General features: G+C 46.5%; 15 protein-coding genes across 15 annotated transcripts; 10 read left to right on the forward strand and 5 right to left on the reverse strand.

Annotated features, from left to right (window-relative positions):
• Positions 1-901: 901 nt before the first annotated feature.
• On the forward strand, positions 902-9528 carry LACBIDRAFT_329213 (uncharacterized protein; the record flags this gene model as incomplete). The annotated part of the gene is made up of 18 exons (XM_001883254.1): positions 902-927; positions 1256-1322; positions 1384-1393; positions 1454-1473; positions 1526-1655; positions 1707-1766; positions 1874-2047; positions 2109-2216; positions 2356-2409; positions 2461-2487; positions 2539-2573; positions 2624-2649; positions 2972-2985; positions 3053-3338; positions 3388-3740; positions 3851-4160; positions 4210-9257; positions 9476-9528. The coding sequence occupies 18 exons, from the start codon at positions 902-904 to the stop codon at positions 9526-9528; spliced, it is 6801 nt and encodes a 2266-aa protein (XP_001883289.1).
• Positions 9529-9627: 99 nt separating this feature from the next.
• On the forward strand, positions 9628-10498 carry LACBIDRAFT_185377 (uncharacterized protein). The gene is made up of 5 exons (XM_001883255.1): positions 9628-9832; positions 9934-10046; positions 10165-10232; positions 10288-10311; positions 10361-10498. Exons 1-5 carry the CDS (start codon positions 9749-9751, stop codon positions 10390-10392), a joined length of 321 nt encoding a protein of 106 aa, XP_001883290.1. The 5' UTR covers positions 9628-9748; the 3' UTR covers positions 10393-10498.
• Positions 10499-28145: 17647 nt separating this feature from the next.
• On the forward strand, positions 28146-32212 carry LACBIDRAFT_251514 (uncharacterized protein; the record flags this gene model as incomplete). The annotated part of the gene is made up of 15 exons (XM_001883256.1): positions 28146-28391; positions 28443-28794; positions 28952-29254; positions 29306-29570; positions 29682-29744; positions 29814-30045; positions 30085-30222; positions 30349-30453; positions 30616-30732; positions 30838-30982; positions 31013-31122; positions 31234-31268; positions 31328-31565; positions 31998-32048; positions 32108-32212. 15 exons carry the CDS (start codon positions 28146-28148, stop codon positions 32210-32212), a joined length of 2505 nt encoding a protein of 834 aa, XP_001883291.1.
• Positions 32213-32963: 751 nt separating this feature from the next.
• On the forward strand, positions 32964-33427 carry LACBIDRAFT_302257 (uncharacterized protein; the record flags this gene model as incomplete). The annotated part of the gene is made up of 1 exon (XM_001883257.1): positions 32964-33427. The coding sequence occupies one exon, from the start codon at positions 32964-32966 to the stop codon at positions 33315-33317; it is 354 nt and encodes a 117-aa protein (XP_001883292.1). The 3' UTR covers positions 33318-33427.
• Positions 33428-33461: 34 nt separating this feature from the next.
• Positions 33462-34774, forward strand: LACBIDRAFT_251532 (ornithine carbamoyltransferase; the record flags this gene model as incomplete). Its single annotated transcript, XM_001883258.1, has 5 exons — positions 33462-33863; positions 33923-34314; positions 34376-34529; positions 34586-34659; positions 34717-34774. The coding sequence occupies 5 exons, from the start codon at positions 33462-33464 to the stop codon at positions 34772-34774; spliced, it is 1080 nt and encodes a 359-aa protein (XP_001883293.1).
• A 2226-nt stretch (positions 34775-37000) lies between these two features.
• LACBIDRAFT_302259 (uncharacterized protein) lies at positions 37001-37468 on the reverse strand (the record flags this gene model as incomplete). The annotated part of the gene is made up of 4 exons (XM_001883347.1): positions 37001-37087; positions 37149-37235; positions 37304-37363; positions 37430-37468. 4 exons carry the CDS (start codon positions 37466-37468, stop codon positions 37001-37003), a joined length of 273 nt encoding a protein of 90 aa, XP_001883382.1.
• A 378-nt stretch (positions 37469-37846) lies between these two features.
• Positions 37847-38917, reverse strand: LACBIDRAFT_302260 (uncharacterized protein; the record flags this gene model as incomplete). Its single annotated transcript, XM_001883348.1, has 10 exons — positions 37847-37912; positions 37963-38016; positions 38072-38105; positions 38154-38230; positions 38291-38350; positions 38400-38422; positions 38487-38503; positions 38555-38683; positions 38735-38842; positions 38901-38917. 10 exons carry the CDS (start codon positions 38915-38917, stop codon positions 37847-37849), a joined length of 585 nt encoding a protein of 194 aa, XP_001883383.1.
• A 245-nt stretch (positions 38918-39162) lies between these two features.
• On the forward strand, positions 39163-40431 carry LACBIDRAFT_179760 (uncharacterized protein; the record flags this gene model as incomplete). Its single annotated transcript, XM_001883259.1, has 6 exons — positions 39163-39368; positions 39438-39542; positions 39599-39772; positions 39854-40073; positions 40137-40219; positions 40276-40431. Coding segments are annotated over exons 1-6 (909 nt in total), but the record flags the coding sequence as incomplete, so codon positions are not given.
• A 389-nt stretch (positions 40432-40820) lies between these two features.
• LACBIDRAFT_302262 (uncharacterized protein) lies at positions 40821-41116 on the reverse strand (the record flags this gene model as incomplete). The annotated part of the gene is made up of 1 exon (XM_001883349.1): positions 40821-41116. The coding sequence occupies one exon, from the start codon at positions 41114-41116 to the stop codon at positions 40937-40939; it is 180 nt and encodes a 59-aa protein (XP_001883384.1). The 3' UTR covers positions 40821-40936.
• Positions 41117-41598: 482 nt separating this feature from the next.
• Positions 41599-43167, forward strand: LACBIDRAFT_236681 (uncharacterized protein; the record flags this gene model as incomplete). Its single annotated transcript, XM_001883260.1, has 7 exons — positions 41599-41843; positions 41896-42022; positions 42335-42505; positions 42561-42758; positions 42824-42943; positions 43021-43057; positions 43121-43167. 7 exons carry the CDS (start codon positions 41599-41601, stop codon positions 43165-43167), a joined length of 945 nt encoding a protein of 314 aa, XP_001883295.1.
• Positions 43168-43890: 723 nt separating this feature from the next.
• On the forward strand, positions 43891-44967 carry LACBIDRAFT_294743 (uncharacterized protein). Its single transcript, XM_001883261.1, has 2 exons — positions 43891-44065; positions 44123-44967. The coding sequence occupies exons 1-2, from the start codon at positions 43962-43964 to the stop codon at positions 44784-44786; spliced, it is 768 nt and encodes a 255-aa protein (XP_001883296.1). The 5' UTR covers positions 43891-43961; the 3' UTR covers positions 44787-44967.
• Positions 44968-46111: 1144 nt separating this feature from the next.
• LACBIDRAFT_329224 (uncharacterized protein) lies at positions 46112-46817 on the forward strand (the record flags this gene model as incomplete). Its single annotated transcript, XM_001883262.1, has 3 exons — positions 46112-46221; positions 46284-46362; positions 46479-46817. The coding sequence occupies 3 exons, from the start codon at positions 46112-46114 to the stop codon at positions 46815-46817; spliced, it is 528 nt and encodes a 175-aa protein (XP_001883297.1).
• Positions 46818-58038: 11221 nt separating this feature from the next.
• On the reverse strand, positions 58039-60796 carry LACBIDRAFT_329227 (uncharacterized protein; the record flags this gene model as incomplete). The annotated part of the gene is made up of 11 exons (XM_001883350.1): positions 58039-58170; positions 58215-58616; positions 58661-58708; positions 58765-59051; positions 59149-59278; positions 59336-59361; positions 59391-59649; positions 59908-60133; positions 60180-60291; positions 60344-60528; positions 60684-60796. 11 exons carry the CDS (start codon positions 60794-60796, stop codon positions 58039-58041), a joined length of 1920 nt encoding a protein of 639 aa, XP_001883385.1.
• A 524-nt stretch (positions 60797-61320) lies between these two features.
• LACBIDRAFT_302274 (uncharacterized protein) lies at positions 61321-62576 on the reverse strand (the record flags this gene model as incomplete). Its single annotated transcript, XM_001883351.1, has 4 exons — positions 61321-61575; positions 61625-62128; positions 62213-62299; positions 62355-62576. 4 exons carry the CDS (start codon positions 62574-62576, stop codon positions 61321-61323), a joined length of 1068 nt encoding a protein of 355 aa, XP_001883386.1.
• Positions 62577-63449: 873 nt separating this feature from the next.
• LACBIDRAFT_329228 (uncharacterized protein) lies at positions 63450-66213 on the forward strand (the record flags this gene model as incomplete). The annotated part of the gene is made up of 9 exons (XM_001883263.1): positions 63450-63683; positions 63737-63796; positions 63859-64052; positions 64099-64283; positions 64528-64530; positions 64583-64749; positions 64909-65036; positions 65142-65694; positions 65812-66213. The coding sequence occupies 9 exons, from the start codon at positions 63450-63452 to the stop codon at positions 66211-66213; spliced, it is 1926 nt and encodes a 641-aa protein (XP_001883298.1).
• Positions 66214-68046: the final 1833 nt, after the last annotated feature.

Genomic DNA, 68046 nt, shown 5'->3' on the forward strand with positions numbered 1-68046 from the left:
CAAAATCCTATTCTGTCGCCGATCTTCCCTCATCCCTGGGACGGCCGCCTGCGACCCACATGATGATGATCAAGTCAAATTGAAGAAGACTCGGATGGACGTATCCATGTGGAAACAACCCGCAGGCCGCCGGTTTTGAAACACGTACCAGGACAAGGCCGCCTCAGAAGTCAATTTCAATTGTTTGGAATCTGAACGTTGGACTCTTATCAACGTCGACGTGTTTTGTGGATCGCTTACCACCTCCGTGTTGCGTTGCTACATCTTCATGTCGGCTTTTTTTTTCATCACGCGGCGTTTTTTCAACGGCGTCGAGCCAATCGTCGATCTATGACGGCACCGTATGTTGAAATCTCATCATGAGCTTCGAATGCTAGCGTTCATAACAACACAGTGATTATATCATGATTCTCAATAGCCGAGGCCCTTATGGGCGTCATGGTGAGTATCTTGTGTATCGCGTTTTTTAATTAACACAAGATTTTATCTCTGCCGGGTGCTATAACAGGCCAGGTTGGCACTGGATCGGATGAAATGATCCCTGGAGGAAGGATCCACGTTCCAGCTCCATGGCGTTCACTCTGGAACAAGTGATTACCTTGCTGGAGCATTCGAGTATTAGTCATGTACATCAGTACAGTCATCCACCCCTTAATGATACACCACCCCCATTTGATACACTTTTGACTAGCATATATCTCGCTCAATACTAGACCAATTTTTACGAAACAAGTTGTAACAAGTAGTACAAACTCATATCTACCACTGTACATAATTTGGATGCAATTGAGGCAGAATTGGCAAAGCTGTGGAGCATACAAAATGGACTGTTTTTCGGAAATAGCCAAATACAGTCACACCACTCAATGATACACCCATAATCTTAGTTTTTCTCTGTGAAATGTGGGTCAAACATTCTGAAAGTTGGTATGGTCATAGAAGGGCATTTATCTGAGATTATCATGTAGTTTTTGTAGAGAAAGGTTGTGCTCAAATCTGTTGAAGCTAATTTCTCATTTTGGGTGTATCATTAGCAGGTGGATGACTGTAATTGAGCAAATCAGTTTCCACGGGTTTCTCAACCCTGGCAACCTCCGAAAACCACTAAAAACCTCGAAACATTGAAAAATATTGAAACTTGGCAACCTATGTGTCCTTTGTTGGAAACCCGCCGCCCAAATAGCGTAAGATGCACACGTTCACTAGTCCCTGACCGGCGAGACCCTTAGACTATTCCTTTATTAATCCTTTTCAGGTTTCCGGACACCCCGGCAACTTCCAAAACCAGTAAAACCCGGAATCTATTTTGCCATCTTACTGATGTATGTTCTTTTTTTCTTTGATTCTTATTCAACTTACGGGATACTTATTGCTTTCCTGCAGCGGACGACTGGTTTGTGTTTTTCCTCTTGATTTCAATGGTCGGTTGTGGTTGACAATAAAAAATAAACAGCGGCGGCCGTTTGTCTTTTGGTACGTTCTCTTCGTTCGTTTTCTCTTACTTCCATTTACTTGTTTGGACAAGGTATACGAAACCCTCTTGTCATTCGACAGAGACGTCGAGTTGATCTGGTCAGCTCCATGGAACACTATCAAGATCCTATTTCTCTTATCGAGGTACATGCCGTTTATAGATGCAGGAGTGGTTTTATACTGTAAGACGCCCACTTCGTCCCTCTACCTTGCTTTTCTTTAATTGTGGACAGATATATTGTTGGACGGATCGTCTCATGAAAAATGGCTGACGGTGTTCAAGCTTAGTGGGAGTGAGTATTCCATTTTGTTTGTTGTCCCTGTATGCGTGCATTGATGGATGCTGGAACGCTTAGCTTTGTTCGCGTTGGGGATTGGGGTTACTGAGCGTGAGTGACAGCCTTGCGTCCTTTACTCCGTCAGACTGACAATCCGACTCAAGTCCTATTGACGATAAGAACATGGGCGGTATGGGGCAAGGATAAGAGACTCACTATCGCCCTTCCGATCCTTTACGTTGTGTGTATGGCGGGTGTGCTCACGTCGTTGAGGCTCTTCCTTCCTACAGTCGGTTGTAAGTCTTTATCCTCCCCGATCGGCTTTGGTCGCTGATGTGTACTTTTTTGTGTGTTAAGTCATCCCGCCTCCACGCGATGCTGGTGCCCAGTCGGCGGGGTGCTTTAATACCGGGGCAAGCCCTGTTTTGTTTGCTGCGTGGGTTTTTTTAATGAGTTATGATGCCGGTGAGTGGGATTTCGGTCCTTGTGAACTGGCGATGCTGAGGAGGCGATGGAGTTATGTTGATTTTGATGGCGATACGAGGGTTGCCTACGCGTGCGTGAATTGCTTTTTGGCGGGGTAGTTTTTTGATGTTTGATGCAGTTAAAACTACTCGTCTTGGACATCGCAGACTGGCGAATGCTGTGTTTCTTAACGGTACGAATTGATCTCTATCTCTCCATCTAGGTATTGACATATAACCTTTAGGAACCTTTTACTACCTCTACCTCTTTGGTACGCGTTCAAATTAGCGTGCTGAGGCCAACTATTGACATGCGCCTTCAGCTATGTCCGCCATCAACGTTGTGCTGATATATCCAGTATGTAGCTACATTCTTCTGTCCAAATATATTTATTGAATTCATTCTAGTACGGCTACCACAATCTGCTTTCGACGTAAGTTTCTCTCTAAGAATCCAAGCCGACTGCTAAGACTTTCCAAAGATTTGAGCGCGTCATGTACTCGATCTTGACATGCCGAGTGATTTTGGACATACGGGGCGAAACGACGTCCATCAATGACTGGATGGCAGACTCAACAAGATCTCGCCCTAGAGTCCGCATTCCTGTCCATAGGTAGCGACCTTTTGATTTAGTAGATAGAATAATGGATTTTATGGACTAGCTTTAACGTTTGCCTTGGCTGAGACTCGGTGATCAACAAATGACGGCGAGTGACGTTTGCTTACGTTATGTGTGGTTGTCTTAAATGTTTGAGGCGCGTTCTTGACGGTGAGCCACGATTTTGTACCGTCGAAACGCCTTTTATTGCCGGCTTGAATGGTCCACCGTCCTGCAGACTCGCGTCTTTTGACAAACGTCCTCTCCCACGAAAAAGAGTATGCAAAACAGTTACAGGCACTGTTAGCATCGTCCCAGGCATCTCTGGCTTCATTCACTGCCTATGCTGCTGCGTCTCCGCCACCGACGTCTCAGACCATCCTCAAGGTCGCAGGCATCCTCTCTGCCACTGACAGTGCCCTCGCTGCTTATGCAGCTGCAGTCGATCAGTGGAGGGAGGCTATGCGCGCCCTGCAGGCTTTAGAAGACGAGGTTGGTAATATTGTGCGCGATAGAGAAATTCTGTGCGTTCGCTATTCTCTTTTACCGTCTTCATAACTTACTCTATCACAGCGTCACCCGTCTTATAAAGGTTTCGAAATCACAAAAATCTATAGGTCTAACCGGCCAGCGGTTCGCCTCATCTTCCTCCCTAGGCTCGGTAGACACCCCATCCCCATCGCCACAGCGCACTCGCACCATCGCGACATCTACCAAAATAGCTGCTGCCCAATCAGAATTGCAGGCATGCGAAACGCATTTGGCAACCAAGGAGAACGAGCTCGCAGTGCGCAGGACCGTCGCCGTGCGTGACGGTCTGAATGTTCGGTGTCAGGCCTTGGTCCAGTGTGGCTGGGCATGGACTGAGCTGGGGAAAGAGGCCATTGGCGTTCTAGAGTCTCCCGAATTGACGGAAGACGTTCATGGTGTGTTCTATTCCGTCATACCCGCTCATACATCAGCCCGATGACGAGATGTCCCTTCCATTGCCTGTTTCCTCCATTCATCCCCCGTACTGATAATACTTACTGTACAGGCGCCCATCGACCACGACTCTTACACGAGTCCTTCCCGCATCACGACCACAACAAGCCGCTTCCTCCGCACCAAGATGATCACTCTTCCCTGGGGCCCTCCCGGTCCGCGTCGCAGATCCATCTTCCGAACGGTATGCACGCTGAGGAGGGCTCTACTACGAGTCTCTCGCACTACTCCCAGTCTACGGACACACATAGGATCCAAATTCCTGCAGCCCATGCCATAGACAGCGAATTGGTTATGCCTATGCCTGTTATGGATTATTCCAGGGGACATAAGCGAGATTCATCAGCGTCGTCCACCCCTCGGTGGGTATCCTTCCTTCCATGCTTCTAATCAAGTCTAATGAATATATAGAATGCTATCCCCATTATCTCAACGCGACTCATGGATGTCGGGATCTAGCGAATGGAGATTCGTGACTCCCCTTCAGTCATTTAGCGAGCTCCCGCTGCCTCAGACACCGACACCCATGGAGGAACAACCGCCCCAGAGGCCATTCCAAGTCTCTACATCCCAGAGACAGTCCTTTGTCGAGAGTAACCACCGAATGTCTAGGAGCGAGACACAGCTCTTCCTGCAGGGCCAACCTACCCAACAAGAAGTTCAGATACATCGGCGGTCAACGTCAGTTGATAGGCAGACTTCTCCTGCTCCTCGTGTAAGGCCCCTGTCCCAGTCGTGGGTTGATGTCAGTGTTCCCGGGCCGAGTTCCGCTCCGGTGATTACTCAGGAAAAGTCGACTTCGTCGATTTTTACGGGTGGTCCGACGTTGTTCGCGAGTGCGGAGGGGGCACATAATACTGTTTGGGAGAACGTGGCTGCGAATGCTGCCGCTTCCCAACCTTTGAGGAACGAACGTCCAACTTCTGGATCTCGAAGGAGCCCATCACCACCAGCTGGAAGAGTATCTCCAACTAAACGAGGTGCCTCTTTGTTCACTGGTGGACCGGCATTGTACACTGCTACTGCGCCTGCGCCTATTTCTGCCGAAGCTGCTGCTGCATTCGAACCTTCCTCTTCTACTCAACCCCATAAATCTACATTATTCACGGGTGGTCCGACGTTGTACGCTGCTGCTCCTCCATCATTGGACACCTCAAATTATGCATCCACGTCTACTTCTACTGATTACCCCTCATCTTCAAATTACGCCATCGCCTCAACATCCACAGTCCCTCCCAGTTCATACACAACACCCACCACACACGTCCTCTCCCGACGAATCACAGAAGAAGAGCTTCGAAGCGAGAGCGAATCTGGGACGGAGGGAGGGAGTTCTGTGGATGGAGGAGAGAAGGAGGAAGATGTGGATGAGATGATTAGGGAGGGACGGTTGGGTGTTGTTGAAAATCCTAGGTTTGGCTCTTCGCTTCCTCCTCCTGTTAATGTGCCTCTTGCTGTGACGAGTCTGGGTCAAGCGAGTGAAGGCCAAGCTGGAGGAGCACCCCAAATTCAAACTCAAGAGCCTCCTCCTCGAGCCAGTGTAGACGAGGCACGCACTTCTCCGAATAAAGTAGCTGCTGGAGGCGTGTTTGGGAGACGTTTCTCTGGTTTTAGGAATGGCCAGAAACGGGGGAGAGCGGCTTCGGATGCTGGGAGCCAAACACATCCGAGAAGCGAGAGTGTTGCTGTTGGGCCTCAGACGACTGAGCCCTCCCACGAAACCAATGGGGTTCCAGTTCCAGTTTCAGTAAATGAACCTGCAGCTCAGGAACAACAAGCAAACGAAAGTACACCGGCGTCTGTGAAGTCTTCGGCTCCTTCATCGCCTTCAAAGAGCAAGTTTATGGGGAGTTTGAGGTTGTTGTTTAGTGTTAAACCTCCTGTCGGGAATGGGCATCCTCCTGCACAACGGTCTCAGGCGCAGGAACAACCACAACAGGAACAGACGCCTGCTCAGCCCCAGGAATTTGCGTCTAGTCAGCCCCAGTCTGCTCTAGGTCAATCTCAGCCGCAGTCGTCTGCGCCTCAGTTATCTGCACGTACTCAAGCTCAATCACAAACAGCTGTATCGAGCCAGCCTCAGCCACAGACAGTTGCATCTAGCCAACCTCAGCCACAGACAGCTGCACCTACTCAACCTCGACCCCAGGCGCAGGTGCTCCAACCTCGTCAGCGTGCACCAGAGGGCGAAGACGTGGAAAGTGTTGCGTCCAGTGACGATGGTCATTTCCCTGCACCGTCCCGTCTGGTGGCTCACGACAATCCGAATTTAGCTGGACGATCGAAGCCAAGGAGGGTGGATACAGAGAGGACGACCAATACGCTCCATAAATCAAACACCAAAACTAGCCCAAGCAAACCCTCCGTTCTAAGTGGCTTTTTTGGTTCGCGTAGAGCTGAATCAGTCAAAGATTCATCACCGGCTAAAGTGGAAACACGAACACGAACGGATAAGAATGTCAAGCCGGGATTGGGTCGTGATGAGACGTGGTTGGTCGATTCTAGTGATGATGAGGTTGGAGGACAGAGGGCTACGATTTATCAAGGGCAGATGCCGAGGTCTCATCTTGAGCCTGTTGATCTGAGAGAGGTGGGGCAATCGTTGGAGGCGAGGTATAGAGGGGACCCAGGTGTTGGTGAATCTGGGTTTGGAGCAGCTGGTGGCCCTACTCCTCTTGTCCCCACGCAATTCCAGGAGCAAGAGTTGCTGCCACAGCAGCAGCAGCCAAAGAGGGTGGTGAAGAGGAGGGGGTCGACGGCTACTGAGACTACGATTGGGACGCAGAGGGAGAGTGATGCGGTTTCTTCCGGTACGGGGAGGCAGGGAGGGAGGAAGTTGAAAAAGTCGAGGACTGTTACTGAAGGTGGTGATGGTCATGCAAAGGGAAGATCTGAGGCTGCTTTGGTCGGGAGCAAGAAGGTGAAGAATGGACGGAGGAGTTCGAGCACACCCCCTGGCAATGGTAATGGTGTGGCTCCAGTGGGTGGTGGTGCTTTGCAGCCTCTTCCTGCTGTGCCTGTAGCTACGCCGGCGCTGCCAAAACCGAAGGAGAAGGGCGTGGTGAAAGGGGATGAGCATGAGGGTGGAGATGCTGGACTTGTGAGGAGGAGGTCTACCATTAAGAAAACGACGAAACCAAGTGTGGCGACTACGGCTGCAGGTGGTGGTGGTGGGTCTTCGACTCATCCTGCAGCACATGCCGAGTCTTCCAATCCAACGGGTGGGAATTCTTCGTCCCATCATATTAGGAGTTCGTCTCATATTTCTGCAGGGTCTGGGCTTTCAAATCCTCCAGCTGGTACAGCACATCCTGCAGCTGGTAATACACATCCTGCAGCGGGTAATGCCCATCCTGCAGCTGCTGGAAGTTCTGGGCCTTCCTCTCATGCTTCTTCTGGTCCAAGGATCTCCCATTCTGGTCCTCACTCCCGTGTGAGTGCTGGGCCTCCTCATCCCCCACTAAATGTTGCTGCTGCCGGACTATCTCACCCTGCACATTCTTATCCTCTGGCTTCTATGTCTAGTCATCCTGGGACAAGCGCTGCGTCCCATCACCCTGGTACGAGCGCTGCTGCGCCTTCCCATCATCCTGCGAGACCTGCACCTCATCATGCAGTAACTGTTAGCGCACAACATCGTCCTCCACCGATTGTCACTCCGTCTCATCCTGCGACCAGTGCTCCTGCTCTTCATGCCGCTACTACCTCTCATCCCTCCACAAGTGCTCTTCCTCGTCCTGCGGTGAGCGCGGCTCCTTCTCATCAGCCTCTAAGTAGTACACCATCTCCACACCATGCTGCCACCAGCACTGCACCTCCCACAACTAGTGCTCCACCTTCACGGCCTACATCCGTCCGGGCCCACAGCTCGTCGACAACTGTGCACGTCCTTCCTGCAGGAGGTGAGCATCCCAGTGGTACGCTCAGCTCTGGTGGCTGGGGAGGCCCTAGAGGTGGGCTTTCGAGGCAATCATCTGTGCTCAGTGCGTCTAGCGCGCCTATTGGCGTGGAAAAGGGAAAAGCACAGGCCACACTTGGCCAAGGCATGGGTGTAGGGAGAAGGGCCTCAGTTGGTGGCGTGCCAAAAGAAGGCTCGACGCCTCCAGAGGGCCAGAAACCAAAACACAAGCGATCGTTGAGCATGGATCTTGGACCTGCAACTGCTCCTACTTTTGTGCCCATTGAAAAAGAGAAGACGAGTCCTGTTGTCAAGAAAACTCCTAAAGCAGAGAAGAAGCCCAGTGCTCCGCCTCGTGGTCTATCCCATATGCAATCACACACGCACTTCCCACCAGCTGGGACCACTTCGACTTCACAGAGTTTGATGAGCATTGTGGAGGGTGTGGCAAGAGGCAACCGACAGTCTTGGGACACTGGGGAGGAGAGTGTGAGGGCGCTGAAGTATACAGGGGGTATGGAGCGACCTATAGGGACAATGCAGGTTGAGGTGGTCAGAGCACCTCCCAGGATGGGAAGGGAGGCGTTGTTGGCAGAGCTTACCCCTAACGCAAAAGCTGGTGTCGGTGCAGGATCTGGTGCTCGCGCGAGAGGTGAAGGAATGCCAGAGGTCCCTCGTGCACCCCCTCCTGTGACGGTCACCAAACCAGGCTCGTTATCGATGTCAAATCCGGAACAACTGTCAAGGGAACGTCCAAAAGCCGCTTCTGCTGCACCTACCAGACGCACAGACACTAACGTTGCAAACCGGCCCACAAAATCCCCTCTCAGAAGTGCTTTGAAGAGTCCAAGCAGGGATCCTTCACCTCACGCTCCTCGAGATCCTCCAATCGCTATTTCCGTACAAAAACCTCAGACCATGCCTCCTCCGGCTGCCTCCTCTGTTCCAATCCCCCCTTCCGCATCAGCATCGTCTCCTGCTGCTCAAGGAACAGAGACGTTGGCCCCTTCATTGAGCTATACGCAGGCGAGTGGCTATGGGAGAGGTCAAGGGCACCAGAAGAGGAAGGAAGAGGAGAGCGATGGCGTATCGATCTCGTCGTATGAGACTGGACATGAGGTCTTTGTTCCCGATGCGCGCGAGGTAACTCAACCCCAGTCGACGCCAAATGGTAGCACGAACCCTCAGGTTGGTTCTTCAGAAGTGTCCTCGTCCGCTTCGGGCGCCGCCCAGCAGCAACCTCCACAGCCAACGACTGAATCGGAATCGACGCCTGGACAGGCTGGTGCTCCTCCACGTAGGAGGAAGAGTGTGCGCGTATCGCTTCAACCGACGTTCTCGCCCACCCCACCCGCGATCGACTATGACGATGACGAGGATGAGGATCAGAAGCATGCACCGTGGAAGCCGGAAGGGAACCAGGCCAGCACCAGCCAGCTGCCCGTACAACCTTCACAGTCCCAAAGCGAGCCTAAGCCACCGATTGACATTCATAAAGACATGTGGGCAGATTCGGACGACGAAAACGACGAGTACAAAAATGCGAAGTTACTGCTTGCTCGTGCGGCCAGAAAGACGTCGAAAAGGACTTGAAGCTGCAGATGTATGCCCTCTTTTTCTTTCCTTTTCGTGTTTCACTCATCTTCAGTTATAGAATCCTTTGCGAAACCTGTTCAAAACCTAAACATTGCTCACTTCTATCTTACGATCAAAACCAGCCCTTTTAGTATCCTTATCTTACAGGCCTTCACTACTTATTACATTATTTCGCTTTGGTAGTTTACGCCCCAGTATCTACCAACAATATTTTCGTTCTTCTGAGCATTGTTTGAGCTGACATTTTTTTGAGGGGGAGAAATGCTTACATAATGAAATTAACTGTGGTGAATCCACCGTCATTTTGTCTTCCTCTTTACTGTTAAACCACATCGTCTCCCCGGGCAACGACAGCCAGCGACGCGGAGGCCTACCTGCGACAATTTGGAGACACAGATTCTTTGATTCTCGCACACCACACGCCAGATTCGAGCTACAACCAACACTAAAACCATAATGTCTGAAGAAGATCAACAAGCGCCATCTCAAGAGGAGGAGCAGCTCAAAACTGAGCAGAACAATGACACCATAAACATCAAAGTATGTGATTCACAGCTTCATTTCCAAGTGCCCGCCGGCAACTGTTCGTCTTTTGAGATGAGACTTGACTGACAAGTGGCATTTTCGCGGTTTCACTCTAGGTTGTTAGCTCTACTGGGGACGAGGTGTTCTTCAAGATCAAACGAAGCACGAAACTCAGCAAGCTCCAAGGAGCGTACGCGAATAAAGTGGGCAAGGACGTTGGCAGCATTCGGTGAGTTTCTGCACTCGTTTTCGTGAAGAACCATATTTGTCGTTGGTCGAATTTGCGAAATTTTAGCACCCCTTCTGTTGAAGCGTTTGCTGACTTGCTCGCCGTTTGTCTTCTCTAGATTTTTGTATGATGGAACGAGGATAAATGAGGACGACACGCCGAACACTCTTGAGATGGAAGACAACGGTACGTACCATAGGGTTTAGTCGCTTATTTTGCTAATTTTCTGGCTACGACCTAGATACGATTGATGTCATGGTTGAACGTACGTTCTGTTCGTCTTCTTGAAACCCTTGTTGACCAGCTTTCCCCAGAGGTTGGAGGCTCTCCTCGTCTTTGGCCCTAGGTTTTACTTCTGGCTGCTGGTGTACCCCTTGCTTTCGTTACTGCTCGTACATACAACAGAGCATTGTATCAATCACGTTCTGCTATCTTAATTTTCTTGCCATTGCACAAGTGGTGGGCTCTTGAAAGTTGACGACGTGATTCTAGAGTCATCGACACACAAGCGGATTTGGGCTAAGTTGAGAGTTTCATCGTCAAAATGAACTTTATATCATGAGCAACAATATGCGAAATGAGAACTATCTTAGGGTGTAAGAAAAGCGTGGAAAGATGAAGTGGGGAGGGAGTCGAAAACTGAAGTGAACTCGATCAAGGTTCAGGAAAGACGAAGGCGAAAGCTTGTATGTGAAGGAATAAGACAATGGTTCCAATGAATGTAGATGTTTTGTCGCGGGAATAAATGTAGAATTGATAGACAACAGGCCATGACCGGGACTCTTTCAGTCTTCACCACGCTTCAGGATGAAGACGGTGGGCTCATGGCTTGCGTGGGTCCCACCAAGCTCGGCGGTGAATAGTATGCGTCCACCTCCGTCACGAATTTCTTCGGATCGTCCGTGATTTGGAATATCTGTAATGTGAGAGACGAGGAGAGTACACCACAAGAGGGAACGGTGCGGATTGCCAACATGTTATTCTAGATGAACGGAGACATGACTTGCTGCCAGACCATTCATTCTTGGAGCACTCAAGGCCCTGATGGTAGAGGTCGATATCCTCGATATGTTCCTTTGGGCAAAGAGTATCAGATGGTTGGATTTCACAGTGGGAGCATAAAAATGATGTATGTACGATGCTTTTTGGGGACATCTTAGGCCAGACGGCGTTCCATGGCATTGATTCGCAGCCACAGTCGTAGACTTTGCCGTTTTCCAACTCTTCATGATTTCAGTAGTGCTGAGAGTTGGGTGCATCGGGATTGGGGTGTGCGAGCTAGTATGCAACTAGGCGATGAACTCGTTAAGTCTCGATTGGTGGAGATGGGCTCAAGCTTGGTCACCAAATAAGACCATCTTCGCAGATGTGATTCCTTGCTAGGATCCTAGGCTCAATTTGGTGGGTTCTTATGAGAGAGAGCCAAGAGAGAGCAGTGCACAATCGACGGGCAGCTCAACCCAAAAGTTTCTTTGGCGCTGTCTGGTGTACCCAAGCGCCGGCCAACAGAAGTCAATAACAGGCACCTCCATCACAAACCCTGAGCGCTCCTACTCTGTAACGCCGCACTCAGTGTGAAATCACCAAAACCGTCAACCTTCCACAACATTCGACACGTGGTGATACTGGGAGTCCCCAGGCTTCAGCGTCTTTTTCCTTTCCTTCTCTCCTCCCGACTTGCATCATCTGAGAATACGCTTCAACATGAACAGCACGAACATTGTCACGGGCGCTCATAACTTCGTTGTGAGTGGCAGCGCAATCGATGTGGGTGCAACCGTGCGTGAATCCTTTATTAAGTCCTTGTGTCTGACTGATGGACGTGAATCTCTTACAGAACTATGTTAACAACCACTTTGTCAACCGAGCGACATACGGCACGGTCGTCCCTCTGAAGGAAACCGTGCGTGAATACTTTACGAAGGCCTTTGTATGACTGACGGACGTGAACCTCTTGCAGATCAACATTGACAACAATTATGGCAATAGGACGACGTCCGATGGGGTCATTCCCCTTATGCCAAATCTGAGCAATCGGTTCACAGGCCGCACAGAGGTCATTGCCAAACTTGAGAGGCATTTTTCCAACACAAATGACTCAGCTCAGAAGAGAAAGTTCTTTCTGTTGTATGGGATGGGGGGTATTGGGAAAACTCAGATCTGCTTGAAATTCATTGAGGATATGTCTGATCAGTGAGTATCTCACCATTGGATAAGCAGTGGCAGAGATTCAATTTCCCCAGCTTTTCTCGTGTTTTCTGGATTGATGCATCATCTACTACTACAATCAAACAGGGATTGAAGGGTATATCTAATCTTCCTGAGACCCAGTCTTTGATGCTGGATGGCTCTCCTGAATCTGCTCTCCTGTGGCTAGGCTTGCTGAAAGATAACTATGTGATAGTCTTTGACAATGCTGATTCTCTGACACCAGATGAGCTGGCGGCCTACTTTCCGCCAGGCCTGGGAGGAAATATTCTTATAACTAGTCGCAACTCCACAATGAGGAAGCTGACTTCATTTGAGAATTCTGCTGAAGTAAGTGAAATGGAGGAGAATGATGCTATTAAATTACTTCTGAAAGCTAGTTGCTTGGATCTGTCTTCAATGGATGTTCAAACTGAAGCTTTTAAGATTGTGAAGGAGCTGCTCTGCATTCCTCTTGCTATTGATCAGGCTGGTGCTTATATTGCTTCTGGAGCCACCACTCTTGGAGACTATCTTGTAAAATATCTTGAGCATCGAAAGATATTATTATCGCAGTCTGAATTTACTGGAGCATCTAAGCATAACAGAACTGTCTATGAAACATGGGAGTTATCATACAAAGAAATTAAGCAGAGGGCTGCATCTGATGATTCTCTTAAGGCCAATGCAGCCAATAGTGCAATGCTCCTTCTGGACTTATTTCCATTCTTTCATCATGAAGGAATCACTGAAGAAATCTTTTCTTATGCTGCAGAACTTCATCATGGTCATGTAGATAAAGAGCACACCTCTGGTTTACCTCTGGCAGATTCTATTCTAGACTGCAGATTGCTACATGTCAATGAAGCAGGAACTTGGGATAGCTTTATTTTCAAAGAAGGCATACGCTTACTTCTTTCTTTGTCAATGGTCAAGATGGTCCCATTCACCAGTGTATACTCTGTGCATTCACTAGTTCATGCTTGGGTTAGAGATCAGATGACTGCAGATCAAAGAGAAAGAAGTTGCTTGATGGCACATGTTATTTTGTCATGTTCTCTGAAGAGTGCTATTTTGTCTTGCCCAAAGAGAAACTTTGAAATTCAACCACATGGATTCAGAAGGACCTTGGTCTCACATATCAGGGCAAATATGCAGCATAATTCTATGTATAAGCAGGAGGAGAGTGCTGATAGCTACTTTGATGATGCTTGTGAACAGATTGGTCTGCTGTTCATGGAGCAAGGTTATGCAAATGAGGCAGAAATGCTAGCTGTCAAAGTTCTGGATAAAAGAAGCAGAATTCTTGGGTGGGAACACCAAGACACAACCAGAGCCATAAGAAATCTTGCAAAAGTCTATGGTATGTTAGGAAGATACACAGAGGCAGAGAAAATGGAGATCCAAGTTCTCAATGCAAGTAAAAGGATTTTTGGAGAAGGGCATCAAGTAACAATTGATGCCATGGAAAATCTTGCTGAAACATACTCAAGCCTGGAAGAATATGCAAAGGCAGAAATGCTAGAGATCCAAATTCTGGATGCAAGAAACAGAGTTCTTGGAGTGGAACACCCAGATACAATCATTGCAATGGCAAATTTAGCAGCAACATATGAAACTCTGGGAAAATACACAGAGTCAGAGAAGCTGGAGATCCAAGTTCTGGATGCAAGGAAGAGAATTTTTGGAGTGGAACACTCAGACACAATCAGAGCCATGGCAAGCCTTGCCTCAACATACTCGGATCTGGGTCAATATGTAGAGGCAGAAAAGCTAAAGATTGAAATTTTGAATTTAAGAGATAGAATTCTTGGGAAAGAACATCCAGATACAATCTCAGCTTTGGCAAGCCTTTCATCAACATACTCAGATCTGGGTCAATATATAGAGGCAGAACAGCTGGGGATCCAAGTTGTGGATACAAGCAAGAAAATTCTTGGTGAGAAACACCCAAACACAATTTTGGCTTTAGCAAACCTTGCATCAACATACTCAGATCTGGGAAAATATGTAGAGGCAGAAAAGTTAGAGATCCAAGTTCTGGATGCAAGGAACAGAATTCTTGGAGAGGAACATCCAGCTACAATCTCAGCTTTGTCAAACCTTGCATCAACATACTCACATCTATGTAAATATGAAGAGGCAAAAAAGCTAGAGACCCAAGTTTTGAGCATCAGAGATAAATTTTTGGGACAAGGATGTCCAGATGAAATTTTAGTTTTAGAGAATCTTGCATCAGCATGCTCACATCTGGGTAAATATGTAGAGGCAGTGGAGCTGCAAAACCAAGTTTTCACTATAAAAAGCAGAATTCTTGGAGAAGAACATCCAGACACAATCTTGGCTTTGGAAAACCTTGCATCAACATATTTACATCTGGAAAATTATGAAGAGGCAGAGAGATTAGGTACCCAGGTTTTGCATGTATGCAATAGGATCCTTGGGGATGAACATCCAAATACTATCAATGCTGTGGGAAGCCTTGCAAGATTCTACTGGATTCAGAAAAAGTACACTGATGCAGAGAAGCTGAATGTCCAATTTCTTCATGCAAGCAGAAGACTTTATGGAGAAGAACACCCAATTACTGTGAGAGCCATAGGAAATCTTGCAGCAACATACTTGGGCCAGGAAAAGTATGAAGAGGCTGAGGAGCTAAAAATCCAAGCTGTGAATATTAGTACTAGAATTTTTGGAGAAGATCATCCAGATACACTTGAAGCCATGGCTAATCTTGTAGTATCACTTGGAGAGCTTGGAAAATATACTGAGGCAGAGAAATTTGGAATCAAAGTTTTAGATGCAGAGAGCAGAATTCTTGGAAAAGAACATCCAGACACAATCAGAATGAGGAAGAATCTTTCAATACTTTACAGAAAAATGGGACAATTTATAAAGGCAGAGGAGCTGGCAACTCTAGTTCTAAATTCAAGCAACAGAATCCATGGAGAGGAACATCCAAACACAATTGACGCTATGAAAAATCTTGCAGGAATGTTTGATGAGCTTGAAAAATTTGCAGAAGCAGAGATGCAGTATGCTAAGCTTCTAGATGTGTGCAAAAGAGTCTTTGGAGAAGAGCACCCAGATACAATGATGGCCATGGGAAATCTTGCCTCAGCATGCTCACAATTGGGAAAGTATTCAGAGGCAGAAAAGTTAGAGATTCATGCCCTGAATCTAAGGCAACGAATTTTTGGAGTAGAACACCCAATCACACTACAAGCCATGGGAAATCTTTTTGCAACATTTGATGATCTGAGCAAATATATAGAAGCAGAGAAGCTAGGGATCCAACTGCTGGATTTACAAAGCAGAATTCTTGGAGAAGAACACCAAGATACAGTTGAAACAAAGGTTGACCTCTCAAAAATTTACAATAAGTTGAAACTACCCACAAAGGCAGAGAAGCTGTGGGTCCAAGTCCTGGATGTGAGGAGAAGAATTTTAGGAGAGGAACATCCAGAGACCATTGAGACCATGATGTCTCTTGTAATGACATACTCAATGCAAGAAAAATATATGGAGGTAGAGAGAATGTGGATTCACATTTTGGATATATATAAAAGACAAAATGACCCAGCCACAATTATAGCCATGCAAGAATTTGTATTTGCATACAGGAAAGGTGGAAAACATCCAGAGGTGGAAAGGCTGGGGATCCAAGCTATTGAAGCAGTTGAGGATGATTTTGAGGATGATGAGGATGAGAAGGAAATAGTTGAGGAGGAAATGGCTGAGAAGGAGAAGGATAGAGAGGATGAGCCTGAGGAGGGAAAGGCTAAGGATGAGCATGAGGAAGCATTCCTACACAGAAGACAGAAACGAAGAGCTGAGGATAGTGGTGACTCAGAGAGAACTCAGAAACAGATTAGGGTATCTAAAGAAGAGTGATGCTTCTGGAAACTGGTGTTCAGTGCTTGGACTCTGCCATGTATATACCACTGTTGATATTTAGGGTTGTCCATTATGTTTACCTAGTTTTGTTTAAACTTATCTCATGTAACTTTTCCCTGTCATTTTTCAGTCTCTCTGCAAAAGAGTCAGAATGAAAATGTGAACATTTTATCTCCAAATCTAAGCAAGGCATAAGGCAATGGGTTGTTAGCAAATATTGAGAGTAGCCAAGACTATATCTAAATGGGATATGCAGATATCTGACCTTTTCATCAATGCAGTTTCACATGCTCCCAAAATTTTGGGAATTTTGGAATGTGTTGTATCCTCAGAGCATTGCAAACATGAGGAGGCAAGCAAACAAGGTATGCAAAGACATGCCACAATCATGTCACTGAGGTTTTTGGTCAAAGCAGTATAGGCAGTATTTTATCTACTAACTAAAAATGTTTGAATTTTTTTGAAAGAGCAGAAGCAAGGGAATGACATAAAAAGTGAAATCCACATCATGACAAATAATAGTTTAGCCTACCATTGGTCACTGGTCAGCCTGGATTTGCTGGCATTTTTTTAATGTTGAACCATTCTGAGTCAAAACACACTGGTAGCCTTGCCCTACAATTGAGGTGAGTTACATCGAAATTGCTAAAGGAGGATGTCTGGGGTGCATTTCACTGAAGTTCAAGCCTGCAAGGACAGGGAGGAAGTTTTTCCAAGATTCTTTTTAGGTGTGATGCAAATCAGGTGACAGTCATTCAACCAAATTAATGTGTTTTCTTGCAAGGAGATTTTGTTTAGCATTGGCTTGGAATTGGTGGTGTGAGGGTTCAACTGTGTCTAACATCATGCAACCCAAAAGTCTGATGAGCTAAGGTGTGAAGACCCACTACAGGGTCGTTCTCTGAACTAGAGCAGTCAGTTGAAGATGCAAATCGAGGACTATGTCAACCATAGACTCAATGCATGTTGGCCTCATCAAGTCAACCTTTCTGAGATAACCAAATACTCCAGACAACACTGATCACCTAGGACAGGTATGGAGGACTGTTAGTACAGTAACTCATATCCTGAAGATAGGCAGATGGTGGTGAAAAAGAGATTTTGTATTTTATGTTGTGATGTGTCAACTATGTACAACATGAGAATCAATGACTAAGGATATAAGGTTTCGAGAATGAGGGGGAAGTGGAAAGTGTTGTATACTCTGAATACTCTGAAGGGGATGAAGGAGTGGAGCAAATGAAGATCTGTGGTATGTTACATAGCCCCCCCACTGTGCACTTGTGCCTCAAAGGGTATGGTGTTCTGGGACTGTGATCAATCTCAAGAGCATACAGTCCCAAGTCTGGGGTAAGCCCATGTGCCATATAACTCATTTCGCATTGTCCACATCGGTGTCTGTGAATTTAGGATTGATGGGTTCTGGTAGTCTGTTGTAATTCCATAAATGACTGCTCCACCAGCTTCTCTCATGCGGTTCGGCTTTCCCTCTTTCGATGTCGTCAGCAATGCATGTAAAAATCTTGTCCATGACCTCATTCCAGTGCCTGTCCAATGATCGCAGAGCTCTCATAGATAGTGTGGAGGAGGAAAGATATAGTGTCCCAGTGATGACAAATCCTGACTAGGTATGAAGCTGAAAAGGAAGGAGCCTTCCTGGGCAGAGACTTGGTCTCATTGTAAGCCTATGGGATGCTCTTCATGTGAGTTTGATTTTCTGAGTAGATGCCTGGTGACCTGAATAGATGGGCTGGACAAGAAAGATGCAACAATCGACAGCCCCACAAAATGCTCTGCTATCCAACTATATGGTCCACCCATGCTGATGAATGCCCATGTGTGTGGCCTATGTAGGATGTCATTGATCTTTGCTAGGTAAGTGATAGTGAACACAGCAGGTGTACCCCTCATGTAAGAGAAGGATGGTTCAGTGAATCCCGGCTGGTAAAGGGATTTGATACCCATTCTGTCGAGCCCAGAAACTACTATTGGTGTGAAGAGGCTTGCATCTGCAACACATATGGTGAGTGTGAACTCCAGCCGATGGATTACTGCTATGTCAATGATCTGGCAGATATTGGAGACTTCTGGGTGGCAACTGGCATAGTACTGCATACATGCTTGAGACCTCCAATCAGGAATGCACAGGAAGGCATGCTGATAGATGAAATCATTCCATTGGTCAGTGCTAGCGATGAGCACTAGTTTCTCTGGTCTTTCCTTCCAGGTGAACCTGGCCACTGCTTCTGAAAGTGCTAATTTGAAAGATTCCACTGGTTTGGCTGCATGGTGAGAATGGCGTGGCTGAGGTGATTGGGAGCATTGCCAGCTCCATGAACTACGACCCCTAGAAGTATCCAGGAGTCTGATCTGGATGAATCTATGCATGAGACGTAATGAATGGGGAACTTCTTGAAGAGTGGACCTTGGTGTGACATGCGTGCTAGCAGACTCAGAGTATTGCTGGTGGGAGTGTCCATGATAGCACAGTTCTTCTGCCCATCTGCAGTGGTGTGATCTTTCATGTGTGTGAGACTGGAAAGTCAATCAACTAGGGATGGGAGGTCAAGTTGGAATAAGGGTTGGAGCCTGTGAGCTGCCCCTTGCTCCTTCTGACTGGTCCACAATGGAGTACCCAGTTCAGGATGAAATTGACAAGAAGGGGTAGGTGCTAAGAGTCATTTAAACAACTCTCTGATCATGACTGGATCATCTGCCCATCTGTCCCACAAGAAGTGCCTGTGCTGTTGATTCAATGGTAGCTTTGATTGAAAACACCAAAAGATAACTTGGGGGGAGCCATCAACATCCCCGACGACTGTAAAGTGGAAGCAAGCTGAAAGATATCTGCATTCCCTGTTGGAGGTGACAGTATGTCTGCCCCATTCTTCGAAGTCAATAACAAAAAACAAGGAGTTTGATTTGTAAGACATGTGGTCATTTGTGATGTCCAGCTTCAATGGTTGGAAAAAATCATCATAGTGGTGGGTGGCAGCCTCTGTTTCCCCCAAATTGTCCTCATAGTTGATGTCGTATATAATGACTTCATCACCTTCAGGCCCAGCATAAGAGGCTAGAATCTTGGGGTTAATGCGACAGAATCTCTCAGTCAAATGAGCTTCCAGAGAAAAAGTGTAGTAGAATGGAATGGAATGTGCTAGGAGGAAGGGGATGTTGAGCTCATGCCAATTGGTAAGGAGGTCAAAAAGGAATCCCCTGGGGTTGCACCCTCGCAACACGAGATTCTCAATCCTTTCTGCTGTCACTATGTCCATGCCCTTTTACCAGCTGTTGCAAGCTGCTGTCCACCAAGCAAAGAATGCTATGCAATCCCACACAGCTCTCTTTACAGCAGCTCCCTCTCTTTGTAACATGATAACAGAATGAAAGGTTGTATGCAACTGTTCCCTGTCATAAGGGGGCAGTACTGGAGAACTGTCTAGGAACTGTTTGGTGGAGACAATCTCATCCAGACACCCATTGATCATGCTCCTGCACTGAAGTTCTGCGAAGGAGAATCCATCTGACTGAGAACAGTATGTGATAGGCATATTGATATCAAAATACCATGGGGAATCCACTGTGAGGGGCATGTCCATGCAAGTGGGGCCAAAACTGTGCCAGTGGGTGTCGTGGCAGTACCAGTTGGGATTGAAAGACCATTCGACTTCCACGTACTTCCCAGAAGATGTTACTTCTATGGAGTCCCAGTTGATTGTTGAAGTATCTTTCCAAGCTTGGGCTCCTAGGGGATTTTCCTTGTATCAGTGTTCAATCTGACCCAATCTGCTCAATCATGATTGTGAAGAGATACCTCTGGGGCTCTTCTGCTGTTATCCACATAAAAGTTAGCTGATGCCATGTTCTGCAGTGTCAACTGCTAGGACCAATTGTGCAAAGAACCTTCCCCAGTCAACCCAAGGTCAGGATAGAGAAAAAGGGAAAGAGTCGAAGCTCAAACAGACAGAAGAAACACAAAAGAGAGAAAGACCTGATGATATGTCGGAATTTAAATTATCATGATAGTCCCTGAATTTGTGATGGCATTGTAAATGCCCCATGTGAGGGCTAGAAGAAATAGGGCATGGAGATGAGATAGATGGGGAGAGAGGGAAAAGAAGAAAAAAGAAAACAAAAGAAAAATAGAGTAAGGATGTGTGAAAGAGAAATGAAAAAATAGATGAGATTAGTAGACACTCATGAAATTAAGTGCGAGAAACAATGAAGGGAGAAGGGAGAGAGATAACAAAAGGGAATGGGAGAGGTGAGTCCAGTTTAGAAGGTCCTTGGACTCACAATGACCAATATTGTATCTATAAGTTGTTATGCTTCCAATATTCCCTAAGAACGTTGGAAGTGTTGCGCAAATCATGAGCTGTGAGCCGTTCATCAAATTGAGGCCCATAGCCTACCCAATAAACCAAATACTTCAGCATCTTTGCTTTTCCTATCCTCTTGTGGCCCAATATGGACTTGACTTCATATTCTTGAGATTCCTCCTTTTGCAATAATGAATCCGGCATCCTTGTCCTCCCTTCCTCTGTAGGCTCTTGGTAAGCTTTGAAGTGTTTGATGTTGAATATAGGGGAACCCAGGTACTTATCAGGGAGCCATAGATGATAGACTTTGGGGTTCACACATTCTGTGATCTCAAAAGGGCCTATCCACCTAGGAGTGAGCTTTGCACCTTCACCTTTAGACTTGATCCATGCCTATATGGAATGAAGGTGCTGCTTTTCGACCTTTGTTGTAACTCTTTGCTTGCTCATGTTGAGCTAAAGCAATTGCCAGCCTTGTACTATCCCTGTGCATAGCTATCTTAGCGAGATAGCTGTCGGATGTCCTATATGTATCATCATTGTGAGGGAATGTCGATGTTCTGGGCAAAAGATCTAACATTGATCAAGGCTGAAAACCTAGAAGGCTGAGGAATGGTGTAGTACTGGTGGAGGAATGTGTAGCCGAATTGTAGGTGAACTCAAGCAAGTGTAGCCACTCCACCCAATCATCACAGTCAGGGTGATGTATCCTCGTAACATTGTCTCCAGTAAATGGTTCAAGATCTCTGTTTGTCCATCATGTTGAGGATGGTGTGAAGATGACAGCAGCATCTTTGTCTTGATTTCATGTGTGCTACACCCTTCCAGAAATTGGAAGTCCAGCAAGGATCTCTGTCGCTAATCATGCTCTCAGGAATGCTGTATTTGCATATGATATGTCTGGTGAAAAGTTGGGCAAAATCTCTAGAGCTGATACCTGTAGAGGTAGGGATGAAATTGGTGTGTCTTGATAGGCGATCTACAACAACAAATATAGTGTTGAATTCCCTGCACATGGGTAAGTTGACAATGAAGTCCATGGAGATGGAAGAATAAGGCCAGGACGGAATTGGGTTTGGGATTAAGTATCCATAACGATTAAAGTTCGATGTCTTGGTCTTCTGACAAATGTCACAGGTTTCACAGAATCGAACTACATCTGCTTTCATTCTTTTCCAATAAAACTTCAGGCTTAAAGGGTGCCATAATTTCTCAGCTCCCATATGAGCCATTTCAAAGGGGCTTTCATGAGCTTCCATTGATACATCTGGCTTCAATGCTTCGATGACAACACACAAGCATGATGAAACACAAGGACAACAACATGCAAAGACAACAACACAACATACACAAATGAGTGCCCATGGAAAACGGCCACCGGCCACCACCACCCACTGCCACGTCACATGAAAACCAACCACCACCCATGAAACGACCCCCGCCTACGAAAAATGACCACTGCCAATGTCGAGTCTATTTAAGCAATTTGTGGTAGGAGTGATTTGACATACATTTGGGTGATATTTCCAGAAAGAGTGTAGAAATTGCACCCTATCACTATCCTATGTTTATATTTTTCAGAGAAAAAACATGGAAATAAACATAAATTATAACATATAAGTATGGAAATCATAAGAAGGGTAGGGAAATATCAACAGAAAGCAGAAGTCATAGCACCTGAGAGTGGAAGTCATATCAACTGACAGCAGAAGTGATCAACAAATGATGATGAGAAAGGCTAATACCAATCAACAATTCTGATGGGTTCCATCTTGAAAAACCTATCCTAGGGCTACATTATAACCTGGAAAACACATTTTTCACCCCATTTCAATATCTCAAATACAAATTCTGGAAGGGAATGGAAACCCAGAAAATTTGGCTATTTGAAGAGGTTAGATTATTCTACTGTGGATGCCAAGTCCATTCATAGGTGGACTCAGGGAATAAGGGTCTAAACCTATAGCCTAGGCTGAGGGCAGTCTCTGTAAGCTTAGTCATGCAGATATGCAGTGATTTCTGTGAGGTCATGAGGCATCTTGCTGAAATATTCAGGTCTTGCAAGCAGTTTGCCAACCTCCTTTCTGGCAGATTCACTGCCAAACATGGATCATAATGAAGGTCTAGTTGATTCATAGGAGCTGATTGACATCTGATCAGAGTCCAAGGCATAGACTCAGCAAAGGAGTGCACTACTAAGTTTGGCATTAACTATGGTAGAGTTGTGATAACTCAGCATAGATGAAGTTCAGTGTAAGAGTTGAAGTGCAAGGTGAGTTAGTGAGTAGATGTGAGATGAAGACTGAGAGGAGAAAATAGAGAATGAGACAGAAACAACTTTAATATCAAGGGTGAGGTGTACTGGTACATGCAAGGCCTATTTATACAAGTCGAAATGAATAGAGTCTGTAACTGGGGATGGGGAATGTAACAATAGTACAAGGGAAGAAAGTAAGAAGAACAATGCTGGGGGGGGGAATACAATGGAGATGGAGATGATAGGTAGAGAGAATAGGAGTCAGAGTTGGATTCTTTTGTGAAGAGATGATGTCAAGGCAATGGAAGGAAGTCTTGGCAAGTTGAGGAACAATAGGTGCCTTATACTTCTTGGGGTTATCATGCTTGGTATTGAATACTTGAGTGCAAGGCCAGTGAGGGGTTATTTGCATAGGCGAGAGTCGTTTGTGTAGGCTAGGAGTGAGGGCTATTGGTTACAGGGATAGGTCATGGGGATGGTTCATGACAGCATGCTGACAAAGAAGCTGAAAGTCAAACATAGACTTCAAAACTGGTTCTGAGGCTCTTAGATTGAACTAAGTTTGTATGGCCTAGGTTCAAGCTACCAAACTATTTATACTGAATGGAAAGATCTAAAAATAGGAAAAAGTTTGGTGCTGGAAATGGAGAGCTGGGTAGTACCAAATAAAGTGCAGGACTGAAGATGTAGATATTGTGAAAGTAGAAATTTGTCTATAAGCAGCTTTCAAATTGCCTTGTTATTATCATCATACAATGCTGCCTGAAGTGTGCTTTCATAGTCTCCTCCATGTATGTTTAAAAATGCCCCCTGCTCCCTTGTCTATCAACAGTTTTGCAATGGGCTTATAACCTCTTTTTGATGCTGCCTGGAGTGCATTTTCATAATATCCTCCCTGTACATTCACATCTGCACCCTTCTCTATTAAGAGCTTTACAATAGCCCCATGGCCTCCATATGATGCTGCCTGAAGTGCATTTCCAAACATTCCTCCCTGTACATTTACATCTGCCCCCTTCTCTATTAAGAGCTTTACAATGGCCTTATGGCCTCCATATGATGCTGCCTGAAGTGCATTTCTGAACATTCCTCCCTGTACATTTACATCTGTGTCCTTCTCTATCAAGAGCCTTGCAATGGCCTCACAGCCTCCATATGATGCTGTCTGAAGTGCATTGCCATAATATCCTCCCTGTACATTTACGTCTGCTCCCCTTCTCTATCAGCAGCTTTACAATGGCCTCATGGCCTCCATATGATGCTGCCTGAAGTGCATTTTCATAATGCTCCTCCCTTTGCATTTACGTCTGCCCCCTTTCTATCAACAGCTTTGCAATGGCCTCACAGCCTGCATATGATGCTGCCTGAAGTGCATTTCCATAGCTTCCTCCCTTTGCATTTACATGTGCCCCCTTCCTTATCAGCAGCTTTGCAATGTCCTCATGGCCTCCATATGATGCTGCCTGAAGTGCATTTTCAAATTCTCCTCCCTTTGCATTTACATCTGCCCCCTTATCTATCAAGAGCTTTGCAATGGCCTCATGGCCTTCATTTGATGCTGCTTGAAGTGCATTTCCATAATTGCCTCCTTGTGCATTGACATCTGCTCCCATTCTTAGCAAAGCATGTGATGCCTCAGTCAATCCAGCAATTGATGCATAATATAGTGGTTTAGCAATCTCAACCCTCTGTTTTTGTATATTTGAGCAATAATAGTCATCTATATCGCACAGCCAAACCCAGTTCACAAAAGTAGTATTTTCCTCTGTAAGTAGCTTCATCTCCAATCCAAATATTGAAGATGACTGAGATGTAGTTTTGCTACCAGAATGTGCATGTATAAACCAATATCTTGCTGCATATTCTGCAAGAGGGAAGGATACATTCACATTTATATCAAGTGGCTCAGATGTATGAAATTGCAGAAGATAAGCAAGACAGATTTGAGAGATGACAGAGTGTGATAGCCCCTCATTGAAACCAAAGTCTCTGACTTGCTTGACAGCATGACCTTGAATATACTGAGATACAAGATATTCTTTGACAGAAAAGTGAGAAAGCTTGATGAAACCTATATAATAATTAGTGCTCATTTCAATCTGGTAGAATTCTAAACCCTACCATCTGATGTCATAATGAGACTAGAACATATCTTTAAGACATCCATAATATCTTGAAATTCATTATCAGATTTGTAGTCTGGTTCATTCTTAGCACAAAGATCAACAGCAGCAGTTGTAGCCAGCTCTGTTAGTGTCAGTGGACGGAGAGCAAAACACAGCCACTGTAAAAATGTTTTGGCATAACCATGATCTTTTTCCTTGATTCCCAGCAAGATTTGATCATAGGTTTTATCCAAACCCTGAGGTAGATTAGCTAGCTGCTTTTTTAGATCAGACTTGGTCTGGCACTCTTTGAGGTCATTTAGCTGTAATGCAACCCAACGAAACCTAAAATTGTACTTAGTAATTATTCTGTCATTCACATGTTGTAATAAACATACATTCCATCTGCTTTTTTCATTAATGTCAACTTTATTTGCTCCTGAGTGTCAGAATTCCACTTTTGCAAATCAGAGTCATTTTGAAGCTGATAGTCAACGTAGGCTACAAGATCATGATTCTCAGATTCCTCCATCAAGTCAAGATAATGATAGGACTTGAACTTGTCCTCAATCTCCTGCTCTGGGCGACTAGCAACTAGCAAGTGGAGCCCTAGATTCATTTCTTTCTCCAAAATAACAGACTGAATCCAGTTAAGAAGCTTTTCTCTTTCAATACACTCATCAAGAGCATCCAGAATGATGAACATAGAGCTAAAGCCATCAAGAATTATTTGAAGAGTATTCTGTAGATCATCCAGAGTTGGCTCCTGATGGCCATCACCACAATGAGCATACAGATTCACCAAGACTTTAGGCACTCCATCCTTCCATTTGAGAGAGAATTGCCAGATAAGTGATCACATCAGTTTATCATGCAGCTGGAAATCCTTCTGTGAGTCTCTTCCATCAAAAAAGAAATATGCAGTAGCAGAATTGAATCTTTGAAGAGCATTGTCAATTATTGCTGAGCTGTCAAAAAAAAAAATTCAATTTCATTTTATAAAAATCTTGAAATTCTCAACCTTAGAATGGTTTTGCCTGAGCCAGCTGGACAGACTGTCAATAACATATAAATTCACAAATTTTGGCAGAAAACTTACATTTTCCTTTGATCCAGAGAAAGCCAGGCTGTTTGACCCACTCAGAAAATGTATTTCCATTGAGAAACCATTGACAGGTGTCCAAATGACTCTTCAGAACTGCATATGCAGCATTGTAATTGACAGACTCCTTGGGTGGAGAAAGCCACTTATAAATCTTCTCCACTATAGCAACAAAATGAAGTCAATTGTATATTTGAAATGAGAACCTGCAATGATACCCAGTTGTTCATCCCTAATCATTTCAAGTGTGATTTGAATATTTGGGTCCACACCTACCAACCAGATATAATATTAAAATGAATGTGATGCTTTTCTTACTTCTTACCTTGATTGATAATACCTATTGAGGTATAAGAAATCAATAAAATGTGATGATACAATGCAACAAACCATAGTTAGGGGCTGCATTCACATTGTGTATAATGTCAGCTTGAATGTTTGTGGGGAACTCTGCATGGTCTGTTACATTTGAGCAAACCTGAACTATTTATAAGAATACTGACTGGCTGCCATCACTTCTGCATCCAGAGCAGAAGAAATGGGTAGAGATATAGGCAAGTCAGAACTTGCAGGATCTATACAGAGTTATCAGAAATAAAATATTGAGATTTGGAGCAAGTATGAACCAGTCAAGATAGGAGAAGGGTGTTGCAAGAAATCAACAGCTCCTTGCTCAGGACCTCCAACCTGATCAACTGGAATTGGTGAAGGTCAATATCAAATTTATAGCAAAAAGATTGAGCAATATCACAGGCAACAGTCATTTCAGTACCCAGGCCTACATTCATAACAGGAGCAATTGGTGGAGAGGTAGGCAGGTGAGAACTCAGGGAATCTATATCAGCATTACCAATGATGAATGATAGAGGTTTGGGATTCATGCAGACCTGTGGAGACAGGCAAAAGTTGTTGTAAGCGCTTGGCAGCTCCTTCCCCAGGGACTCCAACCTGATCACCTGCAAATTTGATTCAATAAGTAATCAATGTTCACTTTGGGGCAGGAAGATTAGAAAGCATCTTACTGGTGAGTGGCATGGCTATGTCCGTCGCATGGATGGTTGAAGATGGAGTTATCAAGATAGGTGCGGCCTGGTCAGAGCTGGGGCGAGCTAAATCATTGTTAGCGGTGTCCGCGGATTGAGGCATTCGTGAGCGTGATCTTGTCATTGTTTCCTTCGGACTAGACAATGGTTCGAGGAAAGGGTGATTGGTTGGGATACAGGCGTTAGACGACAAGATGGAAGTTGAAGGAAAGATGCGTGGTCAGGGCGTGGCAAGGCTGCTTTTTTGGGTGTGGCTATGTGACAAAGACAACTCCGCTTTCCCATCTGTTGACGGCCAAGCCGACACTAAAGACGCCTTTTTATTTCACCAGGAGAGATGCCTGCAACCCACCTATGGGCCCTCCAACTTGCAAAATTGTTGGTGTCAAGTCGATGTTGTCTTTGTTCGGCTAGCTTCGATGGGGGTCCAGTCTCCAAGTTATTGGCCAAATCATTAGGCGCGCGTATTCTCACAACTCGGAAAGGCCCTTTAGAAAAGGGAATACGAAGACCCTGGACCCGCGTACTACTTTTACTGCACAGCGAACAGTATGATATCATATCGTCAAGCTTACTACGAAGTTTCTCCGTACATCGAAAAGGTTGCTCATTAAGCGCCGGGAAAAAAGTAAAAGTTCGAGACAATGTCTGTAGCTGGTTCTTAGACTCCTGGCAATGTCTCGTATCTCGCCTTCTGAGTGTTGCATTGTTCGCCTTAGCACAGACTGAGAGGTGGCAAAATATGAAAAAATAAGCGGATACGTAAACTGCACCATACAAGTGTGGAGGACAACACGGGCAGAACCTGACATTGGCCCAAACCATAATATTACGCTCACCTTCTCCGCTCCTTTTCCCGACGCCAGCAAGGCGCCCAGCCCGACAGCCGCCTTGTTACCAGCGCGCACGGACCCCATCCCAGCGACCCTAGACCTGATCAATAACAACAACGACGACTATGATATCTTACCCCACATCTCTCGCACCTCAGCTTAATCAGGTTCCGGAGGACGTCGAGACCGGATTAATAGGTCAAACGACGCCGTCTCACGGAGGTCTGATTGGTGGCCACGAGTTTGATATGAGTATCGCGCAGCCAACACATACGCAGCCACTCCCACCATCACCATCACCAGCGCCCACTCCCCGAGGAACGACACCATCCTCCCACAGACCCAGACCCGTATCCATGCCTCCACAACTTGCTCTCCCGACGGGCCCTGCTTCAGTATCGAGCTCTTCGGATGCGAAAGGGGACCGGTCTCAAGTTGTTGCTGGTGATGAGAATGCGCAAAGGAGGAGGCACAGAGACGAGAGCGCCACCAGGCCCAGTCGCACAAACCGAATCTTGGGTGACTATACCCTTAGCAAAACTCTAGGTGCAGGGAGTATGGGAAAGGTCAAGTTGGCCACTCATAACGTCACTGGAGAGAAGGTGCGTCGTTTGTATTGGAAGCCGCAGTACTATTCTGAATTTTTTATACAGCTGGCCGTCAAAATCCTTCCACGCGTTTACCCCGCAACCAAAGTCCCTAACGGAAGCAACAGCACAGACTCCTCGGCAGCACGACAAGCCTCAAAGGATGCCTCAAAAGAGATCCGGACCCTCCGGGAAGCGGCACTTTCCATGCTCCTCTACCACCCGTATATCTGTGGCATGCGAGAGATGATTGTCCACCATCATCACTACTACATGGTTTTCGAGTACGTCAATGGGGGTCAGATGCTCGACTACATCATCAGTCATGGTCGGTTGCGGGAACGCGTTGCGAGGAAGTTTGCCCGTCAAGTCGGCAGTGCTTTAGAGTACTGCCACCTGAACAACGTCGTCCACCGAGGTAAGTGTTTCACCCTTCTCTCCCTGATAGTTGTACTTTTCTGTTCTCCTTCCGACCCTTGCCTCCTCACGAACCTCCCACGTCCTTCAACCTTTTCAACAACCTTCATACCTTCATCTCGGCTACTCATGAGACTTCTGCTGATCTCTCGTTGTAGATCTCAAGATCGAAAACATCCTTATATCACAGACTGGAAATATCAAAATCATTGATTTTGGCCTTTCAAATCTTTATGACCCTGTGACCCATCTATCGACGTTTTGCGGTTCGCTCTATTTTGCAGCGCCCGAACTCCTCAACGCTAAAGTATATACGGGACCCGAGGTCGACGTCTGGAGCTTTGGAGTAGTGTTGTATGTTCTGGTCTGCGGGAAAGTGCCTTTCGACGATCAAAGCATGCCAGCCTTGCACGCCAAGATCAAACGTGGATTAGTGGAGTATCCGGTTTGGTTGAGCGCAGGTACGTAGACCAACTATTTGACCTCTTTACTGCCCACTGACCTTTCTCAAGATTGCAAGAATCTCCTGTCTCGAATGCTGGTGACTAACCCTGCAGCCCGTGCTACCCTTCCTGAGGTCATGAGCCATCCGTGGATGACCCGCGGATTCAATGGTCCCCCTGCACTCCACCTCGTCCATCGTGAGCCTCTGCGCTCGGATGAGCTCGACCGTCAAGTAATCCGCGGAATGAAGGGTTTCGAATTTGGAACCGAGGATGAAATAGAGCGTAAACTCATCGACGTTTTGGAATCGGATGCGTATATTCGTGCTGTTCAGTACTGGGAACGCAAGCGCACTCTCGGGGCCAACCTCAACGGCAATGGTGGCGGGATGAGTCGGTGGGGCGATACACTCTCCAAGTCGAGTCTCGCCATGTCGTATGACAGCAGCACCTACAAGGGCGAGCCTTCTACCCCTGCAGCAGGCAAGAAAACGAGAAGATTTTCAGGGTTTGAGTATTACCGCAAGAAGATATTTTCGTCATCACCCGCCACATCCCCTCCTGGAAGCCCACTTAGTCGTTCACCCCCCAATTCCCAAAATCATCTTGCTCATCCGTCATTTTCAGATCCTAATCGCGAACCCGTGGATCCTACAAGAGGTTTCCATCCGTTGATCTCGATGTACTATCTTGCAAGGGAAAAGCTGGAGCGGGATCGTGTCTATGGTCCAGGGCAGTTCGCTAGCTCGCAGCTCTCGATTCTTGGCGATTCAGCCCCCACTCCAACCGTCGTCAATGCTGCGACACCTGTGGACGATGCTGCCGCTACAAAATACCCAACAGGTCAGCCGGGAGGTGTGCCCCTACCTCCCAGGAAAGAAGTACCTGCAGCAGATAAGAACGGTAAAGCTGACTATAGCATGCCTCTTCCTCGTCTTCCAGCCCCAGAGACGTCACATTACTCTGGAATGTCCTACGACAACAGCGTCATGTCGCCTTCGCCTACTTCACCTACCTTCCATCCCCAACCGAGGGCAAGGGATCCTGGCTTGCCTCCTCCATCTCCCTCGGCTATGCAGGCCAGACATCAGCAACAGGCTCAGCAGCAGCAGCATGTGGAGATTGACCAAAGCACACTGGAAAGGAAGAGCGGTTTGCCCAGGGCTCCCCCAGCCAGTACACACAGGAGAAGCCACAGTATGAGCCAGAGGCCATCGGTGCTTGGCAGAGGATGGGGAGGGATGTTCGGCGGTGCCGCTGGCGGGACTGTGGACGAGCAAGGCAACAACCTCACCCCCCCAAGGGTCAGCATCATGGAGCCACCACGGTCAGCTGGACCTGATGTTCCCAAGTTCCGGCAGCCTGCGGATGAGGATGAGCAGCCACCGCCTACACCTTCTACTTCACCTTTGTCGTCTGGTGCGACATTGGTGCGAAAATTCGGGAGCCTTTTGGTTGGGAGGGGCGAGGAGGCGAGGAGACATGGTGGGGGGAGTGTCGGGAAGAGGGGAGGATTTGGGTCGCCTCGACCTTCTGGGGACATGCCTGATGATCCTGAGACGGTGAAAATGGAGAATGGGAAAGAGGAGAAGGCAGGAGAGACTGAGGTCGATTCGACTCCACTTCCTAAAGCTACTTCTATCTCGCAAAGCGTCAGTCAGCCGATTGCGAATGCGCACAGGCGTGCGGCAACTGTTCTTGACACACAGGGACGGGCGACTAGGCATGAACGGAGGAGCAGTACAGGTGGTGCGGCTTTGATGACTTCTCCTGGAGGTACTTTTGGTAGACATCGAAGACCCTCGACTGGATATGGCAGCAGCTCGTCACATCGACCTTTGGCTGAACGTTTGTTTTCGAAAGAAAAGACGACGGGAGAGAACGAAGTTGCTGAACGTGAGGAGGATGCGCATGCCAGGGGGATAGAGGATGGCACTGATCTTGAGGGGGATGAGGAGACGTTTAAAGAGGAGGATGAACGGCATACAAGCGAAAAGGACTTTAAGCCTGTTTTCCTCAAGGGTCTGTTCAGGTGAGTTTTTTTTGGTCCTCAGGTGAAATGGTCGATTAGTGACATTACCTCGTCTTTAGCGTGGCGACGACTTCTACGAAACCCCCTCCTGTTATCAAGGCTGATATTCGTACAGTCCTTGACAGGATGCAAGTTCAATATAGGGAGAATAAGAGCGGCTTTGAGTGCATACACCTACCGTCTATTGATCTTTCTTCCGTTGAAGGCCCAGTATCACGGGGACACGGTCATCAGCAACAGAGCTCAACGGGTACATCGGGAAGCGACAATGCCACCCCTCACCATCGCCCATCCATCGTCAAGAAAGCTAGTAAGCTTTCGTTTGGCATGAAGAGGGAGAAGGGAAAAGACAGGGACGTTTCCGGCGAAAAGGAGAAGGAGAAAGAGATCCCCAGTCGTCCATCTGGAGGGGGTGGTACGACGTTGACTGCTACTGCCAGCAGTGGTTCTTCGTCCTTCTTCAACGTCCCTTCGTCAAACCATACCGTCACCCCAGGGAACCAGGAAAACTTGGTCCATGCCAATGGAGTAGCGGCAGAGGGCGATCATCAGCCAGAGACACCCCGCTCACATTCTCCCTCCGCTTACACTACGTCGACCATCAACAAGGTGAAGATCCTTCCTCCGATACCACGTGATTTTGGTGCGACTATACCAAGAGCTACGTCTCCGATCGCACGTAGTCCCAGCCCCCTGCCGACGGGCGAGGTGGACCGGGACCTCTTTGAGAGTATGGGGAATAATAGCCTCAGCGTGCGCTTTGAGATAAATATTGTCAAGGTATGGTTTTTCCAATTGCTCAAGGGGATTTTGAGGTTAACCTACCTTTTTTCTTACAGGTGCCGTGGCTTCCATTGCACGGTATCCAATTCCGACGTGCCAGTGGCGATGGATGGCAATACCAAATGCTGGCGAGGCGGGTATTGACCGAGCTCAAGCTATAACGAAGCAATGATTGTCATGAACTCCCTTCAAGTCGGCTCCTCTCCCTCTCCACTACATAAGTATTCCACGTTTACCATCACTTTACGTCTCACGTTTTTAGTCCTTCCTCGTCTTTCCTTGCCCCATGTTACGTTTATGTTTCCTCTGTCCGTATTCGATGTTATTTTCTCTCTTCTTTTCTTCGGTCATGGTTACATATTGATGCTCAACATTTTTAATTTATGGGGAGCTCTATTGTGTTTAATGCTAGTTGGGAGTTACTCGAGAAGAATAATACTGCAGGCTTCTTTGCTCATCGATGAATTCAGTGATATCGATTTCGGTAGATATTGGATCCTCACCAAAGACGCATGATGAATGCAGCTGTGAACGGCGCTTAGGTGGTCCGAAATCTCTCGAAATGGGCGGCTCATGGCAGGGTTGGACATGAAATATGTATAGTTCCACCGACAGATTCCGACTTGATGAATGTTCATTTTCGGTAGAAAGGTTGAACAACGCCTAGCAACACGCGGACGCCGCAAGGCGACAAGGGGTAATGCCATAATTAGGGACATATATAAAGGCAGGTAACCTCTGATCAGAGGTAAATCTGAGTGCATGCCAATCTTCTAGAGGTACGTTCAACCCATTGCACATTTTCGTTGACGAGACATCGTATAACAACATACATTGCAGATACGAAGGACGCGACGCTTCGAAACCAAGAAACCCAAAAAACCCATCAGATATTCTCTAAGTGAGTGGCCCATGACACGTCACAAAGAGATTGAAGAACCAACAAGGACTTCCAGCGAACATAACGAAATCATCATCATGAAAACGCACTGGATACTCATCGCTCTGGCCACCGCTGTCAGCGTATTCGCCATCCCAACCCAGAACTTCCTAGACGCGCCGGTAGACCGCAGCAGCCCGAGTAACGAGACCATAAAAATCGTCTACATCAACCGGGATTGCTTTTGGAGTGGGAACGCCCCGTATTGTGCTGGGTCTTGCGATCCTCCGTATGTGGAGGTAGATAGGAACCAGTGTGGAGATGGCCAGTGCTGCTGGTCAGGCTCCAAGGCGCTTTGCTGCAAGGACGAGTCAAGGTGCAAATAGACGGACGAATAGCGAGCGGTGTTGACAATGACTCATTCATTGAGTAGAAAAATTTGGACTTGGTAGACTGTAGTTGATCGAAATTCACCATAAGACCCCTTGTTTATTTACGCGCTCAGCTTATTTTTCTCTTGCTCTACTACCATGTCGAACGTAGCACTCACAAAAGTCCCGCATCTCATGACCCTCGCGGACCTCTCTGTCCCTCAAATAAACCGTATACTAGCCCATTCACATCATCTCAAGCAGCAGTCGACACCATGGCTTCTTCCTCACGGAACCATCTCGCGAAATAAAGCCTCCAAACTTCGATTGCCACCTCAATCGCTGTTCAATAAAACTATTGCGCTTATCTTTTCGAAGCGGAGCACTAGGACTCGTATTGCTGCTGAGACGAGCGCTGAACTCCTAGGTGGACGGGCGCTTTTTTTGGGCAGGGAGGATATCCAGCTTGGCGTGAATGAGTCGTATAGGGACACGGCTCGCGTCATTGGTGGGATGACACAGGGTATTTTTGCCCGTGTTGGAGACCATTCAGAGATTGAGGTATGCTTTTTCCTTTTTTTTTTTTACATACCATTCCAAGTAACTTCACCTACACACAGGAACTAGCAAAATACTCCCCCGTCCCAGTACTCAACGCCCTCTCCTCACTATGGCACCCCTCCCAAGTCCTCGCGGATCTTATGACCCTGCAAGAAAACAAGGCCTTCTTCCGACCACTTGTCGAAAAAGACAAACCACCCGCCGCAACACCCGAACTCGACCGCCCATTAACCATAACGTACGTCGGGGACTCGGCGAACGTGTTGCACGATATGCTCGTCACGTACCCGCGGCTGGGACACCATCTCCGCGTAGCCAGCCCGCTACAATACCGCGCCCCAAAAGAGGTGTGGGATCGTGTGGTGGAACTGGGGTGTGATAAAGATATTTGGTGGGGTGAGGACCCGCGAGAGGCGGTTCATGGTGCAGATGTGGTGGTCACCGATACTTGGTTTGTCTCTTCGTTTTTTACTCGTTTTTCTTACGTTTTCTTACCATGCGGACTATGCCAGGATTTCGATGGGCCAAGAAGCGGAGAAGGCGGAGAGGCTGCAGGCGTTCCAAGGGTATCAGGTCACGGAAGAGCTTTGCCGAGAAGGCGGCGCTCATCCCGACTGGAAATTCTTGCATTGTCTTCCTCGAAAACCGGATGAGGTTGACGATGAGGTACGAAGTTTTGCTTTGTTTTTTTTCTTGTTACTCTTCCTAACGCTGTTACCCAGGTTTTCTATGGCCCTCGATCATTGGTCTACGAGGAAGCCGATAATAGGAAATGGACAATTATGGCTCTGTTCGAGTACGTTGATTGTTTTTGTTCTCTCTTCCGTTTTTTTGATGGTGGTTGGTTTTATAGTATGCTCTTTGGGAAGTGGAACCTCCTTGAGGAGCAGCCCGAGAGCCACAAGTATTGAGGATTTGAACATGGAGCAAGTGGAGCGGGTAACGTCCATCTATGCCTACTGTTACTATGCCGTGTGGCTAAAATCTATGAACAACACTACCTTGAATGATCTTGCCCGTCGAATAAGGAGACTCAGAGATGGCGTCTTGCAATTTGGAAAGGTCTCCATTTTGAAAAGGATTTCAAGGAGTACATGCCAACTAACGGTAGTACTCGGATCTCGTGAAGATGTCCAAGAACTATACTCCATCGTCATCGTCAGGGTTGTCTAGAACCTGCAGTCCGAATTCCTTTAACAACCTGGTCTGCCGGATGTCGAAATTGAAGCAATTCCGATAGAGAGTCGTGATATTGGCGCCAATACCTGAACGATGGCGAAGAAAGAGCATCAAATTCTGACAGGCTTGCGTATCGTCGACATCCAGTTGCCTCTGAGGCATCAGTTTTCGCAACAATGGAAATAAGATTTGTATATCCTGTTCACTTTCATCATCGCTTGGGCTGACAGTTGAAGCTGAAGGCGTTTCGGTTCGTTGCAAAATGGTGACTAAGCGCGAACCGAAGGGACAGCTGAGAAGTTCCACCCTTTCAAACTTGCGCAGAAGGTCAGGTAGTAAAGACCCCTCCGAATCAGAAACGGTGAGATCAAGATTCATCTTCAACGACGTTACTTCTTGAAAGGTACTCCCGAATGCGGCAATGATTGAAGCAATGAGAGAGTGCCAACTTGTCGTGTCCGTCATGTGCCATCGCAGGCTCACATATATTCTTCCCCTCTCTTCTTCCCGACGTCCGTAGCCCGACCGATTTCCGACGGTGGCGGACATTCTTCCAATGGTCATGTCAAGCCATGGGTTGTGGCTCCGAGAATTCGAGAGTGAGATTTGACGCGAAAGTTTGATGAGGTAACGTTCAAAATCGACGCCTGGCGTCGCGTTTTTGCAGAAGAGGATTACATTTGTGGTGTCTGGGTAGATAAGATTGCATATGATCGAGGCAGAAACAAGCATCGATGACAAAATGGAGAGATCCTTCAGGTTTGGAAGGTGGGCAGTTGAGTGGATGTCCTCATGAACATCAGATGTTGCGGATTTGATGTTGACGTCGACGAGTAAAGGCATGTTCGCCAATATGTCTAGCCATTTAGCAGCCGTTGGTGCTATGTGAGCGTCGATGTCGTCGACGGAAAGTCTTTCTAGTCGATGGAATATGGGAAGACGGAGGTCGACGTTGCACCGTCCCAGCCCAAGCTGGCGAAGTTGGGGCGAGTATTCCCCAAAGTTGGAGGGCAGTAAGAATGGCGTCTCTCTCAGATCCTGGAACTGAAGAGTAAAATGTTCTATATGTGGTGCTTGCTGAGTGAGGTAGCTATTCAAAATAGGGTCCACATTGATGGCATCTGATGACGATGAGCAGGTCAAGCAGAAAATTCGCGCTTGACTGAAGTGTTGGAGTGCCCTGGTGAGGGTCTCAGTGTTGAGGGAGCTGGATCGCAAGTAAAAGTCGATAGGAGATTTTCCTGCGCGCCGCAGAAGCTCTTCTGTCCATTCAGGTGCACCACCGTGGGCAAAGTCCATAACGCGGCCCCAAAGGAAAGAGCATGCAAGTGCCACCATGCGCCAGGAGTAGCTGACTTGAGAAACCCGCCTAGCAGTGGTTTGAGGATATGATTGTGCTAGCGACTCCATGGGAAATGCGCTCAGATAAAAAATATCGGAGAGAAGCTCGGAGGGGAGTTTCGATATGGGAAGTGAGAGATTCTGTTTGCGACGAGCAGACCAGCGAGGACCAGTAGATTTCCGCCCCAAATTCGGATGCCCTGTCGACTTCAGGGACTGTTGGTAATGGGGAGGCATAATCCACCTTCTAGAAAACAAGACAGCACAAAGGAACTAAAGGAGGAGGAGATCTTTGAGTTTCTTACCAATCAATCTTGGTTCTCCTCACCATCAGCAGCAGCGATCCAAAAAGGCCTGTCTCAAAGCAGATAATGTCATTGAATTAGAGGAACTAAGGAAAGTGTCGAAGCCTGACGCAACAGCAATGCAACCATTGCTAGTCAGTCCGGTAACTGGAGTCTGTGTGGTCACTGACAGATAGATGGTTTTGCTGTCGAATTTACAGATGAGAATGGTAGCGGAGAATGTTGCCGAAACGGAAGAAGACGTAAAATAAATATCGTACAGTACAAATGCCAATACCCCAGCCCCAATCCATGGATTTTCATGGCCTCCTCCTAACTCGCCTTCTCCTTCCCATTACCCTTGCTGTCAAGCCATTTTACGGGGTGTTGATTGAACATCGGCCATGGCGGCAGCACGACCTAACAAGCGCCCTTATAAGCAAAGACCATGACAGTGGCAGGAGAAGGGAAAGAGACGAACCAAAGACAACAACGCCGTCGATGCGCCGAACAGACCAAACGTCACACGGATATCTTGGAGTGCGAAGCCCGCGATGAATGATATTACCTTTGCAAAGCACAAAAGGGGTATATCAATCAGCCCAGGTTTTCTTTTTGAGTGAAGCAGAGACGCACGACGGCTGTGATGAGGACTATTTTTGATATGGTGTCCACGAGCTTTTGGCCCGCGAAGTCCTGGGAGTGCGGGGTTAGTGTCAGCTTGAAGCGTATGTGTATGAGAAGAAAAAAAGGAGAACGTACGATGCGTCCTTCGGGTATACTTTGAAGGAGGTTGCTCATGATCTGGCTTTGCGGTACGCTGGTGAGGGATGAGTTTGAGGACGTGTCAGCAGTGGATCACGTGAGAGTTATTTATGGCTCGAGGTGCGTCAATCAAGTCGCGTTCAACGGAGGATTGGAATCAATTCACGTCGCGGTTGGCTCGTTCAGCAGCTTGCGCCATGATATATAATACTCCCTTCCGTAACATTTGTTTAATCAGCCAAAATAAACAGTGATAAAAATGTGCTCCCGGGCCCATTCCTTGAATAAATCCGATTGTTTTACAATATACGTACATCGTTCTGATTCTGCAGCTCAGAACCTACAAGACAACTTAAACTTCAAGTTGAACCAGCTTCCCTCTCACTTTCATCTGGACATCCACAATCAGAATAGTCAAATCGTATAATCTAACGATATCCACCTGTATTTAGTCGGTAGTGGCGGTTGGCCGGGTACCCGCTGGCTTATCGTCAGTACACACCATGGATATAGACAAACATAACACATACGCGAAGCTCATATCGACAAATCGCGTATCCACTCACCCCTTTGTCGATGTATGCCTTAGGAGAACCGTTTAGCAATTTGGTTGGCTTGAGGGAAGGTAATGGGACTCACCTTCTCGACGACGTATAATCCGTCGTAGCGGTATCTGGGTGAAATTAAATCATAGAAAGGAAAATTGAATGCGTGCGCTCACCCTTCAGCAGGAGCATACTGTGATTTGTCGTTCGGACCCCGTACGACGCGGACTGGTCTCTTTGTTTCTACTGACTTCTAGGAGGGCGAGAGAGATGTTGGCTTTCCGATGACACTTAGAGGAGGAGATGGACATACCTTGAGCGCGGCGTTACTGGGGTGATCAAACCTCTGGTCCGTGACTTGACGACCGCCACTCTATGTTCTCAGTTAGCAAGTGACACCGTCAGCATAGAAGAATAATTACACTGAATGAGTCACTCTGGCCCCCTGTAGGAAGGATATTCATTTGAGCAAAAGAGACACAGTCCAATTTTTTATGGCAGTAAGTTACCTGTCCCAGTATATTTACTATATAAAAAAACGTGAGGATCATGAGCATCTTCCTTGGTGGGAACTCACAAAAAGTCCCCTTGATCTTTATCGTCTTCGTATCCACCAGATAAGCAAATCGAAAAGGCTCCTAGATCCTTTGACCCGTGGATTCCAGCGAAATGGATCGCGTGAACCCCAGTGCTGGCACACTCCTCTCTTTGACACATCAGCCCGAGCAAGACGCGTTGATATGAGCGAAGCTCTCACCTACTCTTGAACGTCGTCCCCACAGGATACTTTGTTTTACCAAATCGCGGATCTGCTTGCATTGCGAGGTCAGCTTCGTCGTATAGGTCCCTCATCATCCGCTGACGACTGATAATCGAAAGGCGGCTGAGTAAGTCGTGGGATCGGGTACAGCTGGCTCACTTACATTCTCTCTGCAGCCATGACGGCTGACGATAGTGGTTAAACAGAAAGCAGACGACATTGTGCGATGGGCATTGGGCGCTGTTTGGAGACTTGAAATCCGGCACCGAAGATTGAACGAATTTATCAGATAAGATATGTACAAATCATGTGCTGATGTCACGCAAATGTCACAGAACGCGTCCTCATTTTGGATCTTATCTTTACCCATGGCAACATCGACGAGCAGCATGGACCTTCCATCGTCAGCGGCGTCGTCCTCAACAAAGAAGAAGCCCATCACAATAATCACGATAGGTATGGCCGGCGCTGGAAAATCCACCTTCGTCCAACGCATCAACTCGTATCTGCACTCCCAAAACCCTCCAACGCCGCCATACATCCTCAACCTCGACCCAGCTGTCACACACGTTGCTTACGAAGCGAACATCGATATTAGGGATACAGTTAACTACCAGGAAGTTATGAAGCAGTTCGTTTCACGGCTACTCTTTGCTTCACTTGTGATGTGTGGTGACTAGCTTTTTGTCCTCCCTCGAAGATACAATCTAGGCCCGAACGGCGGAATTTTGACTTGTCTTAATCTGTTTACTACAAAGTTTGACCAGGTCCTGGATTTGGTGGAGAAGCGGGCCGATAGTGTCGAGTGGGTTCTCCTCCGCCCTATTTTTACGGTGTTGTGACGGTTTTATGAGCATCTAGCTATGTCATCTTGGATACCCCAGGTCAAATCGAGATTTTTACGTGGTCGGCGTCTGGTGCTATCATCACAGACGCTGTGGCGTCATCTCTCCCGACGGTGGTGGCGTACATCATTGATACACCACGAACGACTGCCCCTGCGACATTCATGTCCAACATGTTGTATGCTTGCAGGTTCGTCTCTTCGTTTCCGGCCTCCGCGGACCCATTTGTTTCAGCGGGTTTTGAGCCTGATCGTTTTCATTTTGTTTTCAGCATTCTGTACAAGACGAAACTTCCGTTTATTCTTGTTTTCAATAAGACGGATGTTCAGCCGCATGGTTTTGCCCTCGATTGGATGGCTGACTTTGAGGAGTTCCAGGCTGCATTGGCAAGCCATAGTGGCACTAGGGATGCTGAGGGTGAACCGACGTACATGAACAGTCTCATGAATAGTATGAGCCTTGTTCTTGACGAGTTCTACAAAAATTTGAAGGCGAGTTCGTCCTCTTATTGCCAGATCGCATCCTCAATGGATCTCTCTCTTTTTTTTTCTCAGACCGTTGGTGTGTCGAGTATGACCGGGGATGGTATCAAAGAATTTTTCGAAGCGGTCGATGCCTCGAGGGAGGAGTATGAAAAGTGCGGTCCTTGGCTCCCCGCCTTTTCATATGTTCACTACTAACATGGGATGGCAGGGAATACCTTCCTGAGCTGGAAAAGGCGCGGCAGAGGCGTGATAAATCCCTGCAAGAGGTCAAGGAGGACTCTATGAACCGCCTTCTCTCCGATCTCGCCATTGATCGAGAAAAGAACCCTACCGCTGCTGCTTTGGACCGCTGGGACCCAGACGAAGAAGGCGAGGACGACGATGGGGATATCAATATCATCGATCGGAGTAAGTTTACCTTCTTTTTTGCTGGAGGCTCCATTTTATGGCTCTTGTCCTATTTTTATAGGTGAAGACCCTTGGCCTGGGCAATATGTCGACGTGACGCGCGCTCGGCGACATGAGGACCAAGGGATTAATTGGCCGCGTCCTGGCTGAGGGCAATCAGTGGGTGTGCGTACCTGTGCCTAAATACTTCAAGTATGACAAGCATCCTGACTGAGGTATAAAGCCATCTTCACAAAAGTATATACGTTCTTGAACGTTATCTCCACGATGCGAGCTAGCCGTGAGCCTTCAAGGTGGCGGCCATCGATTGTACCGGAGTTTACAGCGTCACTTCATCCACCCTGTCAGAAGTAACAGATCGTTGCTAAGAACGGGCGCCCATGTCGATATCTTTGCGCACGCCACGCCTATATCGCTCGTGTTCTCTCAGGGAGTTTCTCTGCATTTTAGAGCCTGAAATGCTACCGACAAACCACCATATATAACAACCCCGACGGCGCCCACCGGAAAAATGGTGCTGCGCGAAGCAAGCGTATCCAAGGCCACCAAAGCCGGATCTTTTTAGATATTGAAATGCAAGATGGGTTGTGCATGCATGATTGATATAAATGTTTCGTGTAGTATGACAAGTGGCTGTGCATCTGGACTAAATGAGTAGAAACGGAAATTGGCAGTGACTTGTCCGTTGTTTCTTTTCCCTCTTTCTGTCATTCTTCCTGTCCCATCTTTCTTATTTTTTTTCCTCTTTGTTTCCGGCGTTGCCGCACCTCCGAGTCATACCCACAATCGATCGCTTCTTACGTGATTGACTGCCCTTATAACTCGCACCACCAGGTTGGTTGTCGTTGTGCACTCCCCACCACAAGTCTCCCACTTATATACTCGACGCCCACCCCCCACCGTCCAAGCTCGACCACCGACACCGTCGCCCGCTTCTCGCCCCAAGTTGACCCGAGTTGTCAGCCTCATCGACCACTCTTATGGATCGGTTAGCAAATCATGTTGTCGTACATTACAACCAAGCACTGACAGCCGTTTCCGTGGTCTAGTTATGCAAAGATCGAGAAAGTCGGTATGTGTTCCTCGTTGTTTCGGGGATGTATGACCACCCATCCCCGGGCACATGAACTGTAGGAGAAGGTCAGCCGCTTTTTTCCCCCCACTTTCCCTCTCCTTCTTCCCATCACTAACATCTTCTCTCTTCTTTTCAGGGACATACGGGGTCGTCTACAAAGCACGCGACACCAGCAACAATCAGATCGTCGCTCTGAAGAAGATCAGGCTCGAAGCAGAAGACGAGGGCGTGCCGAGCACCGCTATTCGAGAGATCAGTTTGCTCAAGGAATTGAAGGATGATAACATCGTCAAGTGAGTCCGTGCTTCGCTCCATCACTTCGTGCTGACCAACTCTTCAATATAGACTGCTCGACATCGTCCACGCCGACCAGAAGCTGTACCTCGTGTTCGAGTTCTTGGATGTCGACCTCAAGCGCTACATCGAGACTGGAAACCATAATCGTACGCCTATTACTCTTCAAATTGTCAAGGTTAGCTTTCACTTTGCCTCATCATCAACATTCTTTCCCCCTGGGCGCCTTGTGTTGGTCATGTGTTCTTCACGGACGCGTCAACCTTACGCGTTTTGACGCGAAGATAGGCGTCAATCGAGCATATGAAAGAAGCTTGATGGGCGGCCTTGCTGTGGCTGTCACCCTATCTCCCCTCTTTTTGGTTTTAGCTCGACTTGAGGGCGATGCTACCGTTTTTTTTTGCCAATGACGCTCAGAGTGACATGGTATCACGTGACGCATTGTCACGAACCTCACATTCGCTTTACTGATTATTTTCTATCCCGCCAGAAATTTACTCACCAGCTTACTATGGGTCTTCTTTATTGCCATTCACATCGCATTCTCCACAGGGACTTGAAACCGCAGAATCTGCTCATTGACAAACGTGATAACCTAAAACTCGCCGACTTTGGTCTTGCTCGCGCCTTTGGAATACCTATGCGGACTTATACCCATGAAGTACGAGCCATTTACATTGCCTTCAAATGAACAACTTATGTCCATTGATGTCTAGGTCGTCACCCTCTGGTATCGTGCACCAGAAGTCCTTCTTGGCGCCCGTCACTATTCCACGGGTATCGATATGTGGTCGGTCGGGTGTATATTCGCTGAAATGGCGATGCAAGGGCAGCCTCTATTCCCAGGTGACTCTGAGATTGATCAGATCTTCAAGATTTTCAGGCAAGAGCGCTCCCTTCCCCCTCCCAGCCTCGTTTTTTTTCCTGCTGACTGACGGCGTTTGACAAACTCGACAGGATTCTTGGGACGCCCAACGAGGAACTGTGGCCCGGCGTTAGCGGTCTTCCGGACTATAAACCCACCTTCCCACAGTGGTCAAAACAAGATATGGTTAGGATTGTGACAACGTTGGATGAGGCTGGCCTTGATATGCTCAGGGTACGTACGGGTGTTTCAGCGCCTTATTACCTAGATAAGGGCCATTGTTTCTTATCCTTCTTCCTTCCTTTATCTAGCGCACTCTGACGTATGACTCGGCAAAACGTATTTCTGGTCAGCCCTTTTCTTCCTTCCCATTGGTCCGAATCAAGCTCATGCTTTGTTGAATTTTTACAGCAAAACGCGCGCTCCTACACCCATATTTTGCGGACTACAAGCCTTGACCCCGAGTTTGACGAGTGAAATATTATTAAAGTCCTGGTTCTGTCTTTTTCGTTTTTTTATATGTGCGCATCGTTTTCGTCGTTTGTTATGTTTGTCCCCACTGCCACCTTTCTGCATTGTTTCGTTACCCCTTCGCATTTGCATTTTGAGTACCATCATAGAAAATACACGTCCTTTGCATTTTTCTTCCTCGCTCGCCTGTCGTCAAGTTTCCCTGGGGCCAAGTATGGATGTTCACTTGGTGGCGGTGTCCTTGAATTGGCATTGACACTAGATATAAACAGACATCACTTTGCATTTCTTCGCAAGCCAATAATGCTGCCAATTCACTGAGGTGCCTTTCCTACTGTAGATTCTCCCCTTTTCCCTTCAAGAGCGCCAAAGGGGAAAGATTCAACGAAGCTTTCTTTATGGCAGCCTGACACAATGGCTCGCTATCCCACAGGCCACAGCGGCTTCAAAGTGGCCCCGTTCCCTTGGCGAATCATAAATCAGCGTGCGTTTCCTTCCATCTTTAGCCACACAATGCGAAACATTTTCTTTATTTTGGTGGCCACGACTGTGTTCTCAAGGCTGGAGTGGCCTCACGCATTGTCTGTTCTGCGTGGATGATGACGCAAGTGGCCTCTCTCTGCCAATGAGGGCAATCGGCGCATTGACCTCAAAAACTATATAATGCCCGTCTAAATTCTGGAGAAGAGTAAGTCAATCAGCCCTTTTCTCCCGACCGCCGCACAATCACTCCACCTGACAATTTTACATTATCACTCCACCCAACAATTTTACCGTTGCAATGCCTACCCTTCATCGCAATCACAGTATCGCCTCTACTGTAAGCGATCGTTCGCCAGCGCAGTACGAAAGTTTCGAGGCACCTTATAAGTCTTCTACTGTCAGGTTTGTGCTTTTTTATCTATCTATCGCAGTCCACGTATTCACGCGTCTTATTTTTAGGCCAGCGGGATACAACCGGAGGCTATCTTCGAGAAGGAGCCAAGGCTCCTCCCGAGGCCTCGGTCTCGATTATCCTTATGCTGACGGGGTTGCAACTCCCAGTCGGTCTCCCAGCCTCAGCCTCTCCTGCGCCTCACTGCCCCCGGACTCGCCTGCGAGTACTATCTTTGGAAGTGGAAGTTTCAGGCGTGGCTCTACGCAGTCTAATATCTCTTCTGCTTCGACCGACTACTCCAGGCGTGGTTCTACTCAGTTCAATCTCTCACAATCGACTTCTCACGACTTTTGGAACGCTTTCTTCAACTCCGTAGCTGTGAATAAATTTGGTCCAGAGTTTACCAACGCTCGACTCGTCTACGACGCGTTGGTGAAGGAATTTCCCAATGGCTTACCAACGCACGAATCTTGTATGACCAGAGGCCCGGATCACGTCGAAGATTACGAGGAATTTATTCGGAGCTCGTTCTGGTGTTGTCGAAACTGCTTTCCGTTGAAGTCGTTCAGTTTGCAAGCTCTTCACAACTCACCGTTGATCACGATGGAAGCGGTAGATTGCGGGCCAGGTGGAATTGCGGACTACGCCGTGACTTTGGACAACTTGGGTGGGAAGCGTTATTGGGCCATGACACATCCAGAAGTCTGCCCCTGCGGCGGCGTTGTTTAGCAACACCGGGTCTGCTGTTGGTCTGCTGTGATTTTGTCGCAGCGTTACGCTCGTCGCGGGTCTTTTTTTCTCTCATCTCCATGCAAACCTACGGATTTTACCATCTGAGGTACATGACCGAGGCTACAATAATTGGTCATGTATTATCTTCTTTGAACGTTGTGCAACCCTTTGTAAATCTAATAATGATGCAAACCCAATGCGCGTATCAAGACATTCCATGATAAGATACTGGCTGCTGAGATCCTAAGTAATTTGCAATCACGATGAGCGTTCAACGTTTAATATTAGACCATGCTGTTGAACCAAACGCGTATACAAGATCTGACCTCGTGACACTTTTAAAATACCACGTTCCTTTTACGAACCAACGCGATGGATTTCAGTTCACGACACACCGCACAGCAAACACTGCGCAAGTCAGTCTGGATTAGAATCCCCCATACGAAGAACTCAGGTAGGTTGTCACTCGTCATCGTGGCTAACCCCGTGCACACTGCACATCCCTTGAAGGAACTAATTCCCGCTACGTTAGTAGTGGGTCTTGTGGTGGGTCGTCGGGTGGGAAAAAATTCACGTGCCACTGAGACATCACGTTTCTTCACACGGTCATATGCCATTAGCTGGGACTGAACCGTTACATGGATATCATTCCCGCTACGTTAGGTACTACTACCCTGTCTCCTCCCTATGCTCTTCTTGAGCATTGAGCAGGGGATTCTTATAAACCACTCAACAGTACTCATATATACAGTTCCATTTTCATGTTTTAAAAAAAAAAATCGACGCGGTTCGGCGACGAGCAGGGAGACTCTTAGTTACTGAGTGCAGATTTTGTTAAGTAGCGCCGAGAGCTACAGGAACTGTATTGTCAGCAAGCAAGGTGACCGCTGCCACTGATAAGTGTCAGCCTCTAGTATAAATTAACATTCAATTAAAATGGACTGTAGCGGGCCATGCGGCTTGCCGCGCTGCGTTATTATTAAACTATGTAACCTGAGTGTCTTTCTGTGTCACGATTCCGCGACTGATTGTTTCAAAGCTGTTCAAGGTACTGATACCGGGCAACTCGGAGTCAGTATGCACGAACTTGCACACGTTGCCGAACATCGTAACAACGCGATACTTTAAGCTTCATTTGGGTTGTAACTGCAGCCTGCCATGGTCGATGCATTTTTACCCCTAACGGAGAAATTGTCTTCGAGGATGACTCGAGAAAATCGGCTAAAGTAGCCCTATATAATGCTGGGTTTAATGCTGTGAGGCAGGCAATTTCTTTTCCTCCCAGCCGATCATCGCCCTTGCTCGAAATCCTCGCAGTTGCAATGTCTAACCCCCATCGAAATCCCGCCACTCCTGCCAGCAATTGGCATCTGTCACCGGCGCAATATGAAAGCTTTGAAGCCCCTTATACACGTACTCCCGTCAACTTGAGGTCCGCACTTTTGTTATCTATTTTGCCCCCATCTATTCACATGTTATCTTAATCTATGTTAGGTCAGCGGGAAGCGATTGGAGGGCATTTGCCAAAGCGTTGACCAACTACCCAATTTTAGTTATCCTAATGCCGACCGGGGTGCGCTTCTTAGTCCACTGACTCCGACCTTGGATCTGCACTCTCTGCCGCTTGTCAACCCGCCTGCGAGCACTAGTATGTCTCCCAGCATGATGTCTAGACAAAGCTCTACGCAGTATAACATCTCCCGATCGGCTTCTACCGACTCTAATCAGGCTCTTTGTAACAATTATCCGATTGCCACCACTATGTATGAGGGTACACTGTCTAGGCCTGGCTCTACACCACCCTTCGTCTCGGCGTCGACTTCTATCGAGTTTTGGAAAGCTTTCTTCAGCAACCTGGCCACCAATACTACAGATCCGCTGTTTTACAATGCTCGACTCCTCTATGACGCGCTTCAAGTTGTGAAGGAATTTCCCAATGGCCTCCCAGGATTTGAAACTCGCCCGATCAGAGGCCCGGCCGACGTTCAAATTTTAATGGAGGAAATAATGGGTTTAACACGGGACTGACATAATCGCAACTCACCGCATCTGTACGCTGTCCAACTCCTCAAACTCAGAATTACAACCACTTAATCCTGTCCCTGCTTCCAATACTGTATCATGCGGCAGCCTGAGTAACGACCATGGCAATATCATTTCGACCCCTCTGCTGCACGTGGATATCATCGTCAATCAAGGAACGACTTGTCATTATAGTGAAGACTATAGGCCCATAGATAGATCAGGATTGTCGACGGCGTGACGCTTGTGTTCAAACTTTTCGCCCATTTGTCCCGCAAGGCTTATTATACCTGAAGCTATAATTTATAATGAATATTCTCTTTTTATATGCAATTTTTTCCTTGGTGAAATCCATATACCGTTAGTGCCCGTTTATACTTGTAAATCCATCAAGCTTTAGAATGCTCGGGTCAGTATTGAATACTTGTGCGCATCAAGAACAGCCTTCGCCGAGTGCCTCACAATCGTATACTGTGAACTGCTGACCACAGTTTACGATCGCATCCAATCGCATCATTGCTGAGCGCGACTTCAAAGCTGTTCAACGCCAAACGCGTCCACATGGTAGCCAAATACTGGTACGACTCGACCTCGTGCCAATCGCGCTTTTGCTATGACAATTTGAAATGGTGCAGTTTTGCGCAAATACTCGTTCCTCAGGCTCGGTGAAGGGGCCGGTCCTCAAACTTTCAAAGCGGGTTTCGTTCTACGTTTTCTTCAATCCGACAAATTGAAACCCCATAGTAGGTCCTTGCAGCGTAGATCCTGCGTAGTACGTTGTTTTACGACCTCGAAGTTGGTCCAACTTCCATGCCATACAATTGGAGAGAGTAAGGCGTGACCGTTTGGGAGCACAGGGACGGGGACTATCTGTGACAAATCTGTGAGCTTTGTTTTACGTGTTTCCAACTCAATCTAAGTAGATGTAACTATGTCTCACCACACCAGAAGGATTCAAGGAATACCGTCTGTTCATTCGTCCATCCGCCAACTCCGACATCGAAAACTCGAGCATGCCCCATAGCGATCATCCAAGGTTGGGCCTCCATTGCCACTACCACCCCGATGACACCTCCCCAATCGCGTACAACGGGGGAGAGCCCGCGGTGGATCACCTCCACGACGTCTCAGCGGTATAACGGCTTTGCCGTCGTCCGAAATCACCACAGCACCTGTCCTTTCGCATGCTGCCCAACCAACCTTCTCCGCTTCAAACGGCTATGATTCGCCCTTCCTCTGCGCGACCTTCAGAGGGTGTTGACGGTACGGTCGTCATTTGGTAGTACTTTCCCAGAGAATCGGTTGCAGATGCGATGGGTTTGCAGAAACAAAAAGACGATAACCTCGACCCATCCATCGTGTGCCTCCATCACGATCCGCCCTCCACCTCGCACCGGAACAAAGAAGGCGTGCGTCCGTATCGTGAAAAGCCCTCCCAACGACTATCATCGGCCGGGAGAATGATGAGACGATCCAAGAACGTTGTGCTCGAAAAGAGGTGGTGGGGGTGCAGTCGAGACTGGGAGGCAAGTAGTGCGGTGCCACTTCGGAGGACATTAGCGTCCTTGCGAAGTAAGGTAGCAGTTCGTCGTTGATTGGGGGAAGGCAAGGGATGGCTAGGGGGTGTCCGATGACGGTGGAAGCGGCCACATTGGGAATCGTAGAATGATAGATTGACCAGCTTTCCAATCATAATTTGGATGCAGAGTGTCGATTCATGCTGAGTGTCTACATGTGCGCATCAGGATCCCCTAACGGGGGGACCAATCAAGCTGGCGACCTCCTGGGGCACGTTCGTGACGTTTTCTCGTCAGCGCCATCAGCTTCTAGACACGCTCAGTGAATGAAAGTAGGATGGGCCCGCGAACACGAGCGGTAACTGGCGAAGGGGCACGAAGGGGGGAACTTCATTCTTTCACTTAAATGGTGAAATTATGCGAACCTCGGTCGTTGCGGTGAAATGTGGTGGAGGGACTGCGAGAGAACACGCTGTAACCTTCGAAAGAAGGTAAGTCGAGCTAGCTGCGTGTGAATTCATTGGCTACCGACATGAGGGAAACGAAGACAAACTTACTCTAGGGTCTCCCTAAAGCCTGATAAAATCGCCACCATCAAATCCATCGACTGCTCTAAGTCCGGCGTCTCTTAATTGCGAGCACTCCCTCAAAACATCTGCGCTAACGAGGTCTTGTGGAAGCGAATCTACCGTGTCGAGATCTGCCCCCAAAGCAACCCTGTCCCCGAAACCGAGTTGCCCTTAGGTCGAAAACCGGTGTTGCAAGAAGTACAGAAGGCAAATTTGGAGCCTTCAGACACTGTCGCTTGTTCCACGAGGAACCTGTAAGTCTGGGCGTTGACTGCGAGGAATGGTGACACCGCAAGGGATGTAAAGAGGAAAGCGATGAAAGGTAGGTCGCGTATAGTATTCTGATTTCGGCGACTAGGGGGGTGGGACTTCAGTTAAGCTTGACGCTGCACAGCTGCAATGACTGCTACCCGAAAGATTGTCAGCCGAAGCTGCTGCATCCAGGGGGCACACAGCGTACCTTAATGTCCAAGAAACTTTTGAGGGATGCTCTACGATTTCATGAAGATGCGGGCCGAATCGAAGCACCGCTCACCATCACCTAATAGACGCCTTCAACGCCCTGAGGGGACGTCATTCCATTGGCGTGAACGATGTAGGTGCTAGACAGAGCTAACATCCAAGAGGGTCGAGCCTACTGACCACAGAGCCTAGAGGGTAAGCTGGAAAAGACGAAGACGAGAAGCCCAAGCACGTGCTTGATATAAAAATAGACCAACAGGCGTGGCATAATTGGGGGTCTTCTGGACTCCGGGCGTTCTCATCAGGCTTTCCTTCCTTCCCTCATCCTGAACCTGTCCACCTTCGGTATTTCAACATGAGCGGAACGAACCTTTTCGCGGGAGCTCATCACTTTGTAGCTACCAACAGCACATTCAATGAAGTGAGTATAATGTTTACTGAAGGAATCAACCTGATGGTGTTGGATCTCTTGCAGATTAACATTCACAACAATTATGGCAGTAGGACGACGTCCGATGGGGTCATTCCCCTTATGCCAAACCCGAGCAATCGGTTCACAGGCCGCACAGAAGTCATTGCTACCCTCAAGAGGCATTTTTCCAATGCAAATGACTCAGCTCAGAAGAGAAAGTTCTTCTTGTTGTACGGGATGGGGGGTATTGGAAAGACTCAGATTTGCTTGAAGTTTGTTGAGGAAATGTCTGACTGGTGAGTATTGTGAAAGAGGCAGGTCCAACCTTCATCTCTAAAATTTAAATTGCCTTCAGTTTCTCACCTGTTTTCTGGATTGATGCTTCCTCAGTTGGTACTATCACACAGGGACTCAAGGGTATCTGTAATCTCCCTGCTGCTCAGTCTAGTGGACTGGATGGCTCGCCTGAATCTGCTCTTTACTGGATTGGCTTGCTGAAAGAGAACTATGTAATGGTCTTTGACAATGCTGATGTTCTATCGCCTGCTGAGCTGGAGGCTTATCTTCCACCTGGAAGAGGGGGAAATATTCTGATAACTAGTCGCAACTCTACCATGAGGACTCTGACTTCCTTTGAGAATTCTGTTGAAATAAGTGAGATGGATGAGAATGATGCCATTGAATTACTTCTAAAAGCCAGTTACTTAGATCCATCTTCAATGGAGTTTCAAGCTGAAGCTCTTAAGATTGTGAAGGAGCTCTTCTGCCTTCCTCTTGCTATTGATCAGGCTGGTGCTTACATTGCATCTGGGGCCACCAGTCTTGGAGACTACCTTGCAAAATATTCAGATCACCGAAAAACATTATTATCCCATTCTGAATTCACTGGAGCTTCCAAGTATAATACAAGTGTCTATGGAACTTGGGAATTATCATACAAAGAAATTCAGAAGAGGGCTGAATGTGGTGATCTACACAGAGCCAATGCAGCCAATAGTGCAATGCTTCTGCTCAATTTATTTCCTTTCTTTCATCATGAGGGAATCACAGAGGAAATATTTTCTTATGCTGCTCTTCAAAAACATCAAAAAGTCTCTAATTCTGAATTGCCGCTTGCAAGTTCTATGCTGGATCGAAAATTACTTCCTCTCAACAAAACAGGTGCTTGGGATAACTTTATTTTTAGAGAGGGAATTCGAATATTACTGTCCTTCTCCTTGATTAAAAATGGTCCATCTGATTGTGTGTATGCCATGCATCCACTTGTCCATACCTGGGGCAGAGACAGAATATTATTAAATGAGAGGAGACAATGTTGCTTAATGGCATATGTTACTTTGTCTTGTTCACTCAGATGGCATGAAGACCAGCCATATGCATTCCAGAGGGCCTTAGTAACACATATCAGAGCAAATATGGAGTATTCCAGATCAGAAAGTACTGAGAATGGGGTCAGTTACTTGGATGATGCTTGTGAGAAGTTTGGGATGCTGTTGCAGGAACAAGGATATTACAAGGAGGCAGAAGCCTTGGAGAATGAAGTTCTAGATACAAGAAAGAGAATTCTTGGAGTTGAACATCCAGACACAATTAGAGCCATGAAAAGTCTGACAGCAGCATATGAAAACCTGGGAAAATACACACAGGTAGAGAAGCTGCATATACAAGTTCTGGATGCTAACAACAGAATTCTTGGTGTGGAACACCCACACACAATCACATCCATGGCAAATCTAGCAGAAACATATCGAAACTTGGGAAAATACACAGAGGCAGAGAAGCTGGAGATGGAAGTTCTGGAAGCAAGCAACAGAATATCTTGGAGTGGAAGACCCAGGTACAATTGATGCCATGGCAAAGTCTAGCAGTAACATATGGAAACTTGGGAAAATACACAGAGGCAGAGAAGCTGCATTTGCAAGTTCTGGATGCAAACAAAGAATTCTTGGAGTTGAACACCCAGATACAATTAGAGCCATGGCAAATCTAGCAGAAACATATCGAAACTTGGGAAAATACACAGATGCAGAGAAACTGGAGATACAAGTTCTGGATGCAAGCAATGGAATTCTTGGAGTGGAACACCCAGACACAATTGAACCATGGAAAGTCTAGCAGTAACTTATCGCAACTTGGGAAAATACACAGAGGCAGAGATGCTGCATTTGCAAGTTCTGGATGCAAACAACAGAATTCTTGGAGTTGAACACCCAGATACAATCAGAGCCATGGCAAATCTAGCAGAAACATATCGAAATTTGGGAAAATACACAGACAGAGAGAAACTGGTGATGCAAGTTCTGGATGCAAGCAACAGAATATCTTGGAGTGGAACACCCAGGTACAATTAGTGCCATGGCAAATGTAGCAGCAGCATATGGAAACTTGGGAAAAGACACAGAGGCAGAGAAGCTGCAGATGCAAGTTGTGGATGCAAGAAAAAGAATTCTTGGAATGGAACACCCAGACACAATTGGAGCTATGGAAAATCTAGCAGAGACATATCGATACTTGGGAAAATACACAGAGGCAGAAAAGCTGCAGATAAAAGTTCTGGATGCAAGCAAGAGAACTCTTGGAGTGGAACACCCAACCACAATCAGAGCCATGGCAAATTTAGCAGATACATATCAAAACTTGGCAAAATACATAGAAGCAGAGATGCTGAAGATGCAAGTTCTGGAAGCAAGGAACAGAATTCTTGGAGCAGAACACCCAGAAACAATTAAAGCCATGGCAAATTTAGCAGCAACATATGAAAAGTCAAGAAAATGCACAGAGGCAGAGAAATTGGTGATGCAATTTCTGGATGCAACCAACACAATTATTAGAGTGGACCACCCAGATTCAATTGATGCCATGGAAAATCTAGCAGCAACATATGGAAACTTGGGAAGAGACACAGAGGCAGAGAAGCTCCAGATGCAAGTTATGGAAGCAAGAAGCAGAGTTCTTGGAGTGGAGCACCCAGACACAATTAAGGCCATGTCAAATCTAGCATATACATATCGGAATTTGGGAAAATACACAGAAGCAGAGATGCTTGAGATGCAAGTTCTGGATGCAAGCAACAGAATTTTTGGAGTGGAACATCCAAACACAATTAGAGCTATGGCAAATCTAGCAGCAGCACTATGGAAAATTGAAAAAATATACAAAGGCAGAGGAGCTGGAGATGCAAGTTCTGGATGCAAGGAACAGAACACTTGGAGTGGACCACCCAGATCACAATTAAAGCCATGGCAAATCTAGCAGAACATATGGAGAATTGGAAAAATACACAGAGGCAGAGAAGCTGGAGATGCAAGTTCTGGATGCAAGGAGCAGAATTACTTGGAGTGGAACACCCAGATACGATTAGAGCCATGGTAAATCTAGCATTAACATATGGAGACTTGGGAAAATACACAAAGGCAGAGAAGCTGGAGATGCAAGTTCTGGATGCAAGGAACAGAATTCTTGGAGTGGAACACCCAGATACAATCAGATGCCATGGTAAATCTGGCATTAACATATGGAAACTTGGGAAAATACACAGAGGCAGAGAAGCTGGAGATGCAAGTTCTGGATGCAAGGAGCAGAATTCTTGGAGTGGAACACCCAGATACAGTTAGAGCCATGGTAAATCTAGCAACAACATATGGAGACTTGGGAAAATACACAGAGGCAGAGAAGCTGGAGATGCAAGTTCTGGATGCAAGGAGCAGAATTCTTGGAGTGGAACACTCAGATACAATTGATGCCATGGCAAATCTAGCAGTAACATATGGAAAGTTGGGAAAATACACAGAGGCAGAGAAGCTAGAGATGCAAGTTCTGGATGCAAGGAGCAGAATTCTTGGAGTGGAACACCCAGATACAATTGATGCCATGGTAAATCTAGCAGTGACATATGGAAAGTTGGGAAAATACATAGAGGCAGAGAAGCTGGAGATGCAAGTTGTGGAAGCAAGGAACAGAATTCTTGGAGTGGAACACCCAGATACAATTGATGCCATGGCAAATCTAGCAACAACATATGGAAACTTGGGAAAATACACAGAGGCAGAGAAGCTAGAGATGCAAGTTGTGGAAGCAAGGAGCAGAATTCTTGGAGTGGAACACTCAGATACAATTGATGCCATGGCAAATCTAGCAGTAACATATGGAAAGTTGGGAAAATACACAGAGGCAGAGAAGCTAGAGATGCAAGTTGTGGAAGCAAGGAGCAGAATTCTTGGAGTGGAACACCCAGATACAATCGATGCCATGGCAAATCTAGCAGTGAACTATGGAAAGTTGGGAAAATACATAGAGGCAGAGAAGCTAGAGATGCAAGTTCTGGAAGCAAGGAACAGAATTCTTGGAGTGGAACACCCAGATACAATCGATGCCATGGCAAATCTAGCAGCAACCTATGGAAAGTTGGGAAAATACATAGAGGCAGAGAAGCTCGAAATTCAAGTTCTGGATGCAAGGAACAGAATTCTTGGAGTGGAACACCCAGCACAATCAATGCCATGGCAAATCTAGCACTAACATTTTATAGTTTGGGCAAATATACAGAGGCAGAGATCCTAGAGATCCAGCTTCTGGAAGCGAGCAACAGACTTCTTGGATAATCCCTAGGTTAACAAGTACTAAATAGGTTATTCCAAAATAGGTTCTTTGACTTTTTTCTTTTTTAATAACTCAAATTTACCTTTCCCCAAACATCAATTTTCATCTAGTTATTTTTCACTGGTTATATTCTTACAGGTCATTTCATTTTCTTACAGGTCATTTCATGTTCTTACAGGTCATTTCATGTTCTTACAGGTCATTTCAAGTGTTTGTAGACAGGTTAAAATAACCATTTTGCCCAATGTGAAGTTCAAGGATCTGCTGCAAGCTTATTTTCACTTGTCTTCTTGGTAAATACATTTCAACCTCATTTTTGCTATGCAGGTAAGTGGGAAACATCACATTATACAAAATGCAATCCTGCAGAGCAACCACTGCAATGGGATGCACATGAGATACACTTGAATTGTTTGTCTAGTCCTTTACAATCCCTAACAGTCTAGTTGTGTGTGTGCAAACAATATTAGTCTCACATAGATGTGAAGTCTTGAGTTCAAGTCCTGAAGTGAACATCTACAATTATAACTCATTGAAATCTACCACAGATCTGTAGACTGTTATTCACCCTTGCTCCAGCCCTATTGTAAGCTTGTTTACATCTCTCAATCACTATATACAATAACTGACTGTACAATTTCACAGACATTGAACATCAACTTATGTTTGATATGCACATCAACACACCACAACCCTCCTGATGTCAGCATGTTGAGTCTGAGACAACCCACATCAGAGGGTGCTGTTGCTTCTGCCAATTCCAACTTGGAAACCCAGCCCAATTCCAGAGCTGAGGATTTGACTGCAATACTTTACCATCCCCCACATAATCCACATGGATTCCACTGGACTTCACTATATACTGGACCATTATAACAATATTCACAAATCTGGACTCCACTGGACTGGACTGGACTGGACTGGATGGACTGCCTAAATACAAAAGTGGACTGGACTGGACTCCACTGGACTTCCAACACTTAGAATTAAACAGAGAGAATTGGAATATATTTACTAGAACTACATAAATTTATTTTACTACATTGAAATATTACTACATGGGAGGGGGAGGGAGGAATGGAGAGTGGTGAGCTGCAAGGGAGGGGGGAGGGGGTGGTGAGTAATGGAGGGGGAAGGGGATGGTGGACAGTGATTGATAAAGGGGGAGGGAATGGTGGTGCTGGGCCCTCATTGCTGTTGTTGACGTGGATGTGTGGTAGTCGTTGACATGGACGTGGGTGGTTGTTGACATGGATGTGTGGTTGTGGTTGTGGTTGTGGTCATCAACATGTTGTTGTTGTTGACATGGATGTGTTGTTGTTGTCATTGTGTCTGTCATGAACCATCCCTGTGACCTATGACCTTCATTCCTAACCCACACAAACAACCCTCACTCATGCAAACAGCCTTCATTGACCTTGTACTCAAGTGTCCAATACCAAGCTAAGAAGTACAAATGTCTCTTGTTCATCACACTCACCAAGACTCCCTCCCATTGTCTTGTCATCACCTCTTCACAATAAACCCTCACCGACCTTGTACTCAAGTATCCAATGCCGAGCCAGGCAGCACCACCAGCTATTGTTCTCAAACTGCCAAGACTTCTTCCATTGCCTTGCCATCATCCCTTCACAAGAAGAATCCAACTCCGACTCCTACCTATCATCTCCATCTCTGTTGTACTTCCTTCTTGAGGTCTTTATCATGCCCCACTGATTCCTGCCGGATTCCGGTCATTCCTGCAGAATCCAGTGGAATCCAGAGGAATCAAATTTGGCAGAGACACCAGCCAAAATGACATTCTGGGGGACAAATATTCCTCAGGAATGATGTCATTCCTGATTAGTAGCCGGAATAGTCCCCAGAACGGACAAAAAGGAATGCAACTGGAATGCAATGTCCAAAATACACATTACTAATCAATAATATTAATAAACATTAATATGCCCATGCCCAAATCGAGTCTCAGCAAACGCCGAGGCTTGATTTGGCATCATCAAACAATCCACAACATTTGTCTTTTAACCACCACCATCATTGTCAACAACAACCGGGCACGCCACGTCACCACCCTTGCCAATGGCCACCACCAGCCACAACCATCACCGTCACCATCACCGCCCACCAAGGACGACGACACGTCAGCGGACAATGAGGATGGCCACACGTCAATGGACGACAATGGACGATGAGGATGGCCACATGTCAATGGACGATGATGGATGACGAGGACGACGACTACACATCAATGGATGACAACCACGTCAACAGATGACAACCACGTCAATGAAGGATGGCCATGTCAACAGACAGCCATGACCATGGACAAGGACATGCCCCCAATGATGGGAAACCAAGGTGCCACGTTGCTGTCAGCGAAGTGGCAACAAGGTAAGTGCCCCATCCCAACACGTCTCGTTAATGACCACCACGACAGGACGGGTGCTCACAACGATGAGCGCCTGTTGACGAACACCACACCACATTACGACACGACGACAATGAGTGCCCACAACGTAGAGCACCCACCCCATTGGCGAAGACAATGACAAGCGCATATGACAACAATGAGCACATACGACAACAATGAGCACATACAATGACGATGAGTACATACGACAATGACGAGGGCCCACCCCATTGATGAACACGATGACAAGATATCCCTTTTCCTCCCTCCTTCTTTGTCCATCCCCCCTCCCTTTTCCCTCCCCCCTCCTTGTCAAAACCTCCTCCCTTCTCCCTCCCCCTTCCTTCTCCTTCCCCCTTCCTTTTCCCTCCCCCTTCCTTTTCCCTCCCCCCTTTGTCCCTCCCCCTTCTTGTCGATCCCCTATTCCTTGTCCCCCCTCCCTTTCCTTTTCCCTTCCCCCTTCCCTCCCCATTTCCTGCTGCCCCCCCCTTCCTTCTCCACCACACACTCTCCCTACCACTCCCTCCCCCCTCCATCACTCTCCCCTCCATCACTCTCCACCACTCCCTCCCCCCTCCCTTTAACACTCAATGTAGTAGAATAGATTTATGTAGTTCTATCAAATACACTGTGATTCTCCCTATTCAAGTCTAAATATCATAAAGAATTCTTAGAAGTTATGAGCATAAGGTCTGAGTTGATTAAGTCACATGACATCTAGCTAAGCTTGGAATTTTCCATCATATACTCTAGGCTCCAAAATATGTGTTTTAGGCCATTCCTGTCCATTCCTGTGCCATTCCTGTCCATTCCTGTGGATTCCAGTGGATTCCTATGCCATTCCTGTGGATTCCAGTGGAATGGCTCCATTCCTGCAGCCCGGTCAAAAACGACTCAGGTTGTTCCAAGGTACTTCTGATTGCCTAGAATTGAAGCAATGTAAACATGTCGTTTTATCGACAGATTCTATACAAATAGACTTGGTTCGATATTACACACATGTATGCAGTGCGTGGGTCAGCCTTACAAATCACTGCAAATCACCTGAAATATAACTAACTCAATTGATGCCACATCAAGCCATGCAAATCGACCATAGTCACTGTGACTTGGCCTCATCAGAGTTGATTTTCACTGGGCCTGCAGGAATCAGTGGGGCATGACAAAGTACTGTGACCAAGGTCAGTTTTACATGCCCGGGCTTGGATTCAGCCTCCTTTATGACCCAGGAACTCTTGTGGGCCTGGCTGGCAATGTCTTACCACATGGTGTTTGTCCCGTTGTCAGTGAACACGCCTGTTTGGCTCACTTCTGGCATAAAAAGGTTGGGGAGAGGCTTGGCGTCATGCCACCTCAATGGCAAACAATAGAAAAGCTGACTCATACAATACTGGCTATCTAATGTATATAGGATTACTCTGGCTGCTGGCATACCTGGAGCTTCTCAGCATCAAGTTTGGAAGACAAAAATACAAGATCTTCCCAATCCCTGATCTGTCGCGTCATGAAATTGACCTTGGCCTTGGCATGTTCAATCCTTTCCACAATGAGTTCCTGCACTTGCTCCAATTGTGGTTTAAGCCGGCTGACATCCTCAGGTGATAGGGTCGATGTCTGAAGATTGATTTGCGCAAGTGGCAAAGCGCTATCTTCAGCCCACTTATACCACTTGGCTGACTTGCTAAGCATGTAGTAGACTCCCTCCTTTGGATAGCTCTTAGGAGTTATCCACCATGGAAACTCATATGAAGGCCGGACAGAATCTCTTTGAATTGCTTTGTCAGGGTGAAGTGGCTCACACTGAATACAGCTTCTAAGGAACACGGGGACCTCAAACTGGGGCCAAAGTCAGCAAGAAAAAAGGCTTCAGGATGGCTTACCTCATGCCCATGAACGAAGGCCATTCCAATACTATCAATCATGAAGCCCTTTCCAAAGCAACAAGGTTAGTCGTGACCAGATCCAGAGAAATCAAATGGCTCACCACTTCGGCCGCATAATACTCATCCCATGAGATTTGGAACTTGGGCTTGATAGGCTTGGCAAGCTTAGCAGTGTGAATGGTCCTAAAGTGAGATGACCAGTAGTCGAGGACTTCCTGGAACTCCTGTGGGAGAACCCACAGGAGACATTTACCAAAATGTGCTTCAAACTTTTGACCTTGAATCATATCCTTCATCCAGTCAATTTCAACCTGCAGCACAGGGGGTACTTGTGTTGAGGGTACTGGTGTAGAAGACATGGTGGTGTTGGATAAAGATGGATGATAATCTAATTCAGCCAAGATTAGGTAATGCAAGAGCCTGGCACATGACACTGGCATTTATAAATTCTTTGGTGGCCTGGAAGGCAAGCTCTTTCCACATACTGATTTGTCCCTCCACAAAGGATACATGTTCTGGCTTGTCTGGCACCAAGTCCCTCAGCCCGGCCCACTCCTTGGCTTTGTTGATGAAAAATGGCCGGGTCCAGTTCATTTTGTTTGGGATCAAGGTATGCTCTTCTGACCATCAGTCATACCAAGCTTTTGCTCTAAGCCAATTCACCCGACATACTATTGGGTTGTCTGGTTTCAATTCATCTAGAGTAATCAAAGTAGTTGGATCTGACCTTGTTCCATGTATGTTGAACCTGACGAATCATCAGCCACAGCCATATTCCAGAACCATGGCAAAGCAATATTTCTTTGACCCTGGGCGTTGCCATCGTATACTGTAGTTAGTGCCCTTGTATCTTTTTTCCCTATCGGCTTGTAATGGTCATGAGTGCCCCGAGGAGCATTGAGCTGATTGAGAGCCCATCGAGCTTGGTTGTATGCCCAGAGAGCACTTTTCATATCATGATCCGATCCTTGTACAGCATTGTAAGCCTAAGTTACACATTTTTTCGATTTTTCTGATCAAACTCTCCTGCGGTAAAGGAACGACTTGTAACTGATGGCTTCCCATAAATGTTTGAGAGTGTTATTTGCCTGGGCCACCCTCAATTCTATCTCTACACACCAGGCTTCTCCCAGTGATGTAGGGAGGAGGGCCGATTGGAATGAGGATGGTAAGAGGATTTGTTGATGTTCAGCTGATTCATACCTCCGATCAGGCAAACTTGGTATACTTGGTACTGGAATCACCTCTTCATTACAATCACTCCAGTCATCATCATCCACAATCTCCTCTGAGAGCAGTGGATCATGAATAGTTCCTTCAATAATTTCCAAGTTGGGAAAATGGCCTTGACCAGCCTCGGAAAACTCTTCAAGTCGCTTGGACAGCTTCTCTCGATGTTTCATTATCTCCAGCTTCTGATCAGCACTTGGACAACTGCCTTGAGCCTTCACAAAGGCGGCCAATTCAGCTCTGGATTGTTCAATGTTTGAATCTAGCAATATCTGACTTTACTCACTGGGCTTCCTGAATTTTGATACTGCTGTTTACCCATCCAGTTAATCCCAGCTTGACTTTGCCTTTCTGTTCTTTAGTCATAAGTTTTAGCTGAATGCCCTTTTCGGTCTTGGCTGATTCAATGATTTTACAGCTGGCCTTTGTGATGGAAAACTTGGTCCTTACCTTCCTTGACCTTGACATAATAGATGTCCATGGAGGAAAGGTCCTTTGCCTGGTTCAAATTGGCTGTTTTGATCTGTTGCTCCCATTCTTGAATCTGTTCTGTACTTGCCGAGGCACTCAATTCTTCAAGAGCCTGGAAGCTCTCAGAGAGCCCGAGTTTTGCTCGCTTCCACTTCTTGCAAAGGCTACTCACTTGACTTTTATTAGCTTAACAGCAATGTAAAAGCAGTTGAACATAGATACCCATATTGATCATTTTTTTCCAGTTGTTATCCAGCATGTGAGCATCCAATACCTCTGATCTATGGGCCAAAGTCATTGTCCGGGTGGTGCGACTGACCTCATTGAGAACAGCCCACAAAGTCTCCAATATCTCTCCATCTGTTTGACCGGCCCCGGGGATGAATGTTGGGGCAAATCATGGAAAGCATATTTCTTGGTGGCCATGGACATGGAATAAGCTGATCCCAGCTACTAATAACAAGTCCGGTCTGATCCAGAGGTGTTTGGCACCACATTTTATCCAAGCCATCAAATTCACCATATACTGGCACTTGATGTCATAGACAAAAATATCCCTTTTTTCTTCATCAGTCATGGTATTCTTCAGAGCCTGGCACAAGGCATAGTCCATGTTCATTTGCCTGTTTGGTAAATAAATGGTTCAACCTGAAGATAACTGCCATACCTTTCTCCCTTTTGAAAATCTACCACTGAGCTCAGACAAAATGTGCCATGTTGAAGGCAAGTGATAGCCCCAATTCCTGTAGCATTGAAACCTCAGTGGAATACATTTTTATTGTTGATGGCATCGTGCTCATGACATGACCTCGGCTGAAAGAATCAGACATCGGCTGAGTTGCTTGAAGGATAAAACTGACATCATTATCTTCAATGGCATCCCAAAGGTGGCTCAAGTAGGGACCTCTTTGGGTCATGAAACCATGGCCATCTTTCAGCCAAACATCATCCTTGGGTCATGCCTGTTTCTGGTGTGCTGCTGTGAAATTGCCATCGGCTACAAATCCTTGGGTATACTTCCAATTCTCTGGATCTTGGGGATTTTCATTCCAGTCATCAGGCAGATTGACTCCAGGCAGTGGGCAGGTCCTGCAAAAAAAGACCATCTCCCCTGGTCTTGGAGCCTTACCTTTGTGTCCAAATCCACAAGTAGCCAGTTCGGTAAGATTATGGTATTGTCTACCAACCCTGATCAACTTGTGATACCGGTTCTGTCAAATATTTGAGCTGGGATTATAGCTCCTTACTTGAACAACATACCGGAATGGAATTCGGAAATGCAAAGTTGGTGATTCTTCTCAATTTGGAGTAGTAGTGGGTGGCCGAGGTTTTGCACTTGAGATTTTCCAGCAGGTAGTCATTGAGGAGTTGAAAGGTAAATACAGTCTGGCAAGACTTGTAGGTGGATGGGTACAACCCAACATGGAACAACTGTATGTCCTTGGCTGCTGCCCCTGAACATCCACAGAAGACGACCGGCAGGTGATGCACACCTGAAGTATGGATGATGGTCATGACCCAGCCACCATTGTAAACCCTATCTGGTGGCTTTGGATCGGCTGAAGTGCTAGGAAGGTCTTCAAGATCAAACCATCTGTCCTCTTTGATGTCAATATCGGCATCCAAGTTTCTGGCTGATTGCGGGCACCGTTCACCTTGGTGACCTAGGTTGATAACCAATCCTACTTTCCAGAGCCAGCTCTGTTCATAAAAGATGCCGGTCCATCGTTCAATCCAGTGGAATGGGTCTCGGCAGTGGGATGTCTGGCAGCAGTCTGTACAATACACGGGGCCGGCAAAGCAATCCAGACATCACCAAGTTGCCTCCTTCTTGCAAATGGTACAAACATGGATTGAAGCCTTCCTCTCCAAAAGCTCATGGAGGTATAGATTGTGTTTCGTCTGTTTCCAGACCCTCATATAGTCATTGGATGACTGAACAAAGTTAATTAGCTCTTAGTATATGGACATATTGGGTGTGAAATTTTACATTTCTGTGAGGTGGTTTGTCAAGAGGAGGAGTGTATTCAATGTATGGCAAATCTTCATTTCCGGTTTCGTTGTCTCTTTCCAGGTGGCTGCAGTTCCGCTTTTTTACTGGAGAAGAGGGCAGGGAGGGAACAGTGGAGGAGGGAAAATACCTCCTTCCATTTTTTATAACAAGCCTGTTGAAGTGGGTAATACCAGTGGTGCTGTGGGACCTTCTTCCCATGGGTGATTATTCAAATGAGGGGGAAAGGAAAAGGAAAGTGTAGTTGTTGAATAACAACTGCAAATATAAACAAGTGAATCTCATTTCCTGCTTGTTCAGCTTCTGTGGAGTTTATAAAAGAACTAGGACATAATTTGTGCTTGAGAAGGGTTCATTAGGATATATACAACCAGTAGATTCATTTTTGTACTAATACTAGAACTAGTAGATGCGTGTGCATGAATTTGATTCCAGTCAAACTACCCACTTGGCTATCAACCTGGCTGCAATGTTAGCATACTTAATGGACCTCATTAAACTGCCACCACGTATTTTCTGATTGACATGATACAAGCAGTGGACTCATGTTCATACTATATCCAGGTACTAGACCCAGTAAACCCATGCATGTGCGTGCAATTGATTTCCGCATGTGCACGCAATTGATTTCTGGTCAATGTTAAAGTCTGGTCAATTTTCTTTATCTTCTGCAAAATTGGTTGCAAATGAACCTACATGTGCTAGCTACCCCAACTGTACTCTGGTTTCAAGGTAGTTTCAAGGTGTAGTTTAATATTTCCTATGTCATTATTCTGCAAGGCATACAGAAGTTGTTCTGATGGATGATCGTCAGGGTCACAACCTTTTTAATGTTTCCATTCTGTGATGGTTTCTCCCAATCATTACTGTTCCGTGATGTGACAACCCTAATGTTTCCATTCCATGATGGTCTCTGCCAATCATTACTGTTCTGTGATGCAAGGTTATCTGGCCGATGCTAATCTGTGATTGGTGCTCGTCACAGATATTTTTAGCATTTCAAAGTAATGCTATTTGTTTGGACCTGTTTGGTCATTTACCTCTTCTCATCAAACCATCATTATTCATCCCGTTATGAGCATGTGTTCTGAATCCCCTAAACCATCTGACAGTCAAACCAAGCACCATGGGTCAGGGAGGTGTTGGACAAAGGAAGAAAGCGAGTTGTTGGAGAAACATCGGGATGAGTACAGAGAGGCCGGTGACTCAGCTTGTGCCAACTTATTGTCTGATGTTTTGCAAAAAATGCTGGACATACTCCCCAATGGAAAGATGTTCAACAAGGAGGAGAGAACAGCTGTTAATAAGGTAACTAATTTTCATGGTCCTAGATATGAATGTCCTTCTGAATGATTTTTAAGACATCAAGGCTTGGTTTGGGCGGCACAGTCACAAAAGAAGCCAAAAAATGCCAAAGTTGGGTCAGCAGTGGCATGCCTGACATGTGTTCTGGCATGAGAATAAGGAAGCCATTGATACCAAGGCTACCAAGCTCTGCATAGAAGCCAACCAAGCCGGTGAGACCCAGCCTAAAGGGGGAGAAAGGACTCATTTTGATTTTCAGGAGCAGGTGGTCACTGCTATGATGGAGAAACTTACAAAGAAAGAGGTAAAAAGGTTGGAGAGGACGGCCAAGGAGTTCAACAAGAAGGGGGTGGACCCCAAACTCAAGTCAAAGTGAGTCATTTGATTGTCAATCTTGGTTTCTCTGAATCTCTTGTAGGTTGGCCATGAAGAACTGCACTGCTTGGATGCATGCCTTTTCCAAGGAGATTTATGACACAATGGGTGTCCAGGTCTTTATATTTGGCTGTTACCTGAAACCTGATGGTACTTTGGACGTCTCAACCTACGACTTCAATCAAGAACTGGGCAATGGAAAGGACTACATCAATAGCCAAGGCCAGAGTTTCCAAGAAGATGGAATAATGGTAGCTTCTGGGAGAGCACATAATGAGGACCACTATGGGTCTGATGAGTTGACTTTGGCTGAGGAAGGACACTGAGGCGGCCAGGCGGCCATGACTCTGGAGATGAATAACTATGGAGAGCCCATTCTGCCCGATCCCTCAAAGCCACCAGTTAAAACTTCCCATGATGTTCGAATTTGGCAACTAAATCTTCTTCGTTCTTTTGTGAACCAGCATTATAGTAAGTACGTCCAAATGAGATCCCTTTATTATTATCGAACTTTTCTATCTATTTAGATATTGCAGCTGGGCAGCAAAAGGGATCAGCTCTGTGGACAGCTATTGGAGCAAAGTTATCCAACTTTGTGGATGAGGAACACATACCTGAGGCTTGGAGAGCAGTAACCTCAGAGGGGGATAACCTTTACAAGTTTCTCAATCCCTCCAAATTTCTGATGGAGATGGTCAGTCAAGCTCTACAATTTTGGTATGAACATCAAGAAAAAGGCAAAGTCGCCTTTCAATTTAAAGCCTTTTTGGAGGGCAAAGCGGTTCGGGAAGCACCTCGCTGGCAGAAAATCACAGTTCTAGTTTCAAAATGACTAGTTCATGGTGTTGGGAAGGGAAAGAAGCTCAGCAAAAGCAAGGGTCAAAGGAAAGGCTGGGCAACAACCGAGTTGTTGTCAGATGAGGAAGCTACAGTTGGGAAGGGAAGGAAGCCTGGCAGAAGCAAGGGAAAGACTGAGTCCAGGTCAGATGAGGAAGCTTGGCCGACTTGAAAGAAAATAGCATCCAAGAGTGGTTGGGAGGACTCCCATACTGAGTCTGGGTCAGATGGGGAACCTCAGTCTACAAGAACGAAAGGGAAGAAACCCCAAGATCAATGGGACTCTGATGTGGAGGAGGAGGAAGCTTGGCCAGGCATGGCAAAAGGAAGGCCAATCTGCAGGGACTCTCAGCCGACCAAGAAGAAGGCAGCTGACTTGGATGTGAAGGGCAAGCCCAGGTCAGTCAAGGAAGCTTGGCCGAAACACAAAGATCAATGGGACTCAGACTCGGATGTTGAGAAGCAGGAAGTTCGGCTGACCAACAAGAAACCAGTCAACTTGCATGTAAAGACCACAACAAAAGGGGAAGATCAAGATCAATGGGACTCCAATGTGGGAGAGGAGCAAGCTTGGCCCAACAGGACAAAAGCAGTGAAGTTCAAAGGGTCAGAAGAAGCAGCTCAGAAAGATCAATGGGACTCTGACTCAGATGTTGAGAAGCAGGAAGTTTGGCCGATCAAGAAGAAAGCAGCCACAAAGAACAACTTCAATGTCAAGGGGACAGGAACCGAGCCTGGTTCAGATGAAGAAGCTCGGCCAACGAAGAAGGCAGCCAACTTTGAAGGAACCAAGCCCGGGTCAGTTGAGGAAGCTTAGCCAAAACCCAAAGAACAATGGGACTTGGACTCAGATGTTGAGAAACAGGAAGTTTGGCTGACAAAGAAGAAAGTAGCCACCAAGAACGACTTTGATGTAAAGGGGACAGTAACCGAGCCTGGGTTAGATGATGAAGCTCGGCCAACAAAGAAGGCTATTGATATCCTGAAACCTAAAGCAAAGCCAGGACCCAGTGAAAGCTTTTGGGAAATGGACTTGGCAGAGCCATTGGGTGGACGTGGGATGAAAAGAAAATACAGTGATGATGAAGAGGATGCCCTCCCCAACAAGACTTCTCGGTTGGAGGCTGGTTACAAACTTGGCCCCAAAAACAGCCGACCTGGCAAAATCAAGAAGGCTGCTGGCTCCCCTGTCATGCAAGATGTTTCCATTGACAAACCATCTACCGAGGTCGATCCACATGCTGGTCGTGGCCCATCAACTAACATTGATTTAGTCAAGTTGGCCATGGCTAACCCTGTCAAGGCAAAACCTAAACCTTGACCCATCAAAGGCAAGGTTTCCACCAAGCTTGGTATTGTGACCTGAGATCAGTCAAAGAGAATTGCTGAAGAGAGTGTTCGAACCACCCAATCCAAGAAACATTAGTTTATATCTTTTTTACCTTCAATTAGAATAATGTCAATCCATTTTGTATTGGAGTTTAAGCCCAAGTTTGTAATTGCAAAAGGTACATAAAACTACTTATTCACCCCTGTCCCAGGCCTTCGTCTTGCTCGTTACAAAAGGTTTTAGTGAAAGTAAGGTGCACTTCAGTCACCCACCTTGAACAAGCTATTAGCCTTGAAACATATAGGTATATATCCAGGCTAATAGGTTCCTTGGCCGTTTATTTTTTTGCCTCTGGAGGAAAATATATTATTGCATTGGGCAAAAATGTTTGACCTTCAATATTGTGACCAGAAATATTTGGGTTGATATATTGCATTGAAAAATATCCTAGCCATCTGAAAGTGGTCAGAAATGTTTGAAGCATGTTAGAGTGGTAGGAAATATTTGAAGTGTTTCAGACTGGTCAGAAATGTTTTAGCTATGTCACACTGCTGAAAAATCTTTTGGTCATGTCACACTGCTAAGAAATGTTTGAGTAGTGTTCGCAGGTCCAGTCTACAGGACAGAAAATATACATAGGACTGAACTGGACTGAACCACGGTCCGGTCTTTTTCCAGTTGCAGTTGCCCACATTTGTGGTCAGTCCAGTTGCCAGTTGCCATGTTTTTGTAAATATATAAAAGCCAAAAAAGACCGGTTTAGACCCGTTGCAACCGGTCTTTCGTCTCATCACATATTGTACCTTACTCGTGCACATTTTACTTAATTTTCGGTTCCTGAATCATCAAAAACGGTCAAGAATTGGTTGAGATATGGCCAAAAACATTTTTATATGCAATTTGAATGTATGTTCTCTCCGTTTTCACCATATCTCAGTCAAATCTTGACTGAATCGTTTCAAATCTTGGCCAGCTTACGGAAAATTAAATTATCTATCTGCGCATGCTATATACATGAGGTAACATTTAATATATCTGGCACAATAAATTTTTCAACAAAAGACCGGTCGCAACTGGTCTGGACCGGTTTTTTTTTGCGTTGTGGACTGATTAGGACTGGTCCAAAGCGGTCCAGTTGCGGTCCCTCAATATTTGGATTGGTCTAGACTGGTTGCGGTTGCCAGTTGCGTCATTTTGAGGTAAAAAACTAGACTTAACTGGACCTGCGAACACTATGTTTGAGCCATGTCACACTGCTGAAAAATCTTTTGACCATGTCACAGAGTATCTGGGGTCCTAGTTTCAAAAAAAAAACTTCAAAAATTTCTGACCATTCAAACTTTTATCTTCTGAATTCAACTTTTATACAAAATTTATCATAAAGATAATTTTGGTCCTAAACTTGCCCTTTAACTTTTATATTGTATTTTTATTATAGAAACAGCAGATTATATATTGCATACAACTGTATCTATTGGTATTCAGCTATTTGTTATATAGTTATAGCCTCTAAATTCTGCTTCATCAGATAATAAAGGTTTTTACTGACTGCTCTTATATTGAGTTTATATTGGTAATTGCCTATAATAGACTAGCCCTACTTACTGAATCATTACTGTTGTCTATTATTCATGCAAATTACCAGAGGTAAATATTGGCTGATGCACAAGCCATATTGTGGTACACTACTGAACATAAGTGTCCCTAGGGTAGTGGAACAGCTGTTGGAATGTCTAACGGACAATGCAACCAAAGTTGTTGTGACCCTAGGAGTAGGTTGTTCCATCCAATCAATCAATAGCTAGGAGCCATGGAATGTGACAG

Source organism: Laccaria bicolor, genomic scaffold (genome assembly GCF_000143565.1).
Source record: "Laccaria bicolor S238N-H82 LACBIscaffold_20 genomic scaffold, whole genome shotgun sequence".
In the NCBI taxonomy this organism is placed as follows: domain Eukaryota; kingdom Fungi; phylum Basidiomycota; class Agaricomycetes; order Agaricales; family Hydnangiaceae; genus Laccaria; species Laccaria bicolor.

Bases quoted from the DNA above. Each gene is read 5' to 3' on its own strand.
- LACBIDRAFT_185377 (XM_001883255.1), top strand. From the start codon at position 9,749: ATGTCTGAAGAAGATCAACAAGCGCCATCTCAAGAGGAGGAGCAGCTC. The intron at 9,833-9,933 runs GTATGTGATTCA...GTTTCACTCTAG, and splicing joins ATGACACCATAAACATCAAA to GTTGTTAGCTCTACTGGGGA. The intron at 10,233-10,287 runs GTACGTACCATA...GCTACGACCTAG, and splicing joins TCTTGAGATGGAAGACAACG to ATACGATTGATGTCATGGTT.
- LACBIDRAFT_294743 (XM_001883261.1), top strand. From the start codon at position 43,962: ATGCCTACCCTTCATCGCAATCACAGTATCGCCTCTACTGTAAGCGAT. The intron at 44,066-44,122 runs GTTTGTGCTTTT...TCTTATTTTTAG, and splicing joins TATAAGTCTTCTACTGTCAG to GCCAGCGGGATACAACCGGA.